General features: G+C 44.8%; 1 protein-coding gene across 2 annotated transcripts; it reads right to left on the reverse strand.

Annotated features, from left to right (window-relative positions):
* Nucleotides 1-1217: 1217 nt before the first annotated feature.
* Nucleotides 1218-40557, reverse strand: MXD4 (MAX dimerization protein 4). 2 transcript variants are annotated; one of them, XM_031048415.2, is made up of 6 exons: nt 40400-40557; nt 39668-39764; nt 30376-30405; nt 8216-8330; nt 4940-5099; nt 1218-4029 (listed from the first exon to the last, which is right to left on the reverse strand). In XM_031048415.2, exons 1-6 carry the CDS (start codon nt 40461-40463, stop codon nt 3881-3883), a joined length of 615 nt encoding a protein of 204 aa, XP_030904275.1. In that variant the 5' UTR covers nt 40464-40557; the 3' UTR covers nt 1218-3880. The 2 variants fall into 2 exon arrangements, with proteins under 2 accessions (XP_030904275.1, XP_005148588.1); XM_005148531.4 differs by having other exon boundaries at nt 39668-39767; nt 40400-40556.
* Between the last annotated feature and the right edge of the window lie 31532 nt (nt 40558-72089).

A 72089-nucleotide genomic window follows, 5' to 3' on the forward strand; every position in this document is an offset into this window, starting at 1 on the left:
TGCATGTGGTATAGCTGAACCCATACTCACCTGTGCCAACAAAAATAACCATGCTTAAGGGTTAAGTTAGATGCAAGTTGTATTAGATCTTAATTCTTTTTTCCTATCCCAAATCCTACACTAAGAAATTAGGATAGAGACTTGTCTATAAATACCAGATGAAAAACTGTCCTTCCCATGGATATGTGGGGGCCTTTCTATTTCTGCTTTTATCTGGTGAAACTCACTCTGAACCAAGTTTGGGGTTTGTGTAAGGCAATGCAGGACCAGTCTGGTTAGCACTGTGTTATAGAGGATCTGCTGCTCTTTTCTGGATATGAACAAATGAGCTGCAGTGGGCTGGGGCTGGGGGGTACAGGTTGGGCAGGGAGGAGGATTCACCCTTCAAACTGCAGTGGGGAATGTACATGAAACAGTTTTAGGGTGGTTTGGTTTTGTTCTGCCTCTCTGTGATGACAGAGTACACTCACAGAGCTGGAGGAAGAGCTAACCCCGGAGCAATGAAGAGGCGTGTATCCTCCTGACACCAGTGTACCACAGGGGAAAGCCCTTCCTTTCCTCTTCCCCCAGGAAAGAAGCCAAACCTCCGTGTCTCCAGAAAAAGAACTGGATGACTTCATCTCTCCAGAGCCCTTTCCACAGAGGAAAAGACCTGGCAGCCCTGTAATCTTGTCCCTGCTCCTTCATTTCCTATGTGGTAATTGCAGAGAAAATAGATCAGCTGAGCAGCAGCATCTCCCTACCTGCAAAGAGCATGATCATGACGCAGAAGGACAGAGCTGCCGAGGCGGTGGCAGTATTTAATTTGGCAGCATGCAGGATGTTTTTTGCTCTCATGTTCCTATTACACACAGTTGCGCACTTACACACAGACACATGCAGGCATGGAGCACACACAGGAATTCCCAGCTTCAGCAGGGCTAGCAGCACTAGGATACTGTTTGCATCCCCAGGTAGTGCTGCACTGGCTACTCTGTAGCAACAGAATCACATCCCTGGAGGGATGTCAGAGCCCTGGTTGCTGCTGAGTTTATTGGGGCAAGGGCCCCTAATCCAGCCCCCAAGCCCCATGCTTGAACAGCCATGGCACTACCTGCAACCAGACTGCTTCTGACGGAGCCAAGGGCTGTGCCTGAAACACCTCCTGGAACTGGCTGTGCTTGAGGCAGCAACAGCCCCCAGCTGCAATAACTGAACGAGTAAAAACAAATGAACCCTTTTTATTTCCACTCAAGATTATTCGAGTAATTTTTATTGAAAATATAAGATCTACAAAGCCATGGATACCCAGCGTGGAAGAACTCATTAAGTTAGCACATTCATCTTTCAAAGGAAAATTTCAGGTCGACCTAAGGTACAATAATGTTCAATTTAAAATCTTGCTTTTTTCCTTCTGTAAGGTTCAGATCTCTTTTCATTAGGAGGTTCTGTGCAAGAGCTGCTTGTCATGAAAGGAAACACTTTACAATCCATGAATGTGTTCATTATATAATAAATGAACAGCAACAATATACTAGCCTTTTTTTTCCTGTTAACAGTCGTGTGTTAAAGTAAACTCTTACTTTATTTTTTTTTCCATGATTTGGAAATTAGTTACATATGCACCAGAGGAGCTAGTAATTTCTGCTGCTTGTCAGCTACACACAATGAGTATATTGCTGTGTGCTTTCCCCAACAATGAGGATTTTAGTAATATGCAAGGTGTACAGAACGTAATACCAAAACCTGCATCACAGAAAAGGTTAATTGTTTTCTTATTCAGCTGCCAGAGTTTATAACCTTAGGCTCCTCCCCAGAGCCAAAGTAGGGGTGGCCATCCATTAGGTTATGTAAATTAAATGTATACGTTTTCCTTGTTGGCAAGTTCCAAGCAGTAAGCGAGAGTGCAAACAAGGATCGGTAAGCTGCCACAAAATGGATTCGTATTTCTACTCCGTGTTGTAAGAGCCAAAGGGAGGACACGTATGTCAGATGTTGAAAGAACAACTGAACCTTTGTTTTTGATCGTTATGGTCAGTCTGTCATGAGGTCTTGTATCCGAATGCTAAAAATGGCACCACTCCTGGACATCCCATAGCCTTACACAGTACATTTGTGTTTCCCCAGCCACCAAGCACTGGTCTCACAGAGACCCTGACTCCATAAGCTAACAAAATACAGATTCGGGTGCTGGCGAATCCAAGGGAGGGCTGATACAAAGACAATTAACCCTCGCACCAAAACCTAAAGGTATGATTTTACTTAAAGCCACACTGAATTAGTTGTGAGAGGGTGGACATATGAACGCACCTCTGTGCTTCAGCCGTAAGAAGGTGGACAACTGACCATTCCAACAGAGGGTCTCGAAACAAAGCTTAGTTGTCCTTTAAACAATGAGAAGGAGAGGCATACATAAATGGTCACCAAGGCACAATATGACAAAGGTGAAGAGTCCCTGAGACTCTGGTCTGGGTCTGTACCATTCCCCTCCCTATACAAGTAAATGAGAACATTTAGGAAAATATAATACAAAATCTCTTACAGGAAATATAGACTACACTTGCTAAAATCACTTCCCTAAAAGTGTTTATAGCTTTTTTCTTTGTTTTTTTTTCTTTTTTTTTTTAGTTTTTTTCTTTTTTTTCTTCTTTTTTTTTTTTTTAAAAGACCTTCTTTAAACAGATAATGCAAAGACTGGTCCATTTTTTTAATTACCCGGCAAGCCAAGCTCTAATGACTTCACTAAGCAGAAGTTGTATTAAAATACAGCTTCATAGTATTGCTACAAGTTGGGTAAATATGTTCTGAACAGCTTGATGAGTACTAAATAAACTTTGCTGTTTTACAGCATACATTTTCATTTTTTTTGCACTTTTTTAAGAATAGAAAATGCAATTATAGTGTGCAAAAGAAAAAAAATTAATTATCTTCTAGCTGAATACTGTAATTTTAAGCCATGTCTTCCATAAAGATGTACTGACATGAGTAAATAGAAGAAAAGAAAATACAAGCCAACAGAGATTTCATTTCCTTGCAAGGAAAGATTAACTATTGCAAACTGGATCGCTTGAGTTCTGTATTCTTCAGACAAAGAAATGGAAAAACAACCCAAAAGACCACTGAAATGCTTCAGTTTCATCCCTTCCACGGTAACAGGCTGAAACTGCAGCGCTGCTCTCTGCTGCTCCCGTTAACGTGGACAGAATGATTTGCTGCTGGTTGGATACTGAATACAAAAAAAGCAGAAGAAAGTTGAGATCATCCCACATGAAGTCATTATTAGAGCTGGCTTTTCCCCATTTTGAAGTACAGTAGTGACTTGTAAATATGACCTTTTCTAAAGATCATCTGAGATTTGAAGATTAATCTGCCTTCTTCACCCAAACAGCAGCTGCTGAATTTACTCTACAGAGCCCACTACAGCCTTCAGAATGTTGTGGGTTTGGGTTTTTTTTAGCATGAAAAAATACCACAAAAAGTAGTTTTAGGGGTTCGTTTCTCTGAATCATTGACACATTGTAGATTCCATTTATTCTTCCATGTTTGAAAATGGTTTCTGCAAAACTCAAAATAAGTGTCAAACTCCCTCACGCCATGCTTCCAACAGGTTGAATTTAATACTTCTTGAATGGAATGACATAATTTATTTTCTTTAATTTGCAGTATGGCTACATCAAGCTAGCTTTAAGTCACAACTGTACCTAACCACAGTTCTCTGCAGCAAACCCATGATTTACAATATCTAATATTGTGGTTACAGTGCAGGGAACCGTGGGTTAAGAAACCTCCATGTCAGAGTACTGTGGTTGGGGTTTCCCGGAAGAGTGGCAGTTGACAACTCTGGAATATTCATATAAGTGCTTCAGTCAGATGGTCCTGAGTTGAGCGGGGAACTCAGGCACTATGAGAGCCTGGCATTCAGTCTGCGGGAATGTGTGTAGCCTCCGTCACTCGAACCGCTTTGCAAACTGTAGTGGTCTTCAGCATCACTGGCACTTCCAATACTGTCCATTTCACCTGGAGTAAACTCCATTCCTTCAATGTCTACTTCTAAAGAGAACATAAGAAGGCACATTTTCAGAAAGGCAGCAGCTGTAGCAAGTAATCACGGGCCAGTGTCAATCAGTGTTCAGGTGAAACCTGAATCGTACTCATTTTCTGTAATTAACAGAAAACTGGAACAGTAATTCCCGGGGAAAGGATGATCTTGTCCACCAGAGAATTAAAATCCCTTCTGTCCTCATCCACATAAATATACTGCATGGCATCAGTACCAGATGCTGTCCCAGAACTGTTTCAACCTTTGCAGTGACACTGATTATACAACAACCCAACCCTCCAAGGCTGTGGCACTGCAGCTCATGGTAACTCCAACCAATGCAGGTGTCGCTGGCAGTGAGGCACAGTCAGCCTGCACCGGTGCTCAGGCACAGAAACACTTCACATCATGGAATAAGGGCTGGTGACAGGCAGCTTGAAGAGCTCTGTCCTCAGTGAGAACCAAATGCAGAAACACTTGGTGACTGGTACACAGAACATACTTTAAAGTTTCACAATAAATGATGTGGAATTCATTTATTCACACATATGAATTAAGACCAGTAACATCTTTTTTTTTTCCCCAAAAAGAAGATACTATTCCAGCCTTAGTAATAATTACCCTAAAAATTCAGAACATTAAATGGTAATTGCTCAAAAAACTGGCAAACCCACATACAGTGTAGCCAGCTTTAAAATCCAAGCAGTACTAATGCTTCACAACTGCTTAGAAAAAGAGAACATTTCCCAAAGCATGTAAAAGAGATGCAGTAGGTTTTTATCCTGCAAATCACACAATGGAACTATTTTGTCAGGGTTTTGCTGAAACCTTGGATTTAATTCTAAATGCTTTTCTTGCTTCCCTGCTTCCCTTTTCCTGTCAGCTCCTGCAAGTCCCTTTGGGAAGCCCTCGTTCAATTACCTTGTTCAGAGTCAGTGGATATTGTTGATCCCATACTGTCAGTGCGGATGCGCTCCATGCCCTGCACGGATAGCTGCTCCAACCGGCGCTTGAGGTAGCGGTGCTCCCGCTGTAATTGTTCTTTAATATTTAGAGCTTTTCGGTCCTGTTCTTCCAATTTCTGAAAGGGAGAAGAAAGAGAGTGAGCTCACAGGTTTGATCATGTTAAAACCCAGGTAACTGAGAATCTGCTCATGAACAGTAGCACAGAATCATAGAATGGTTTGCGTTGGAAAGGACCACCTAGTTCTAGCCCCCTGCCATGAGCAGGGATGCCTCACTCCAGACCATATCACCTAAGACTCAGTGCAACCTGGCAGTAATTTTAAAGTAGTTTAAATATTTTCTTTAAATCAAGATTTACATTAAATCTAAATTGTTTTTTTTTTAATTATAATGTTATAGAGGTCAGTACAATTTAAGCAAGCTGCGCCAGAGCTGAATTTCACAATAAGATACATGAACATATGTGGAAAAAGAACCCCAAAATCCCTCAGCAATTCTCTTGCCACCAGCACCCGCTCCTCAGCTAAGACCAAATCATTGTTGCACTGGTTGTGGGGAATCTTTAAATCACTTTGTCAGGCAAAGCTGGCACCATCTCTGATAACTGGAGTGTAGCTCAGGTTTCAGTCAGAACATAACGCCTCTGTAGGTGACATAAGAGGCTTATCACCATGCAGGAATCACTGCAGCCTCCCAAATGCTCTCCCTCCTACCGCAGGCCATGGAAATTTTTAACATTTAAAAAGCTTCATTAACAATATGCAGTATTAATTATATACAGTAGGAGGAATTTACTAACAATTCTCTTCATTCTTGCCTGTTTTTTTCCCTCCTCGAACTGCAGCACAGCAAATACGATAATTCGGTGATAATGTCCTACAAAATCAGTGGTATTAATCCAAAACAAGGTTCCTTCCACACATGTACCTAAAATCTCCCCTCTGCTTGAGTAAAACACAGTATTAGTTATGGAAATAGAATATTTCACACCAGGTAATTGTGCTGCACTGTTGGTCCAAATGCAGTAACAGAAATTGTGTGTTTAAAGATTTCAACTGAACCCTCTTCCAAATCACTGATAGCCATTTAAAAGAAATTACTATAGTGAAGAAAGCATAATGAGTATGATGGGATCAAGAGCAGGAAGGACACAGAAATCAAAATGCCTCATATCATTTAACAGAATTACCTAACCAATGAAGTGAATTACAGGTTGTAGCAGCAAAAGCACTTGTGAGAAAGATCCTGTTTCTGCTTGAGCTGTGTTTACAGGACACTGAGATTTAGGAGATGTGCAGGGAGAGAGCACAGCTGCTGCCAGTCCCTCCCTGCTGTTTGAGTGAACCTCTGCTGGGTTTCCTGAGCAGAGCAGGGGGACACAGTGCACAGCAAACCACAACCAAACCCATTTCAGGGATCTGGCTGTTCCAGTGCCAGCCCCAGAGAAAAGTATTTACCTTTGGAAAAAAATCCCAATTGACACTATTGAATTGAGCAGTTTCCTGGCTGAATGAAATCTAACTCCTGCAGCCCTGTGCTAAGCCCCCTCCCAGGCAATACACTCTGCAGATACACATCATACGTGGATACACAATAAGAAAAAGGGTTGGTACATCCACGTACGCAACAAACCAACTGTGCCCAATTGATCAGATTTCCTTTTCCCTGTATTTTCCTGGCTGCAATCCCAAGCTTTAACAACTATTTTAGGAATGAACTCAGTGATTCAGATCCAGGAGACTCAAAACCATCTGATTCTTCAGGGCAAGCTGCAATATATGGGGAGGGTGAATGTGTGAAAAGTTCAAAGCTAGTGACTGTATTCGAACTGGCAGAGAGGCATTGGCATGCTCTGGTGGTGCAGCGGGGAGGCAGCTCGACTGATGAAGGGGAGCAATTAAGTGGCACTGCAGTTAGGGTAGGCTCAGTTAAAATCTCAAAGAGAAGGTTAAACTTCAGCCTTGGTTTTCAGAAGAACAAGTACTTTGTACCGAGCACGACGGGCTTGGATGGAATCTGCTCCTAGCTGTTTTTATCAGCAGCTGACAGGGTGACTACATGGCTAATCTCTCACACTTGCCACTTGTAAAAACAGTTCTCCAATTTGTATGCATAAGCCCGTGACAGGGGGGCAGCCCGAGACAAAACCCACATGCAGTGCCTTTCATGCGTGTTAGCCTCGATTATAAACAGGAGGCTGAAATCTCTAATGGTAAAACCAGGGCTTGCCCAGCTGGAGTCAGTCTGCTTCTGAGGGCTCGGTGAAGTTGTTCACAAGAAAGGTTTTGCTTAAATTAATCTTTAAGTCTTCATCTGAATCACACCCGTTTCAATCACACCTGTTTCTGCTGCTGCCACGTATCTCAGTGCTGTGCAGCCTCAGGCTGATCTCCAAAATACTCCATTGTCACTGGTAGTGTTTCACCTCTCCTGACACTTCTCTTGACCTGTTTCCCTGTAATACTGAAAAAACACCGGCCTTGCACACGGCAGCAAAAACCTGTTCTTTAACTTTTACATTTGAATACTTGTTTGTCTTACTTCTGCATAGAACCCTGGTCTCCTGAAGACGATGACAGTGAAATTGGGAGTGAAGGTGTCTTTAAGAGAGGAGGCCTGAGGAATAATTCCCTTTGAACTTAGCTGTGCCAGTTTATAACCTGTGCTGCTGCTGGATCACAGGTGAGATTTTGGGTTTTGTTCTACTCTTGTTCCACCCATGCAAGGGAGAGGCAACAAACAGGAGAGTGGATTTCATTTTGGTTTCTTTTAAATGATTACCAAATGCTCCAGGATCTGGTCATTAAGATGTGGGATGGGGATAAGGCTTCCTAGCAGCTATAATCCCTTTGACTCCATTAGATTTTTTGATCATGAGTAGATCTGGCTTTTTACATTGAAATCAGTGCAGTACAATGTTATTTTACTTAGTTCTTAAAAATAGATATATTAATCAAAGAACAGCTCTGATACACATATATATATTAAATTGAATGTAAACTAATAGTAACTAAGCAGAAATCACATTAAATCACTGTTTTATACATCTTGAGACTGCAGGTAAATTGCAAACTCTTGATGCTGTGCCTGAAATCCTTGCAACTAATAAAGGCCAATATACCCAGAAGATCAGACATATGGATATGGATTTGTGTGAAAATTAGTTTCCTCTCTACAGATTCTAGAAGCTTCTGCTTTAAAAGAAATCAAAGTATGAATGACTGTTTTTACCTTGATATGCATCTTGGCTCTTTTCAACAGACTTAGAGTGGTGTGCCTGGTGCTGTCCGGCCCGAGCGGCACGAGCTGTTTTAGCTGTTCCAAATATAGCCGGAGTTTAGCCCGCCTGAAATGATTAAAAATGAAGAGCATTGTAGTGAAGTTGCACCCGAACAGCATATCCTATATGCAAACACCATCTGTTTGCAGGAGCTCTGTGCACAACTCGATTCAATGGTGGCTTCCTTTCCCCTCCCTTTGGCAAAGCTTCAGACCTAAAGGTCACTTGAAACGCAGTTAACGCTGCTTAGCACATGCAGACAGCAGGTTCACATCTATACTGCAAAGCTGTTTGCTCAGCCTGGGTAGTCCCATCTTAATGAAGGGGGAGATGTGAGCAATCCAGGCAAGGCTGCACACTGAGCCTATGGCTGGGTAAGGAAGGAGAACTGGGACTTCACCCCAACAGTGATTTTTTGCCAGTAGAGACAGAACTGTGAGAGTGAGCAGGGGGGCTGCAGACGCCAGTTTCCCTCTCCCTCATTAGCCCTTCCCAATGACACAGGACACACTCCTGGTACACAAGACAAGGGCATGCATGCAGCTCTGCACAACTCACTGCTGCTTCCAGACATGGTTCTAATGCCCCTTCTCCTCCCATCTGAACCCACATTCCCCCCTGACAAGGAGATGCTTCTTCTCTCACTGTACAGCTACGAAACCCTTTATTATCAACACACAAGAGAAAACACATCCAGCCATTTTGGGTCCTGCTTTCTCTGTTACTCCTTATCACATATCACTACTGCTGCACTCAACAATCTCTCCTTTACTAATGACATTAAATCTATCAATAAAAAGAGCATCAGCAAAGTGGTTATTTCTACTGATGCTTGGTTCCCAAACTTTGACTGTCTTTGAGAAGGATGCTGCCAATACAACAGTCTGTGAAACAGTGGCTTCAACTACTCAAAGCAAGGCAATGGCAAACCAAACAACACGGTGTTAGCATTTCTACACCTAAATCCAGAAGAAACTCTCTCCTGGTTGTAATACACTGATCAATACCATTTTGCAATGGGATAGAAATAGATGCAGAAGTGCTTATATGAGCAATATGTCTAATATCTTATTTTCTTCCAGCCTGTTACAGACTGAATAAAGCAATGACCTGGAGCATACCAATATCCCCCACAAAGCTAATAAAAAGAGAAGCAGATCAGAAGTGTGAGATGAACAATCATCTTGTTCAAATCTGCTTGATGCTGCATAAAGGAAACATGCTTTGCAGGAGATTTAATGCTTCTATTCAAAAAAGAACCTTCTGTCGAACAACCGGTTCAGAACCAGAATCCAGCAGCACTGCTTGAAATGCAGAGGATTTAATATGCACTGAATGACAAGTTACATGTGTGTAATTGCACTGATTAGTTTAATGTGACAACCACTTGAGAATTAATGGGGAAAAAACCCCAAAGCAAAATAAAATCTAATTAAAATACAGTAATGACTACACACTCACACGTTTAGTTCTGGCTGCCTATAAATCAGGGGTGTATTAGGTAGGAAACCAAAGAGCAGTTCCATAAAATCACTAATTCTTCAAGCCACTCAGGCAAAAAAGGAAATATTGGTGAAAATGTGATTCTCAAAACTGATGACAGACTTTTGGTTCAGGCCTGTGGTTTGTTTTTAACTGCAAGACTCTAAATTTCACCACCTAAATGCTATGACTGAAACAACAGCAACCAGACTGGGATAAATATGCACAAAAACAGCCCCATCAGTTCATAGGTGCCTTGTGGCTGCTACTGAGACACTGAGCTTTAAAACAGCAAAATGCCAGAAGTAGGGAATATAGGTACTTATACAGAAAATCCTAATCAGGTGAATGTTTGTTCCTGGGGCTGCAGCACCCAACAACCACCTGGTTGATTTAGGTTTAAGTACAAAAACTTGCTCCAGGACTAAACTGAAATAATCTTTTAGTTTTTAAATGGCTTCTAAAGACACATGCAATCATCTGCGTCACTCAGCACAACTTGGATGCAACTGTATTTAGACAGCTGACAAGAGAGTGGGGACTGAAGATAAAGGAGGATGTGGCAGAGGACAAGAATAGTATACAAGCAGTAAACAGAGAGTTAAATACATGGAAATGGAATGAACAATATACTCGGAGTAATTAAAAGTCTAGTAAGGAATAAACAGAACTGCTGATCTGAGATCTACTTAATATTAATCCTGGAGAACATTAATGAAACCTGTCTACATACTCAACTTCTCTGCCTCTATTGCTGTTTGAAGTAAGTCTGCTTGCTCCAGGGAGAACGTAAGGAGTTAGTGCACCTCCTTACCATCAACTGAGAAGTTAACAGCATCATCACCAGGGTGCAGAGGGCACAGCCTGTGAGTAGTTTTATAGCACTAATTCTTTTATGTTATCTGCCAACCGGGTAAACCAGGACTTGACAGGAGAAGAACATCACAGGACTGATGCTAAGGAAAGCATTTTAACTGACCAATGAGAGGAACTGAAAAGCACAGTATAAAACATTGTTTTCAGAGCGCTTGTAGTAAGCGTGGGTAAAACCCTTCCCAAATCTTTGTTCACAAAGTCAAGCCATGATGATGATGATGATGACGGCATTCTAAGCACTAGCAATTGATAGCACTAAATGTAATAAACACACTTGCTAAAAGACCTGCTCTAACTTCATGTTTGTTTTTAATGGAAGCTTACATTTAATTACTCAGCATCTATAAATCCATTAAAGATTATAAATCATCAGCTTTATGCAGCTCTTTATGTAAGTGCAGGCATGTTTATGTGGCTAATTCGTATGTTGAAACACAACAAGCAGCATGATCGATGGCATAGATTGTGAATGTAAAAAGCATAAAACCAGCCCACACAATTCCTGTGGCGCTGGAGTAAATATCCCCACGTCTTTCATTTAGCACATCGCAAAAGAAGTGTAAGAATGTAAGAAAATATTCCAGGCATGTTGTGTTAACAGATCACACCAGCAGGAACACAGGACTCCAGCTCCACAGCAGATAAGTTGTCACATACAGACTCTGCCAGCTTTAATTTCTCTCTTTTTCTGCAGGGACCTGACAGCTTTTGCTTTTCCTCAGCTGCCCACTGGAGGAGGGAAAGGCACTCACAGAGGTGATCGTGGCTGGAGCCGCTTTGTGTTCTGCAGCTCATGCCTTAAATTCCATCCAGAAAACAAGCAAGAAAAAAAACCAACCCAACAGCCTGGTCTCAGAGCAACGGGGCAACAATCTCAGTGCATGAAGTGTGGCTGAAATTGGGTAATTAGCTTTAAAACCTGCCTGTCACACCTTCACCCACACTAGGATGGTGTCAGGTCAGGACACCGGTGCCTGGAGAAGCAGGCACTTACCTCATGTGGATGCACAGAAATATCCCCATCATCACTGGTGCTGCATTTACCAGGGAGGGTCAGGATCTAAGGAAAACAGCCATCCAAAATGTGAATCCTCAAGTCTGCAGCTGTTTCAGGGACAGCCCCACACATAGAAAGAGGTACATGCATGACCTGTCTCTGTTCTACCATGTCTTCCTTTGTGCCAGATGATGAAGGGGTTTCGGATGCTCAAGAGTTCACTGTTTCTCCATTAGCAAGCTCACATGGTCCTATAAATCTGCATTACAGCTCTTACAATGCTTAATAAAAATTAATAACTAAGCCCATAGATTGGGTCAGTGTTCCACAGCAGTGGCCACATCTAGGAGCAGTCAGGTGGTTCACCCCATTCATATAAAGCAGAAAGCATCTTTCCTGACTAATGCAACAGCTACCAGCTGGAAATGCCCTGATCTGGTTTTGAATCCATGTAAATCCTAATGGGCAATACTGGCACGTGTTTGAGAACCAACAGCAAAATGAATCCTGGAGTCCCACAATGTGGTGGGCAAAGCAGCAACTTAACAGTGGTGTCAGGAACTTCCCTGTAGTACGAGGGCATCCACTATAAGTTCATTTAAGTCCTCAGAAACTCCAGTTTGCTCCAGTTTGCTTGGCTATGTAAAGGCAGGAGCAACGCAAGCCAGTGAGCTATGGTTCACCACTTCCCCCAGAAAAGGCTGCCATGCAAAAGTGAATTAAGCTCTTTGACCCTAACCAATTTTGAAACTGTGTTAAATGAGTTTATTAAATAATAGTCAATAAGCTTCTCCATATGTATGAAATCCCAAATGCAAATCCATTTCAGCGCACCAAGAAATGCAATACTAAGATGCAGAGGGGAAAAAGAAGAAACAAACCCCCCTATTGTTCACACTGGATAATCTTCATTCCAAGGAAACTGCAACAATTCCAAGAAATTCCTACAACTACTTGATGGGTGTTGCAATGGGGACAAAATTCTTCTTAGTGGGGCCAAATAACAGAAATAATAGAACAAGAAGCAATGGCTGTGCATTGGGAGGTCCAGGATGGACATTTGGAAGGAATTTTTTTACTAGGCCAGTGGTGCACAACCAGAATAGGTTGCCATAAGGGCTGTGGAAGTGCAGTCCTTGGAGGTTTTTCAACACTTACCCGGACAAAGCCATAGATGTTCACTCCAGCCAACATTTCTATGAACACAGAAACCAAAATTGCTCCCATGCCTGTAACAGCAAAGCACCCCCAGTTGTGTGACTTAAAACTGTGCCAGTCTGATTGATCCACTGCTGGTAGGTTGTGGAGTGACCTGATCCACATGTAGTCCTTCCACAGGGCCTCTATAAGGGTTTTTTAGGTCCAGCACAGCAGATGGAAGTGGCCTGCAGCTAGTCAGACAGCAGACAGTTGTTCAGGCAGTAGCTGAACAGCTTTTTGACAGTAACTAAGGTTCCTAAACCATTCAAGTATAAATCCAGAGACTTTATTTGGAGGCCACTGATCTGTACAAAGCCAGCTGGAAAGGCAAAGTGCACATCCAAAACAAGCTGCTTAGTCTGAGCATGGCATATTTCAAGTAGGCCCTGGCAAAATTAAATGGCCATGGACACTCGAATGTGAAGCTGTCACCACATATCACGAGTGAAACATGTGCATGTCAATCCCGCAACCCTGGCTGGACAAACCATGCAGGCAAAGCTGGGACAGCCTTCTACGTGTTTATGGGAGGTAGCACAGGGCAGGCATTTCCTTGAAGCTGCACCCAAAGGCATAAACAAGAGCTCCACTTCTGACATTGTGCTGCTGACTGCCAGACATCATTTGTGGAAGCATCAAGAGGGCCATGCTCATCTGTTTCTCAACATCCTGTGGACAAGGATGTAAAACTCACTAGGGAGAAGTCGAATTCATGACAAGTGCTCACCTTGCACATCCTCAAGGTGAAGTTCACATCCCCAACAAATCAGAAGAATGACTCTCTCATACACACTCACAGAATGGTTAGGGTTGGAAAGGACCTTAAGGTGTACCCATTCTGTTGGCCCACAGCTAGCTGTAGAAGGGAAGGAGCAACTCTATCAGCAAAGTCTGTCATCCCATGGGAAGCCCCAGAACAGCTCTGGTCCGCACCCATTCCCTCCTACTAGCAGACTGCCTGGTCAAGACACAGAGCAATCCTGGCCATAACAGGAGACATCTCAGAGCTGCAGCGTGTCCAGGTGCTGGGTGGCAGGGAAATGGACAGAAAGCCAGTAAATATCCATATTCCCATACTGCATGCTCTGAATTTCCCTTCATGCTGGCTCCAGCCGAAATTGGCTGGGTTAGGCTGGGTGCTGCTGCTTCAACACCCACAGCCCATATACCCCACACACCCACAAACCTCTCACTCCATAGGACACCACCAATGCATATATGGGCATGAAACAATGCCTGCCTCCTAAGATGGCCCTAACTGTGCTTTCTGCAAGATGCTTTAATGGTGGAATTGCTTACATGGCTGAACATGTCTCTATTTCATATGTCCCAAATTTGCTCTACGGAACCAGTTCTGTGTACTGGTTGACATACTCTTGAATCAACTGCCAAATATACTTGCTTGGTGATAATCAGAAAAGGACACTGTATATCAAATACTTTAATGACATTGAAAATGCCATTATCACAAGCCACACTAGTGACAACAGATCTATGTGAAATAGATTCAAAACCTAAAAATTACTCATTTCTGTACATAAACCATTTCAATCCAAAAACCAGACACCCTCACCTTATTGCAAGGTAAATTCAGTATGAGTTTAATACAAACCAATCCCCACTTCAAAGAATATAAACCCATTGTAATGCATCTAGGAGAAAACAGACTGGACAAAATTACCAAAGCAGTTCAGATTCCTTCTCTCATGTTTCACATTTTTCACCCATATTCAAACCTATCCTGGTCACGGTGCTGTGCAATGAAGTTAATACACAAAGGTTTAAATCTAGAGCAGTTCTTCATTGTTGCACAATGCCTATGTAATCTGGCTTAGTAACTAAAGTCAGAGAAGAATCCTTGCACCAAAAATTCACTTCTGGAGTCAAATGTTGTCCAGCTACGTTGTGAACCAAAGCAGCTTGTGCCAAGCCCAGAACTCCAGGTTAGAGGCCCCTGCAGTTAATTAATGGCTGTGTTCTCTCCTTAAAGAAAGGTGATTTTATCTCCCTAACAGACATAAAATTCAGCATAAAATACAGAAGTGAGCTAACTGCAGTAGCAAAACGCTCATGTTTTTACAGGAAGATTCTTCACAGTTTCATTTATGAAATGCAAATACCTGTGTACAGGGAGCACTCAAGTTTTAGAGAGAATCAGCAAACACAGCAGCTCAGGATCCTCTTGTGACATGAACACAGACAGCATCATTATTCATAAACTTCTCATTATGTCTAAGTCTTTAAGAACTGCAGACTAGCAGCAACAGCTTCTCCACTGTGACTGCAGGATTCACCTGCACCAAGGTAAAATCAGAGAGGAACTCTGCTTTCTGACTCCAACACCAACCCTTCCTTACTACAGCTTGGCACTGCGAGGCAGCATCTCTTAAGGGCTTCAGTTCTTTTTATTTTGTGCAGTCACACTCTTGAACAATGACAGAATTTGGCTGCACGTGGCTTTAATAGTTTTGAAAATGAGATGAGTTTATATTGTTTTGTATGTTCCTAGGTATCATGGCCATGTATATAACGTAGGTAAATACGTACTTATATCCCCCATTGCTTAGTGGAAGTTGGTACTCACACTTGCCTCACTCCTCCTTAAGCTAATGCTTTTCAAAGTAAGTGTTATGACATTTACAGCTCTACAATACTTTTCATAAGCTACCAGAGATGATTCTGTACTAATTAAGAGACGTTTGTTTACAAGGGCATTTAAAGAGATTATATAAAAGCTTCCATCTTAAGAAATCACAGAAATTCAGTCATATAAAAATGGTTCTAAAGAAACCTATTAATGGCCCAGACATAATTTAGCATTGTCTTCAGCAAAATATTACACACGATGGAAGATAACAACACCCCACTGAAGTATAAAATCCTGTCTCTTCTACATTTAGTTCAATCAGAAACACTTTCAATACTTTCTAATCTACAAAAGATAGCTAAAATGCATTTTTTTCCCCAAAAGAGGCTCTAGCTTATACTTGAGTTGCACGGTCTATTTCAGCTACACAACAAATCTGCTTTAGTGAAAAGGAAAGAAAACCTCTTGGTATTAAAGCACTGTACCATAGCAAGGCACCCAGTGTGCCTACTGCTCTGAGATGTGTGAAGTGCTGGCTCACAGCTGAGTGCCTTGGAGTCAAACCTGAACATCCAGTAGTGCCCTTACAGCAAAGCTTTTGGCTTTTTATTATCCCAGAAAAGATAAGCTGAACAGCAGAGTTCTGTCATAGATGCCATTGTTTCTCCATAGTAAGAACAAGATTCTGCAGGTTGTGCTGCAGGTCAGGATTCATCCAAGGTTTGTTCCACATGGCCTCTGCAACTAAGCTGAGCAGCAAAGCCAGCAACGCATGGTGGTGACTAACAGGGAGAAAAAGCTGTGAGTGCCTAATTGCAGTGATTGTTTGGGAATTAAATGCAACAGCCCTACAACCAGTGCAACCACCTGCTGTATTTACTTCATTATTAACTTGGAGTTTCATTCTCTACATGCATTTTCAGTGTGCTGAGTATTTTTGATGCATCACTTTTGCTGAACTGAAACCAGCCCTACAGCTTTAGCAGCCAGGTAGCTGATGTTCGTGTGGTATCTGAAGCATCCAAACACAAGACATCAGCTGCCTATAAAGGCAATAGCTGCAAGTTTATCTTAGCATTGCCAGCTTTCAGAGAGTCAGTGCAGCTGTGAACTTGGTCATCTGCAAGTGTTCATGTGAACAATGCTCAGAAACGCCTGCTGCTGCTCCTAATGCTAATCAAGACAGAAGAAAACCCCTGCTGCCTGTTTCACAGCTCACTATTTCAGTGTTTTGGGCATTTTATCACCCACAAAAATATTTAAGTTCTCTATTTCACCATATATAAATGCACGCTGCAGCATTCACTGTGCATTTACTTTCACTTAGTGCCACTTCAACCCACTGGCTGAGCCAAGTCTCCACACTTTATCTTTGCCTTTTTACCATCCAAAATTTGTGGTTTGTTCGTGTTTCAGAACACATGCATGAAACCAGAACTTATGCCTACATCTTTCAACAAACAGAAGTTAAGGGGAGTACCTGCAGTGCCACAGATCTATGTGGTTTTGGCCAGGTAAGACTCTTGGCAGCAGTGCAGAGGAAGCTGGCTGGGATGGAAGCTGGGGACAGGTGAATACTGGCTGGTCTATGAGAGGGAAGCTGCTGATTCCCAAGAGAGGGGATGCCTGGCAGATCTTGCTCCTCTTATTGCCCTCTTTCCCTTGGCCTCTTTTCCCCATCCCTCCAGTAGCTCCTGCAGTGACAGCTCTCTGTCCTGGATTACGAGCACTGGACAACATCAACATTTCTTCACTCTCAAAATGCCTCCAAGCCAACTTTGATGTTCACTGAGCTACAGTTCCCACCAGAGGGTGAGCTGTGGTGGCTCATGTACTGCCATAAGCTTAGCAGCAGCAGCTAAGACAGGCAAATGACAGCAACTCCTGAGGCTTGCTTTGGGCTGGAATAACCCCGTAAAGCATCCTGGACAAGGCCAGTGCCAGACAGCTGACCAGAGCCTTAACAGCTGGTGGCTGACCAGGCTGCCTGTGTGCTGTCCCCTCAGGAGGGTATCTCACAGCAGAAGCAGGCAGACAGACTGAAGATGGTCCCAGAGTCACATTTTACTGCAGAAGAAACAAAAGCCCTGGGGTACATTAGTGCCTGTTCTCATATTGTTCTCCTGCTGCAGGGTGAGCACGAGCTGTCAGAGGCATGTGAGTTGTGACACCATGATCCCAGTGCTACCCCATCACACGCTCATCCAGGTGCCTGAACTGCTTGCAGATCAGCCCAGCAAGACAACACCAAAATACAGTGGTCAGTTTCCAAGCAGTCCTTTTCCTTCATGGGCTCAAGGTGGGCACTCAGAGGAGTGCTAGTGCAGGGCAATGAACAAGGACACCAGCAGTTCTACCTGGTATCTAACTGCTGGGGAACCAAAGCATCAGGCTCTGCAGTACTGAATGCTGCAGGACCAACATCTGACCACCCTCATCATCTCTCTTTCTTTCCAGGGTCTTTCCTGCAACCAGGCTCATCCTCACAGCTTTCCCCAGGCTTCAGCCACCCCACTGTCTTAAGCTGCTCTTATTTCAGAGCAGCCATGAAAGGTTTAACAGCCCTTCTCAGGTCTTGGCCATAAGCAACAGCACCAAGTTTGAGATGTGCTTCACAAGAAATGCCAATAGGAATTGACAAACTATACAGGAATTCCCAAAACATCACAAGCAAACACAATGGCAGCTGGATACCATTTTCTTTCCTGGATGGTGACCATCTCAAACTTACACGTGTAGGGTTATCCATCCTTTGACCAGAGACAATAAGATCTCTGACACTGCAAGAATCTGAGGCAAAAGAAACCAAACATTATGGAAACACCTGAAGTCCCCCACAGCACATTTTTGCCCTTGTATGGATTTATTTTCCTCTGCAAATAAAAAGGGGATTCCAACCTGTATTTTAGCATTTCAGCCTTCAGGTTCTCCTCATCTATAAAGAACAGTTTTCTTTATTTTAAACCTTCAAAATCAGTGTCAGACAAATATGAACAATTCTTATATCTATTAAAAAAGACATTTCTGTTTCAGGTGTCTTCTATTTTTAGCCCTGTTATCTACTGATTGTCATTTAACATTTACCTCCCAAATGCTGTTAAGCAACAGCAAGAGAGATACCGCCTCGTACTACAAGCTCAGCATCACACACTGCCTACCTGATACAGGCAGATGAACCACAGAGCCTTGTGGGTAAACACACAAAGTGATGAAAATACCATTGTAGACACTTGAAAACAGAGTCCATCAAAAAATAATCAGCCATGCTTTTAATAAACTTATTTAACACCTCATTCATCCCAATTTCCACCCATTTATTTCTCAAAATATACACACTGCAATTTAGTAGTCCTAAATTAGGCCTCTCAAGCCCATCTGTCTTATTGGCACTTGAGTTTCTTAGATTACACTGCAGGGAGACTTAAGACTTTGTTACCTCAGACCCAGTTAGATAAGTCAAGTGCCACTGCAAGATGAGCTATTACAGTATCAAGCAGTTTTAACTCCCACTTGAAGTTACATGAAGTACACATGTACTTACACACACTGCCCACTGAAACCCCAAGGGTGGATTAGGACTTGCCACCACTGACATGAGTGCGGTAACACTTTGGTGCTCGCCGGCGGTGGAACACCACAAAGCAATTTGCACACAGCAAATCCAAACCCGAGACATCAGTCTGCAGTGCTGCAATAGGTGTGCTTTCATTCACCACCATTCACAGTACTCTTGTAAGTAATTTGTTGAGGACTTAAGAGTGAAGGTCAAAACGAATTGCACTTATTTAAACAAGGGAAAGCTGTGTAACAACTACAGGCTTGCACTGGGTTTACTCCCAGAGGGGAACAGGAGGAGAACTATCATTTTCCACAATTTAACCATTCACCAAAAGGTGGTTGAAGAGGATGCAGTCAGTCTCCCCCACAAGTGGCTCCCGGGAGCATGTATGTCCCTCTCACATGGTGCTTAAGGCACAAGGTGCAGCATGGCTCTGTGCATATGAGCTACACGTTTATCGACTGACAACACCCCAGAGCAAGTCACTGCTTACAAATCAGCTTGTGGCTTCAAACCGGCTTTAATTATCAGACTGCTTCCCCACATCAAAATGCTAAGCAAGAACATAGTGTCTCAGGACAGCTGCCAACAGGAAGGATCTTAAAAAAGAAAAGGGGGGGGGGACACAACTACAATGCTTAGAGAAGCCTAGGGACGTTGAGCTGTGGCACAGCACTAAGTGGAAAGAGCGTGGTACAAGGCCTAGTGTGCTTTTCCTGCCTAATTTTAAACCTCCCTATAGACATAGTTATTTTATACGTAAGTCAAATGAGGGGAGAAATGTGTTTAAGATTTATTTTTTTACACACCACTGTATGATGCCAAATTAAAGGAGAGGCAAGTCAAACCGAATTATTATAGCTAAATTAAAACCATACATTGCCGTCACACACTGAGCACAAGGCCTTGGGATGGCAGACAGCCGGAATTAAGCAGCCTTTTCGTGCATCGAGTAAAATGAAGTGTGAGGCACTAGTATCTGTAAAAGTGTGTGCCTGTGGTTGTAGTTTTGATGTCTATTGTACCTCTATAGCCAAATATCAAGTAAATACCAAGCATCCAATCATAAGTAGCCTCACAAATGAAGGGAATCCATACTCCCACATGCACGAGGCACCAAAAGGAACAGCAGCAATTCACACCATAGTTTTAAAACCTAATCAGAGTTAACACAACCGTATCTCTAGTTCAGCACCTAACCAGCCACCTTCTTGTTCTCAGAGGTGGGAAGTTTCAAGCTCTGACTGGGAAATCAATCATCAGAAAGGGATGTGCAGTGATGTGTCTTACTTCCGTTTTTGCTTTTACTAATACTTCCTCAACATCTGCACCTACCAATGGCCATCTTAAGAGTAACTAATGGTGACAGGTTGAGTATGCACTAATGAAGTTAGCTGGCTTTTGGGGGGAAGGAGGTGGTGCATGTTGTTATCTTCTATCATTGTAGATACTTGAGATGTCCTCCAAGGAGATAGCTGGGGACCTCTAGGACAACAGCAAGGTGCCTGTTCCAGCCAAAGGCTCCTTCAGACCCCAACTGAGAACACCAAGGGGAAAGAAGAAATCACCATGAACTAATTAAGAATACATATCCCCAAATGCCTTGCTGTACGTCTCCAACTCAGTCATTGAAACCTTGTAATTAGAGGTGGATAGAAAAGACAGTGAGGTGCGTAAGTAAACAAATTTAGGGGCAGGATTAAATGCACTGACTGTAATTAAAGATAGTCTCTTCCGAGGCTACAATGAGTACTCTTACTTTCATATGAATTAAAACCCGAGCAACATGCATGTAATATTTCCCCCCCTAAACAGTGGCAAGATCTGGCATCATGGGGCAGAGGAGAGTTGCAGATATCCAACAGTCCTGCCCCAAAGTTTAGCTTTAGCTTGTCACAGCACAGATAGTGCCTTGTTTATAATTTAATTTCCGTCCTATTTCCCTTTCCATTGAGCAGTACAAAGCTGGCTGTCCCTGCGCCAGACAGGGTGCAGCCCAGCAGAATCTGAAAACGATCCGTTTGGGGATGATAAGGCATGGAACAGCTTTTCCAGACTCTTGCCCTTACCCTCCTTCTTCTTTCATCCCCACAAAACTCAGCCCAGGTTTCTGAAGTGCCGTGTCCTGAGGTTATCTGGCAATGGAAGGAAGAGCCAGAAGTTTGGACCTGCTTGCCATGTGAGTATGTAAAGTCAGGCAGTGGGAACCAAGACACCTGACAGCCTATGTCAAATACCTGCTAGCACGTAGACCCAATAACTGCTTCTAGCCAAACAAACACAACAAGCTCCCAAATTTCCCTGGCAGAAATTACTTGCTCCACCCTTGCTGTTCATTTCAGCAGTCAACACAGCAGCATTTACCAATCGGGATTAAGTCAGCTTTCTTGGGGGAATTACAGGGTTTGCTACCTTTATGTTTTGTAAATACCAGCTAATGTGGTATGAAAGACACAGAGTGTCTGTGCAGCGGTGTTTGCAAACACCCATGGTGCTCTCAACTTCAATAGGAGCTGCTGAGTTCTGGCAGCAATTACACTCCAGGTAGGCCCCTGAGTTTTAGCAACTATCTTCACTTGCTTACCTAAATTGAAATGTGAATGAAAGAAAAGCAGATAAAGTTGGGAGGCATTAATCCCAAGGTGGCAGCTGGGAGGAGAGGACTCACAACTATTCAGAGACACTTTACCAAGTTCAGATGTAGTCTTTGGCTGTTCCCTGGATTTGCTGTAAGGTATAATTTAGTATATGCTTTCTTAATGTATGGCACGTAGCCTGTAACTAAAGTTGCTAGTTTTCAAGTTATAAGCATTGCAACATACCACCTCACATACGTATATCCAAGCCCGCACCTTTTATGTGTCAGCTACGCCAATCTCCGTGCACTACACAGTCAGTTACACTAAGTTGTATAGAAAAAGAATTACATAACATCAACTAGAATTAAGCAATAATAGGAGCCACTTGACATCTTTGACAACTCCTGTCACTGTGCTCTGTTCAGCAGGAAGTGTACTTAACTCAGGATACACGTTTCAGTTTCCATCCCAAAACACAGCATTCTATGAAGTCCCAAACCAACTCTCTCCTTCCAAAAATAGGGAGGGGTGGGGGAAGAATCTTACCCATTCTTGTGAATTGCATAGTTCTTTAGGATAAGGAAAGTCAGTTTTAACTGCATCACATGCATGGAGTTTTTAATTGGGGTTTAGGGGTTTGTTTGTTGTTACTCCCCCACAAACAGAAGTCCCAAATTAAACTGCTATGAAGGAACAGCATGATGGGTTTTCACATTTATGATCTGTTGGCTACATGTTCATGCTCAGTACAGTTCCTAGAACTGTAACTGCATCCCCTGCAGCTGCCCGGATGTGATGTGGGGTTCAGCTTGCAGGCAGGCATGCCCAGCTCCTACTGAAATCCCCTGAGCAGGGTGCAGAACTGGACCCACAGCCTCCCACATGCTAAACCACTGTGTGTACTGAGGGGAAAAACACACATCAAGAAGTACTTGACCTGCAAAGGAATTCTGTGTAGTAAATCTAAGCACAAATGTCTGCTGACAGAGACCACAAGGGGAAAGCAGCATGAGCTGTAACAGGAAAGTACACGTTGTTCCATCCAGAAAAGAGACATTTTGAATTTGGGACCAGGCCACAGAATATCCAATACTCAAAAGGGGTAAGCAGCCCACAGAAAGAAGTACTGAACACAGAACAGGAGATGCCAATACAGCATGGAGGCAGGGAGAGGAGGAAACAGGACAAGCTACCCACAGAATAGATAGAGCCACCTCCTCCAGCCTAGCTTGATCCCTTAAAATCTACTCCAGCCAGGGACACTGGGTCATCGAAATCTTGTGCCCATGACATACTTGGGAGAAAATAATCCAGTCCCCTGCAGATGTAGTGTGAGTCCTGACTGCAGCGCCAGCCTTGCCTTGAACAGCTGGAGCCGTACTGCTTGGTTCCAGCTGCATTTGCCACCTCTTCAAACCACGGCAGGTACCACTTCTGTATACCCAGGGTCTGCCTGTGGGCTTCCACAGGCTTGACTGGCTGGGATTCAGCCAACAATTCCCACTGCGCTATCTAAGACTTGTTTCAGAGGCCAGTTTCTTAAAGCCATCAGCTGCCCAAATACCTTAAAAAACAATCACCCTCCCCAGAATCAAGTTCCAGTTCACTTGCCCAGATACAGCTAAGCAAGCTTAAAAAGAAAACATATCTTTTATACCTAATTCCACAAATCTCTTCCTCCTCAAAAGAGCAGTCACCATCAGGCATCTCTTCCCCTATATCAGCACCTAGCTGTTGTCTGTGTGGTCCAGAAAGTACCTGGAAATCTGGCTTCTCTATCTCCATTTTGCACCAGACCAATCCACTCTTTCTAGCACCCTGGATAGAGTTGGCCAGGTCAATTAGCAGATGCTGAGAACATAAACCACCTTTCACATAGCCCATTAGAGGCTGATGGACAATGGACTGATGTTTGGAGAGAAGGATGAACAAATTCAAGCGGAAAAACCCCATGCACTTGGTTTCTCGCCCATCTGTTTTCTGCTGCTTGTTTGGCTGCCCAGGGAGCATGAAGCTTTCTGGAGCCCAGACCCAAGACTGCACTTAGGCTCTGCAGTTCAAAGCCAACTTCAGCAGGGTAAAGGACATGACAATTTAGTCAAGACTGTATTTCAGTCCATTTAAAAGCTCTGTCCAAAGCGTGAGGATGTGTACATCCCTGACACCTGAATATAACTTGCTGAGCAGATAAACTCCCAAGCTTCATCAGCTTAAGATACTCCTCCTTTCCAAACCACCAGCCTAAGTGGAAAGACACTTCTGTTGTGAGTGCATGATCCAGTGAGCTGTTGTGTGCACTGAAAACACACTACTTCAGTATATGGGCATTTATAGTAGCTACTGCAGCATGCAGAACAGGACAAACCATGAGACCAGACACTTGCTGTCTGCTTAGAGGTAGGGAAAGAATAGCATTTCAGTGCAAAGCTTTAAGCTTCTATTTCTTTAATTCCATGGATTCATCAGACTCAGAAATATGGGACATTTCAATAAATGCATAGGATTCAGTTCTAATCTCTACGAGTCCAGTTCTTTATAGACTTTGCTAAATAAGCTTCACAAAACCCCTTACAATACCAATTTAAGACACAAACACCACCACATACTTTGCTCCTCTCTTGGAAACCTGAGGGTCAATTGGAAGTAAAAAGGGGTTTGAGCTAAGACTCAGCTTTACACTGTCAGAGGCAACATCCCTAATGGGGAATCCCTGACCACTACAGTTGGCATCCTCACAGAGGCGCTCGTAGCTGGTGGGGAGCAGATGCCTAAACCATGGTGGCTATCAGCTCACAAGCTCTTAAGACATTGCTTAAGCAGTGCAAAGGTACGTTCATTGCAGCTCCCTGGAACTGCAATAAACCACTTCATACCAAGCAGATGGTGTGTAAAAAGTTCATTACTTGATGAGAATAAAATAGAAGAAACAGATGTAATACGGAGGTTTGGTTCTGCTAGTCAGATAAGGTGGTTCCCACCACTTGTAGCAGCCACATTATCTGAGTGGTTTATGTACAACATGGGCATGTCCTAGAAAATGGCAGCAGTTTTTATAGACCCGTTGCAGCTGTGAGATCAGTACCAGGTCAGTAAGACCCATCCGGCACTCTCCACACAACAGCGGCCAAAACTGGATGCTTAGGAGAAATACTAAACTGACAAAGTGACCTGCAGTGCTCTGTACTAAATAAATACTGTCACTCAAAGAAGTGATCCCATCCTCTCCCCATGCTGGCATTAGGGTGTGCCCGTGACAGTGAGCTGGGTCAGGAAAATGAATTTGCTGAAGAAACAAACTTCTCCCTTCCCTCCTGTGCTGGCAGGAAGCAGGACCCAGCAGCAGTGTGCAACTGGGCTGGGTTAAACTCCCAATGGAATCATAAAATCACAGACTGGTTTGGGTTGGAAGGGACCTTAAAGCTCATCCAGTTTCACCTCCCTGCCATGGGCAGGGACACCTTGCACTAGAGGAGCTTGCTCCAAACGCCTGTGTCCAACCTGGCCTTGAGCACTGCCAGGGATGGGGCAGCCACAGCTTCTCTGGGCACCCTGTGCCAGCACCTCAGCACCCTCACAGGGAAGAGCTTCTGCTTAAGAGCTCATCTAAATCTGTTTTACCCTTCCCAAGAGGTACTTTACCTCCAGCACCAGTCAGGGGGTTTCCTCAGCTAGTGGCAGCACCATAGCTTCTTAACGTGATAGATCAGTGCAGTTCTGTCTTTATGCTGCACGACAGTATTAACTGCAACGGTAATTTGCAATTTTGAAAAGGCAGCCCATAATAAAAATAAACACTGAGCATTGTGTTGGTATGGCTGTTATTTCCATGACCTTTCTGTTCTGTTTCAAAACTTCCAAGTTTATCAGCAGCAGGCAATTACATGCTTTTCATTAACCCTGCAATTCAGTAACATGAAGAACCACAGAGGGAATTCCAAGACATCCATCTATGCACTTTCTCAGCTTGTATGAACTTTAAACTCCAAGTAAACCTGGTGGGTGAAATTAATGCACCAATGAATGCAGCTGTGATCCTGGCACATGCACCTCATCCACGAGAAAGCTATCTATTAACACTTAACTTCAGAGGCACTTACTCCCTTCACTTCATCAGCGCCATAATGCGCCCATGAAAATATAAATTTCTTACTAAAACCTATGTTTATGTACAGACACCTACATCATACACATGATGATGCAATAGAACAACCTTTTTCTGACAAGATTTTAGGTTTAAGGACTACACAAACCTCAGGACAGCATTACCATGTGCACACGCAGGAACACTTTCAGTGCTGTAAACAATGCATACATTAGGATCATATGGAAAGAAGGAAAGGTTTGTTTTCTTCTTCCAAAAGGTCTTGCAAGTCACCATGTCTCAGGTATGCCGCATCCTGATCTTGCACTTCTAAAAAGTCAGGGCTGTTCCACTCAGCTGATCCAGGCCATGTCCACAGCAACCTCAGCTCCCTGCAATACAAACTAGTGAGCCTGAACAAAAGAGAACTGCTCTCCCAAGAGCCAGTGATCAAGCTAAACACCTGCACACTTCTTGGAGCAACTTCCATAGGAAAGCAGGGAAATGCCTCTAGAGTACATCTCTCCCAACAGCACTGCCTGGTTTTCACCTCCATGTGGCTCAGCTTGCCTGGGGACCTGCAATGGGATCTGTTGATTTCTCCAAGCAGGAGAGCACTCACAAGTCAGATGCTGCAGTCAGTCCATCCTGACCACAGACATTAATCAACTCCCTTTTGTCATTACACTGTCACTGCTTCTAGGAGTTCACTGTGTGGGGGAATGCAGGCAGGACAACCCCTACTGCTGCTGACCTGCCCCTTCCCCCTTCTTGATAAGGAAAAACCAAACAGGAAAACCCCACAGAGAATAATACAAACGGTCTGACAGAGGCAGGAGACAGCTGCCCATCTAGATCATGCCATAGTTACCCAGCCAAGGCACTTGCTCAGCTCACACAGTGCCAGAGAGGGGACAGCAGCACATGCCTTGCTGATTTCAAGGCACATTCATCAATTTCCTCACTAATTCTTAAAAGCTGTTTTTTACAATCATTAAGTTTCATAAGCTGTTGTCAGTGCTGAACTCCTCCTGCAGCAGAGCTCCTCACAATCAGGGAGGAGTGAAATTACTTTGTCACCAAAGGAGCTTTGACAGGTCAGTCCCAATATCCCTCATCAGAGCTCTGACAATAGACAGGGCCACAGCAGGGAGGTGTCAGTTCCTCCCACAGAGCAGTAAGACGAACTCAGTACAATCTTCTGGGGATTTATCTTGGGTTTTACATTGCAATGTAGAACCAGTATAAACTGATGCAAATAAATGAGATCATCCTCTCTCATTTTAAGAATCACAGACTTGTAGAATGGTTCAGGTTGGAAAGGACCTTAAAGCTCATCCAGTTCCCCCGACTCCCCTCACAGGCAGGGACACCTTCCACTGCAGCAGCTGCTCCAAGCCCCTGTGTCCAACCTGGCCTTGAGCACTGCCAGGGATGGGGCAGCCACAGCTTCTCTGGGCACCCTGTGCCAGCACCTCAGCACCCTCACAGCGAAGAACTTCTTTCTCATGTCTCATCTCAGTCTTCCCTCTTTCATTTTAGAGCAATTCCCCCTTGTCCTGTCACTACAAGCCCTTGTGAAAAGTCCCCTTCTAAGAAGCTCGAGTCCCTCATGGATTCTTGGGGTTTTTCTACACCGTGAAAGTTGCACTCCTCTGTAGAGCTGCCAGGTTAGATTGATTTAAAAACAGCCTTGCAAGAAGTCATGATTACCGATATATTTGCTATTTATGTTGCTCTGTGAAAGCCTACTGGTGTAATGGTCCATCTGAGAACAGTAACAAAAAATACATACATTAGTATATACGTATGCATTTGTCCTCCGGAACTAGTCACATCTAGGTGCCATTCCGACTGACCTGTCCATAATTATTAGACTATCTTCTAGAACCTCATCTGTCCTTAAGAAGATTTTTCTGCCTTCATGCTTCTTATTTAGAGGATTTCCTGTTTCATGGCTCTGAGATGCAAACCTTTAATCACACAGGACCAAAGCAGGACCTCCAACAGGGGATGAATCCTTACAGTTTCACTATATTTGTGAATATAACACTGAAGTTATGAACATGGTATTCTAGGCAGACTTAGAGCAGAGGAAAAGGAATTTTCCCTATGAATTGCTGACAAACACTTCACCGTAGTTGTAGCCTGAATTTTATCATATAATGAGAGTTTTTGTTGGAATTATGTCTCTGTTTCCATTTGTCTTTCCCTGAGCATCCCTCAAAAGTACAGAGAAAAGAGCCCTAATAGTATAAAATGCAAATTAAAGCAGTGCTGCCAAGCAGCCGAGCCTGCACACACAGAGATCAACCACTGCCATCCCTCCTGACATTAAAACCATGCAGAACCTGAGAGAGCACCATGTACCATTACATGTGGCTTTCTGGTTAGTGGCAGCTCTGGCCACTCTCATGCAGGACCTGTACATGAGGAAGCCATTTCCCTGCTCTCCAGCACTCAGTCCAGCCCAGAGACACCACGTGGGGCACTGGGCAAGGAAGAGGATATGAGCAGCCATCTCCTCTCTTCCTCCATGATGGGCTCCTGTGAGATAACCAAGTGTGTCTCAGCCAGAAGCATCATGGCAATGATGCTTCAAAGGCACTGGTTCTGGAAAGGGCTACACCTCCAAAAGGAACATCCAGTGTTTCACAGCTGGCAGGAGGAAGGCTCTGCTGCAGGAACGCACTGGCTGGGAACCTTCCTTTAAACTTTGCCAGATGCTCAATGGATTTTAATGCATTTTTAGTAAAACAGAGTGAAAACCAGTACGATTGGGATTATCAGCTCATACACACACAGGGCTAGAGGAAGGGGTTGTTAAAAAACAGTAAAACTACAAGAGCCCTTCACAGCAATACATCAGGTAACTAGAACTGTACACCTCATCTGCTTTTGTGAGCACCCATTTGCACATACAAGGATCTTGCTCTAATTTGCAGGTTCTCACCAGGATTAATAAAACTCTGGCTTCAGGTAAAGTCTGACTGTAGGAGGTAAAGCTAGCTGCAGCAGTTACAAATGTTAGTTGTATAATCATAAGACATACCTTGCAGTTTACCTATTTTGACCTTGAGACAGCAGAGAAAGAAAAGGTAGCAAGACAAATACGCTATGGTCCAGCTACCACAAAGATGCAATACAGAACTGAAAGTGAGAACAGAGGTTGAACAATTAATGTCCTCCTTCTACCCCTGCATCTGCTGCAAATGCTGCTGTGCCTCATTTACTGTGCTGCTTAAACAGCAGAGGGAAGCGGCAACTCCATGTTCACGGTATAGAAATGATTGGAAGTAAAAAAGACAAAAGAACTGTTCAGATGACAAGTCAGTAATGATGGTGTAGGGGGAAAGGAAGAAATAAAGCAGAATATCTAGAAAGAAGATGGAATAAAAATAAGAGTGGGAAAGAAGCACAATTGGGGCCAAAGATAATTCTTTTGCTGTTAAAGAAGTGTGACCAAAGGACAGAATTTTGCATGAAGCTATTTTCCTGGAGACTCTCCTGGCAGAACTCCTGCCAGCTGATTTCACTGCCTCAGCCAATGTACTGCATCCTGCAGTCCAGGCCTGCGTCCGTGAGCCTGAGCCTTCCCTAGTTCCTCTCATTTCTAGGATGACCACGTGGCTGTTAGGTAAAGCTATAGTTTACTCATATTATAATTAAACTACGGGAAAGCATGGAAGCATGCAGGGGAAGTGATGGTCTAGCTGCTACAGAACTGTGGCCACAGAACAACACACAAAACTCCCCCGTGAGTTTGGTCTTGTGCCATCAACCACGTTACACTTATTCAGAAGCATGCAAATAGGTTTCGTCATATTCACACACACACAACCCTCTTGCTTTCTTTGAATGCATGAAACCCAAAAGACCACAAGCTACAGACAAAAACCCAAAACCTACCCTGAAGAGTTTACCCTGCTGCCTGAATGGTAAGTGAAAGGCAATGATCCCATAGCGAGGGGGGACCGTTTGCACTCGGCAGCTCTCTGTGTGCACCGACAGAGCAGCACAGCCCAGGAGACATCCTACAGCTAAAAACCCCATCTGCAAACAAACTCTGACAAGGTACAGCAGATGGCAAACACTGCTTCCAAAACTCTGCAAACATGAGCTCTTTAAAAATCACGTCTTCAGGGTCTAATGAATGTCCTCACTAAAGACAGTGCAGCTTTTCGCAGCGCTGGGTGCACAGAACCAGGGCTGCAGCTCAGGAATTGCTGACTTCTCGCTCACACACAGCTCCTTGGACAGGACACATACCAGCAAGGAAGCAGATGGAGAGGAAGAACATAGCTGTAGGTACTTACATGCAAGATGGAAATTAACTGCACTTTAGGCATACTTTAAAAAAACACAGAATAATGCTGTGTGACATACTGTTCCCAAAAATCACCCACCTTAATCACAAACTGCTTTGGTTGTACTCATAGCACTTAACACCTCTAGCAAACAGTTGCTGCAATTAGAGTCTTTATTTGTAACTCTGCGGTTAACCGGTTACAGCATTAATCAGTCCAAAGCTAATTATCAGGGATGATTCAAAAACAGCATACCAAACAACAAGAAAAAAAGCCAGGTAATATTAACCTATTACATTTTAGTTGATTAAAAAAAAAAACCCAACTCTATATAAACTATTCAGTGCAGAATCAAAACAACTTCAACGCAGCATTCTTCGATAAGCATGGGAATTCTAACGTCAGCCATACATCTTTTAATGTGCTTTTTTCTCAGGACTTACCTATGTTTTTCTAGTTCGTTGTGTGATGACCTATTAAAAAGAAAAAAGAAATATTAGACAAAAGGCTAAATAAACCAAGAGTTAGAATATTTAAAAGCCAACATCTGCATAAATTGCAAAAGAGCTCTCTAAAGCATGTATTTATATGGATTATGAAACAGCTTCACTGTTAAATCAGTTCACTGTTACATCCCTTAGATACTTCAAGTTATTAACTTAATTTCCACGAGTAAACCATGGGTTTTGGAGGGGGAATGATAATAAATTTGCATTTATTAGCGTTCAATAGATTCAGCGACAGAATTGGACATAAAAATCTGAGCAGGTTAGTAATAACAACAGCCCACAAGATTTTTATCTGTGAAAGAAAATTATGAGGGGGCAGAAAGCATTAGAAGATCTAAATGGTAACAGGCAAGAGTAAAAAGCACCCAAAAAGCCAGCTTTCAAGCCCACGGAGAAGCAGAAAGAAAAATCAGCAGCTAACCACTGCTGTTGCTGTTGCTATCAAATGGCAAAAAAGAGGAATCTTCTTAATTCTTCTGAGTCTACAAACAGGAAAAAAAGTCTCCTGAACTGCCCACATCAATATGTTATTCTTTTCCTGTCTACTAGGATTTTAGACCTCCCCCATGGTGATACCTCAGGTTTTTTTTTGCCATTAGAAGGCAGTGCTAACTTCTTGGAGGATCATTTTCTTTTTGATTCAGCTGGAAACACTGATTTTATTTATTTATACAGCTCAGATTAAAAACATTCCTAAAATGAAGTTATTGTCACCACTTCAAAACCAGCAACTTCCTGGAGTTTTAGTTCTGTCCCACTGAAAACATGTCCAGTACGTAAGGATCAAAAGATACAAACGCAGCAGCAGCTTTTATAGCAGGCAGATTACGTCAAAGCAGCTCTCCTACATCATGCTGTAACCCCTGCCTTCATCTGGCCATGGTGTGCTGACCAAGACAGCTTCGTGGAAGGGTCAGTGCACAGACTGTTGGGGGAGCAGAGACATCACAGGGTGAGAAAGCCCTCCTGCACAACCTGCCTGGTCACGAGACACTCTGCCTCTCCCCACACACACGCATGCATCTGGATGCTGCGGTGTACCTGGGTGTTCCTGGTGACAAAAGCAGCTCTCAAGGGGAAAAAGAAACTAAAGCTCATGCAGAGAAACAGCCAATGAAGAAACCTGCTACTGATTTTAGGCTGTGCAGCTCGTGATGCTGCAACGGAATTAAGCAAACTGCCCTGCTGCAGGGAGAGGAAAACTCAAATGCTTCAAGGCTCAGCACTGATGCTTAATCCACTTTTTAGTGGAAAGCATCCCAGCAATGTTACCAAGACATCAACTATGCCAACCATTACAGACACCTTTTTGTGAGTCACAATCAGGTAATGTCGGTATTCCTACAGTGCCATGTAAGGGCTCCCAACCAATGCGGCAACACTAAGTGTTTTTACACGTATTCTGTGCTACATTAAGAGGTCAAGGTGGGCTGTGCTTGCTGCAATTTGCTGCCTTTGTCATTTGACCATAATAAGAGGATATTTTTTTTAGTTTCTACTCCTACACACACAAAAAGATCAGACTTTTTCTCCACAGATTTTTCTCCACACCAGAGTTCATGAAAAGTGACAATGTCAAAGTGACTATGCCAAATCCACCAACGTTTAAAAACATGCACAAAAAACAAGTTCAGTACAGAAAGATTCTCCCAAAACATCTCCAAGGGACATATGTCAAAGGCACAAAGTCACTGTTTGCAGGGAATGCTGGAAGAGAGAAGAAATACAGGCTAGTCTAGATTCATCCCTATGGCATGACCTCCCTGATATTCTTGGCAATTATACACAGAGATGAACACAATCACTGTAACCAGCCAATTCCAAGCTGCCTGCTGTAGCAGAGCTCACACTTGCCTCTGGTAGGATGCAGAAGAACCCTGGCCATGAAATTCAGCCTGCACAGAGTATTTTGCTGGGTTAACATGCAACGAGTAGCTGGAAGTCCTGTGTGCCACACATGTACAAGGTATCTCTGGCTCATGCAAGGTGACCCCTGTATTCAGCTGGGATGTCCTGCCAGACCCGCTCTGGAGGGGCACAGCTCTCCATCCTGGTAATGCCAGCAGCAAATGGAGCAGTGGGGCACGTGTGCCTCTTTGTAGAGTATTCAGGACACAAAAGCCTAATCGAGAGCTGCAGTGTGCAAATAAGCCACACGTTTCAGGTGGTGTGGGGATGCTGACTAATGCCTTAACTATCAGGCCCTATTCAGGAACCAAAACTAAGAGTTTTGACATTTACCTGACAGTTGCTCCACCTATAGAGCAAGTTAACTATCCTATTACAAGCATGATGGGCTTTTTTTGTTTTCTTTTCAGAAGAGATGTTTATTCCCTCATTCACTGTCTACAGCACAGTGTATTGCAAGAATATCCATCTCCTTCTGCTCTCATGGAACCTGAAGTGAGGGGAAAAAATAAGAACCAGTCTGCACACAAACCAGTTGTCCAAGCTCTACTTAATTCAAAATGGAGTCATTACTCCAATAAGAGGTAAGACACAGGCTAAGAAAATACATGTGTATATATATTTATATAAAAAGGCAGATGTACAACTGTGGTTTTCACACAAATGTCTGTGGAGCCCTTCAGAAGTGGCTGCAAGAGAAGGAACGCTTTTGGTGTTCAGCTTAAGTTCACTGTATTGGGTTCTGTATCTCCAGGCAAAACCTGGGGGAGTTGGGAGTGGCAGTGATGAAGGAAAGGTGTCGATAAAAAGGCTCAGATAAAAATAAAAGGGAAAAGCCAACAATAAAAGAATAATCAGCAAAATCACAGATTAAAGAGGAGGAGATTGGGAACGCTGCTGCTCAGACTACATTGTTGACCTGAGACAGCCCTGATATCCCTTTAGCAAATGCAGCTCATCAGTTATGAAGCAGCAGTTACATTTTCTTTGTGAACAAATAGTCAAAAGAAGATTTGAAAGAAGAGGGAGGAGCCAAGTAAATGCACATGTTGGTGTGCAAGATGCTGTGCCACTTCAGCAGGTCCCCAGAGCTGTCCCATTCCACCACCTTCGCTCCCCTAAACAAGAATTCTAGGTATGTGATTTGAGTATTTGGTCGATGCAACATCCAGCAGACACACCTAAGCAATGAGGATGGGTGCTAACCAAGGTAACACTAACACAGAAAAGACAAGTCTTCCCCAAAGCCCACTTTCTACCAGCTTATGGGTGAACCAGCAGGAGCTGCCCACATGCCTCAACATGGGCTGATGCTTTGCTGTACGCGTGGTGCACTGCCTGTTTCATTATTAAGACACCTTCTCTCATTCCTCCATCTGTCTGCCCCAGCAGACAGTGCATCCTGTCAGGAGGAAACCAGCAAAGCTCCTGACAAAAGCAAAGACATAGTGGCAACGCTGCTGACATTTTCTCTCTGGTTCTAATGGGAGCCAGGTCTAGACCGTGAGTCACCAGTACGCTACCAGTTGCCAACGCATTTTGAAGCGCTACAGGGAGCAAAGCAGGCCAGTTAACCAAGTGCTTAAAACATCCTGCCCGTGCCAGGGCTTTCTGGTGCAGGCAGGGTTGGCAGGGTGCTGTACAACTCATGTGCAGAGGGCACCACTCCACCTAAGGTCACACAGCACTTGGAGGGCCACATGGACTACAGTGCCTGCACTTCACCTTGTGTCCAGGCTGAAAGAGTAAGAACAAACAGAGCAGGAAGTGTGACAAGGTGCTACACATTTAGCATCTGCATCCAGTTCCCGCTCCCAAGTGTGCTGGTGTGTAAGAGCACGCAGCTCATATGCTTGCAGTCTTGTCTGGATGCAATTGCTATGCAGCTTTTGGCTGGAAGGATCCTGATTTGCTTACACATGTGTAACCTGCCATGGGATGCACTTGAAAGTACTACAGCCCACCACCTGAATCACAAGAGATGGGGAGCAGGGCAACACTGAACCTGAGCATAAGCACATGCCTTGCCATTGTGCGCCGCTCCTGGGCTTGCTGGGCTTTTTCCATGTGTTTTAAACTCGACACATTGCTTACAGCCCGTCAAAGGAACAGCCTGTATGGAATTAATCCACTAGAAATTACTTTTGCATTCTCCTCATAGCAAAATTTAACCAGCCCTACAGATGCAGCCAGGATCTGGGAGCCAGGCATACTGGCACAGCCTCGCTGCAGAGCTCTGGCTCCAGTACCTCATTCAAGTTTGGGCTGCCACATGTTTGCGGTGGCGAGGTCAGAACACACTTCTAATATGGTGGCAATTTGTTTTCCTCAATCTGCACGAGCACTGCAGCTCCCAGGCGCTGCAGACCTACTGTGGTTCCTCAGGGGTGACAGACCGGCTGGTGAGATCTATTGTATTGGGACTAAAACGCATCAGTTCCAAAAACAAGTGCAGTGATATCAATTGCTGTCCCTCTGCTGCCAGCTTGAGGAAAGCAAACCCAGGGGATCTATCGAATTCCAAAAGCGAGGCAGAAGAAAAAGCAGCAGAGCCGTGCCTGCACAGTCTGGTTTGCAGCGTTTTATTCCTGGCCTCCCACAAAAAAACAAGGAAAAAGTGAAAATAAAATAAAGATCAGGCTGTGATCCCTAAGCTCCCTTGTGTGGGCACTGAAAAATATCTGCAGAGAGCAAGGGGCTCACTGCGCAGGCCACAGGTTGACCCTCGCCATGAGCCAACACTAACAGAGGAATTCGGACGTTAAGCTCTGTTTTGATTTGAAACACCAAATGCAGCTTTCATCTTTTTCTAGATATAACCCTTCACCAGAACACAGCACAAAGTACAAGTCTATTTATGTAACACAAGAGCAAAAATATTAATTAATAGATACAGAAGATATATTTATAAATTGGCATTTATTTTACTCACCCTCCTTCAAAAAAAACAGCTCCTAAACTAACAGGCCAAACACACTGCACCACCGAAACCAGTTCCTTCCCCTGCAAGTAAATTTAACTGTGACCTCAGGAGACTGGCATCTAACACTATGATGTGAGTTTTCATTTTACCTTATTTCTGACCCTTTTGGGGCAAAGCAGCTGCCTGAGCTCCCCTGCTCACAGACAGACACGTGCCTCACCCCCACATACCTGCTGCCATTACAGCAAGGGCAGAAGAAAGCCCAGATACCTGCAGGCTCCATGGTTTTCTGTCAAAGTGCCTTGCCTCGTGACCAGACGTCACCACATTTCAGATTTGAGTCATATTCCTCCTCGGCATATCGCACACGTGTTACCTATCCATTTCCTTGGAGCTAAAAGGGAGCTCGGGGGGACTTTTGAATATTTGCTCTTTATAATTCCAGAGCACATCTGCACTAAACCCAGCTGTTTGTTTTATGCTTTTCCTTTCATTCCAACTACACATTAACAAGAATTATCAGACTGCATGGCACTGGTTTAGGAACTTCAGGCATTTATTACACTGTGGTCAAACACCTGATAACTATTTGTGTAACAAGAAGATGGGACCTGGCTTTATCTCCCCCCAAAAGACAACCTTGTGCCTTTCTCCAGTCTCCTGCCCTCTTTACAAAACAAGAATCCAGTTTCATTTGCCAGAGGATTTTGGCCAAAACTACTGGAGGGGAACGAGTCTGAATCTCAGCTGAGGACACAGTACAAACAGCAAACCAGAAACGAGAGAAAACAAAGCAGTTTGGTTTGTGTGACGTGGAAAAGGCACATCACAGGAAACTGAGAAGAAAACACATAAAGTCAAGTAATTTTAATGCAGAGGTGAGAAAGAAATGGCTAAAAATTGTGTCTGATTGCTACCAATAACCCCAAGAATATTGTTTAGCAACAAGCTGCTAATGGCCACTTCCAATTTTGATCCAAAGCTACCAGTGGACAAAGCAAAAACGTTAAATTCCTGCACTGGAGAGAAAGCTTATAGATTGTAGTTAATTAAATGTAATTCTGCTGTTATTTTTCCCTGCATGAAACCAAACCTGTCAGAATTACTTCTCACTTAATTGCAGTTGAGAGGCTATCAAGCTTTTAACTCAGACTTCAGCATCCTGTCCAAAGGGGGGGGCAGCTTTGCTTCCCCTTCTCCTGTGGATCTGGGCCTTGCCAGCCATCAGCGAGAGGATGGAGGTCTCAAGGTATGACTTCTTACATGAACATCACCACCACCTCTGCAGATGAAAGAGGTGTCTATCAGTGCCCTTGCTGAACGTCAGGGTAGCTGCAATCCACCCCTGCATGATCCCCCAGCAGCTGGTCAGCACATCTTAACTGCATGGGGTACTTTACTGCATGGGGTATGCTCTGTCCCCTCCACAGGCAGGCAACATGGGGGAGAAAACACAGAACAAAGAAGGGTACAGCACACCAGGCTTCTTCACATCTGACAGTTTTTCTCCTCCTCCCCTCTTCTGATTTTCCAAGAACGAGGAGGAAGATGTTTTTCATGCCTTTATATATGTATAGCTCATAAAGGATGAAAAAAATATATACATGTATAGCTGTATCACTTTTTAGTCTGATCAGATGCTGCAAGCAGCAGGATACAAAAATAGACAATGAAAACAACAAAGCCCCTGCAGTTCTGAAATGTGCAGTTATCTGCTCCTTTCCTATTCCTCCAGTCCGAAGTACATATTTTTTGTATGTAAGAAAAACAATGCAATAATAAGGCATATATTTCAGACATGTACACAATCATGCCTGCCTGCATCTGATGCTCCAAACCCAGCACGTCTGGAAAAAGGTTAAAGTGGAACAAGACGGTCAAACACTTTGTCTGGTGGCTCACATCAGAGGCCACTTCAGATCCTCTGAACTTTAGGCACTTGTCTCCCCTTGTAATCTTTGAGTTGCTTAGGATGATTTAACTGTATTATCAAAAATACCAACTTTAGTCTGGGGCTTGGAGCCTACAGCCTATAAGCTCCAACTAATAAACCAGCAATGCTGGTGTACCTCATGTGTTTTAGACTGGATATTCAAATGTTATGGATAATTTCTGCACCTCAAACCTAAGATCACAGGCAAACATGAGCAGCGACTGCTAGATGTGGGCACAGCGCCTGTACGTACAATGCAGTGGTGCCCACATGGGCTGCTGCACCTTCATCCCTGAAATAACAGGGTGCTGCATCAAAGCAATGAGCCTCCACTCCTCATGCCAGCAAGTGAGCCCAGTGACATTGCTGAACCAGGCAAACACCATCCTGGTGGTGGTCACAATTGAAACCGTTTCTCGACAAGCATTATCCTGTTCTGTAACACCAACAACCCACCCCTAATGTAATCACTGCGGCTAGAAGAAAGCACAAGTAAATGTATAGATGGCATCCCGCAGGGTGGCATTTCTGAAGGTTGCCACTGCTACAGAGTAAGAATAGAAGCGAAAGACTAGACACGTAAATACATACCTACGGGCAGAAAAAAAAGCAGGAAGGTAACTGCACATAGACGTCAGCTTTAACAATGCTAGCAAATTTGTAACCAGAAATCTTTTAATTCTGCTGTATTTGCTAGATTACAAATCCTCTCGTAAAAACTCCTGAAAGCAGCTTACACTTCAGACAAATAACTATTTTGCAGCAGATGACAAGAGACCTAAGCACGGAAACGATGAAATAATAGCTGTAAGTAATGCAGATTTCTTGAAAGCAAGCAACAGAAATCTGTGCAACTTAAGGCGCGCTTTACAGATGGAAAACCTCTGAGACCCGTTTTGGTTAACTGTGATTGGGTTTTTTTAAAGGCAGAGAGTGTATTTTATAAGAAAACAGTAAAAATCTTGAGGAGCAAAGTGCCTCAGGAAACAAGACGCACCTCCCACTGCTGATGACTTTCTTTCCTAAAATGAACTGACGTCTTCTCTATGCTCCGAGACAAAGAATTCAACTAAACCCCAAAAATGCAGTAGTACTGAAATGCACACCCCCCATCCCCCCACCCCAAATGGTTGCCTTACTCAGAGTAGGGGCATAGGGGAACAACTTGCTCCCCTTCTGTTATCTCCCAAGACACGCTGCTCAGCCGCAGGGTGCTCACCCGCTCATGTTTATTTCAAGGAAGGTGCTCGTCAGCTTTTGATTTCGGTTTGCACCTCCGGTGGGTGCCCCATGAGCAGCTGCTGGCTGCATGCCCCGCACCTCCTAGCGCCAGCACACCCAGCTGCCCGCGGCAGTGCGCGATGCCCACTGGAGGAGCGAGAGCAGAGCGGGCCTGCAAGACTCGCTAGTCCTTTGGAATACAAGTCACGTACGAGCCGAGTTCATTTTAGGCTATTCTACAGGAGCCACCAAACAGCACGACCCTGCAGAGCAGAGCCTGCGCTGGGCAGAGCATCGCTGCTCTGGGGTGAAGCAAGCCCGCCTGGACACGGTCATTGGTCCTCTCCGGAGCAGCGCTGGAAGAGCAAAGCAGAGCAGGCACAGCACAGGACTGGAGGAGCTTCTAGGCAGGGGCCGGCACTGTCCCTGTAAGACAGCCTCCTGCACGTACACAGCCACTGCCCGAGCAGCAAACAAAGCTGCAGAGAGCCTGCGCACAGCAGCCCTCCGCTCATGCCATCGCAGCACAGGTAGCGGCTGCGGGGAAAACAACAAAACCACCACCACCACCACGACAAAAAGGCGATCATCGCGATAAACAACAACCGAGTCATGCACTTGGATGGAGCTGCATGCGACAGGCGGGTGGGCGACCCGGCGGTGCAGCAGAAGCCCCGAAAAGGTCAAGTTCACTCCGGCACCTTCTCACTTAATACCTACAGGAGAAGTTCAAGTGCACGGGCAGCTCTCCCCCCCCACCCTGCACTCACACACCCACTGCGAGAGCCCAGCGCCGCGCTGCAACCGGAGGCTGCATCTGCTCTGGCTGCGATGGGGGAGGCGGCCGGTTCGCTGCCTGTGGTTTATAAATAAATGCGGGGGGGGGGGGGAGGGGGGGTAAAGGGGGAAATTAGTGCCATGCAAAGAGAAGTCTGGGTGGTGATTATGGTGTTAAGATCTGCAGTAAAAGCTGCCGTCGGTGAGCGCGGAGCAGAAGGAGCGATGAGGGCGGATGGTTTAGAAGTGCAGTGAGTACTAAGGAGATGGTGTACGCGTGGCAGTGTTTATATGAGAGATCAAAACAGAGCCAAGCCCATCCAGGGAAAAAATGGCGACTACCGGGATGGGGGAAACTAAGACACTGGATTAGTTCTTATTTTTAATAAATGTATGCACTGCACATAAGCTAGACACATTGGAAAAGCTGCCGATTCATTCTGAAAAAGCGGTGCGTCTATTACCTGTTATTCTGGGATTTTCTGGCCATGGTGCCTGCCTTTGTTTTCTTTCTGGAATAGTCACTATCGAAGGGTAACACTGATGCATAGCCATGTTCTGCTTCTAGGGACAAAGTCAGCATTAGTGGCAATATATTTTTTTCCATGCATTTTTTTTCCTCCTTTGCAGGAACGCTAGGGTAAAGAACAGAATTTTTTCCGGTTGATTTGTTTGGATTTTATTCTGGCATCTCTTAAAAAGAAGCGAGACAAAAAGAATATAACAACTCGGTCAACTAAAATAAGACAAAAATTGCCGAAATTAGGAGGATTATTGGAGTGCACATTAAAAACGAGGCGGATCATGCAAACCCTTGTCACGCTGCGCTGGGGGATGGGGGGGGGGGGGGGGGAAGGGAGCTCTGCCATACAATTAACGACTGCCACACACAGCGAAGTGTGAGGTACCCTGAGCGCTGCAACACACACACCATCCCCGTCCGGAGCGTCACCAAAAATAACCCGTTCCGGGGTGTTTTTGTTTGGTTAAAGCAAAGAGGAGAGCGCTGTGCCTCCCCCAGCGCGGTGCCTGTGCTGAACCCCGCGGTGCCCGGGCAGGTGAGGCCGCAGGGCTGGTCCCCCGGCCCGGCCAGGGCCGCCCGCCGCCGCCGCCACCACCGCCGCCACACAACAAAGGCCGAGAGCGGCTGGGAGCGCCTGCGGGTGACTGAGGGACTGCCCGCCTGCGCCCAGTACCTCGGTCTCGTCTCTCCAAGTACTCGGCCGCTTCCAGGAGGATTAACAGAGAGTTCAGCTCCATGGCTGCCTGCGCCTGGCCCACAGCCCCCCGTCGCCCCGCGCCGAGTTCACGCGCGGGGGACTTCCAAGCCCCCGGTTATAAGGCACCTCGCTCAACCTACATTTGACACACAGCCGACGGGCGGCCCCTGCAGCCAATCGCGACTCGGGATTCGGCGAGGGGGCGGGACGCAGGGGTTCAGTCTGGCCAATCAGCAGCCGGAACACCCCCTCCCTTTTCCTCCGGCTGGGGCAGGGAATGTTGACAGATCCCCGTTGCGCCCTCCGATTGGCTGGCCACTATAGTAACAATTTAGAAGCCGAAGCTTAGCAACAGCACGTGGTGGCCCGGCCCCCGCTCTCGCTGATTGGCCGGCTTCTTGCATGTTAAGCAGGCAGCGGCTGCCGATTGGTGAGCGGGAAGACATGCAAATGAAGGGGCGGGGAAGGAGCCAATCGGGTAGGAGGCGCGTGCCGTGCGGCGGGAGGCGGGGGAGGCAGGGAACGGAGAGCCAATGGGAGGGCCGGGGGCGCGGCGTTGCCGTGAGGAAGAGGCAGGCGGAGGGGCGGGGAGCTTGGAGGGCCCTCTCCCAGTGCCCGCCCTCAGGAGCTGCCGTGAGGGGCACGCTCGCCGCTCCGGGGCCGGAGCCGTTACCGGTGTCACCGGTAGCCCTGCCGCCGGCTGCCTCCACCGGGGAAGCAGGGAAGGGCGGTGCGGGTGCAAGCCCAGCGCGCTCGCCGCCGCAGCTTAGCTTTGCCACCGCCCCCAGGCCGCATGGGCACAGGCGAGGCCCCGCCCTTCCAGGGCTTGTGGTGCATGCGCGAGCTCGCTTCACCGGAAGGGGAACCCGGAGGGCGACGGGAGGGGTGACGGGAGGGACCCCAGGGCTGGCGCCTCTCTGCCCGTCCCGGAGCGCAGCGGTGGTTCCGAGGAAGCGGCCCTGAGCCGGGCTTGGCGTTCCCTCAGCGACGGGCGGTTTTGCCATAGGAATTACTAGTTTTCCCTGTAAATGGGAGCGCGCTGCTCGCTGCAGGCCATGGGGAGGACAGCGGGGCTCGGGGCTGTGGTAGTCACACAGACCATTGCAAGGCATGCGAGGGAAGCAGGGTAGTGAGGAGTCACCCTGCTTGTGTTCCCACTCAGTCCTTGTCAGGCCACACCTGTAATACTGTGTTCAGTTTTGGTCCCTGCTAAGTAAAAATATAGGTGGATAGGCTGGAGACTGTCCAGCTAAGGGCCATGAAGATGATCATAGGGTTATTGAGCTGCATGGGAAAAGGCTGAGAGACATGGGTCTGTTCAGCCTTGAGAAAAGAAGGCTCAGGAGGGACCTTATCACCATGTTCCAGTATTTAAAGGGTGGCTAGAAAGAATACGGAGACTCCATTTTCACAAGGAGTCACATGGAAAAGATGGGGGGTGTTGGGCACAAGTTACTCCTGGGGAGATTCCGACTTGGCATTAGAAGATGTTTTCTTACTGTGGAAATCAGCCATTGGAATAATACTCCCAGAGAAGTGGTGGATACCCCAACACTGGATGCTTTTAAGTTGGGCTGATCAGGGTGCTGGGACATCTAGTCTAGGTCTTGCTTTGCCTAGAAAGGTTGGACCAGATGATCCTTGAGGCCTTTTCCAACCCGGGATTTTACGTATCTCTTGACAGTGTCCAGGGAGCTTGGCAGGCACTGCTGGCAAAAATGCAGCCTCCACCCCAGGGGTCATAAGGTGGAAGCCACTGGGCATTGTCAGGCCTTGTGCATCTTACAGTAAGAAAGTGGCCCTTAGTTTGCCCACTGCAGGCTTTCTTGCCACCACCGGTGCGTGAGGACATCCTAAAGCGAGCTGACATTTCAAACACGCTCCTGTTTGTTTCTTACCATCAGGGCCCTAAGTCGGAAAAATGCTGGCATATGAGTACAACTGAAGGAAAGGCCTCCTGCTCGCATAGTGCCAAGTATGGCAAGAGATGAATGGGAATGAAAAAGATGATAGAAATGGGATGCCAGAGATATAAAAATGTGTCTGGCACATACATCCCTAACCCCTTACAGTGCGCAAGCAAGAGAAGGAGACAGCAGTACTGTAAAAGCATGCATGGAGATATAAAAGAGTTACTGAAGTCAACACAATAGTGTAACCTGCTGAAAACAAAGCACCAGTGGAAGGCTCTGAGAAGTGCAGCCAAAGTTACTGCCAGCTTTCCAACCCTTGCCAGCATATTCGCTGCCTTTCGTCATCTGGATACACAGAAGCCATCTACCAGAATAGCCTGGCTTCTGGCATACAGGCTGAACAGGAAGGAGCTCAGCACCTTTCCTGTCCAAGCCATCCTATTTGCGCTGCTGACTTTGCATCCTTATCTCAGATAGCTTCTGCACAGCTGTTGCCTAAAACTGGTTGGTTTTAACATGAGCAAGTAGTTTCAAAATAGACACGTTTTAAGCTGTGCTGTGATCACACGTTGGTACATCTTCAGGGCAAAAGTGCTTCAGCCTGTAATCGGTCCTCCTGCAGAATAGCACTTGCACACACAAGTGGTCCCATTGATTTTAGTTAAACTATTTGAGTAAGAGCTATTCAGTGTATAGGAAGGTTGTAGAATACTGTCCTCTTTGTTTATTCCTTGGCAAAAGATGTCAGCTAAGGTTTCCCTTTCAGAGGATAATAGTGGTTCACCTTACAATAAGGATTGTGCCTTACCTTTTTTACAGGATTGTGGTAAACCCACATACGTATTACACCTGGTAAGTTATTAGCCTGTTTCTTGTTGCCATAGATACACAAGTATAATGTGGTCCTTAAACATTTCTGAAACGCAGATCACATTTTATTGCCGTTTGGTCCAGGTATCAGAGATAAGACAAAATACAAGGCTGTGAAGAAAGCAGGGTTGTGGCTGTATTATAAGAAAAAGTCTGACTCCATGAGTTAAAAGGCAGAAGAGAATTTGGTGCATAGATTGCAATGGTAAAAAAAATGCTGTAACATTTTCCACTTGCTGCTTGAACTGTTGAAATGTGGGTGAGACAGCACAGTTTTCACTGTAAACGCATTGAAATGGATGGCAGTTTTGCTGTTGACCTAACTGGAAGTAGGTTTAGACACAGTTTGACGTTGCTTTCTGTTATGAAATAGCATGAAACCATATATGCATAGGTTGGTGTTGTCCACACAGGAAAGAAAGTTCCCTTTGGCTGACCACATGTGTAGGGCACATAGTAAAGAAAATGTGAAGGTGTAGAGGTAAGGCACTGTTCTTCTCCACTGTAGCCACAGCAATCTAGCAGTACCTCAGATTTTCAGAGCACCTGCATATCTTTGTATAGGTGCCTACATGTAGCTTAAACTGTTTTCTGCACACGCTGTGGAATCAGTCAGACGTCCAGAAGGGATGATGAATGTGCTAGGTATGTAAATGTGCCTGGGTGAAAGTGGAATATGCTTGTACAAAAGGGTTCAGGTAGGAATTTACTGAGGCTCTGAATGCTTGAAGCTTCTCCCACTTCTCCCCACCACGCTGTTAGCCTCTAGAAACACAGGAGACCAAACAAGTGGAGCACTGTCCAGGGGGTGTGTTGCACACCCCACTGGGCACTGCCCTCACCAGCTCTTCCTCAGTGCTCAGTCTCCTCCGACTGCTGGGCCGAGGCTTCCCTCACCCTCCCCTGTGCTCCCTTGGACCCAAACACAGCATCTCTAACTGGTCCTGGGGTAGAAACCATGAGACTTCATGTAACTGCTCTTTGTACTTTTAAATGTCAACAGAAGTATTCTGAAGACAGCTGTTTCCAGGTGATCAAGCACAATTCCACATTGATACATTGATATTGGCACTTTATAGCATGGAAGGGATGCTTTGTTAAGAGAGGGGCCACTGAAGCCAGCTGGACCATGTATGTGTCATGCAGTTCTATTAAGGACTGTAGAATAGGGACCAGTGCAGTCATAAAAGCAAGCTGATTTCTCTTCATGGAGGCTCTGGGCTTCATTAGTCATAAACTGTATTAATCTGCTTGAAATTTAAGTGTGTGTGTAACCACATGCACCCCTCCACACACACACGCGCATAGCCCCTACTCATGAAATCTGGAGTAAACCCGCCTGCATTTACGAAGGACAGTGTATGGGTTGGCTCATACCAAATGAACACTGACACACTCTGACCTGTAGTTGCATCAAAGGAGTTTTTTGTACAGTGTGCAACAATGTGTTAGAGAGTACCAAGTCAAGCAGTTTTACCAAGATCATTTCTCCTAGAGTGAATTCAACTAAGTCCTCAGCAGGCACCATAAAAATGTCTAAACCACCTAGAATAAGTCGTTCTGGATCTTATCTGTGGCAGGGAACCACGACTAGCTTTGGTGATGTCAGTGTGGGTGCAGAGGTGTAAAATGGATGTGAAAGAAGATCAACCAAACTACTTCAAGATCTGAAGGACAGGCTCTAAGACACACATGCTCAAAGGCTTTGCAGATTTGCATCTCCAAATAGCTTTTTTCCATTTCTAGGAGCAAGCAGCAGAACAGCTGAGTGCTAAAGAAACAGCTGGCCTTTAGTGATAAGGGTGAGTTGTCACTTCATGGTGAAGTTTGAAAAACTTTATATTTAGAAGCAGAAGGGAGAGCCATCAGTAGCCACACCCCAAAACCTGACCTGTTTGCGGGTTCTTCACTGCCTGCACTTGGTGATTGGAATGGTAGTATTTACATTTTTAAGTGTTATGATGCCTTTCTGCTCTAAAATCTATCCTGTGGTGTGACTTACCATGTGAGATCAGTGACATCAGAACTGCTGACTGCCCTGAGCTGTGGTGAGGGCAGAGCTCTCAAGTTGAGGATGCATAATTCAAGCAACTTTATTCACTATTCCCCATGTATGGCATTCAATTTAGAAATAATGAGGCCTTCCATGCTTTTCAGTTTGGGCTCGTTGCAGCCTCTGCATGTTTCTATCTTCCATCTTTTTAAATGCCTTACCATGTGTTACCCTATGTCCTTCACTGTGTCTCGGAGTTCACCTCCTGTTTCCTTGGGTGTTGCAAGGCTTAGATAATTAGCAAAGAGTTAGCTGTCTTCCCGCACAGGAAGGGCTCTGCACACAGCTGGCACTGATGAGTTTCAGCTCCCTGTCTTACCTTCTCAAATCCCATTTAATTTCTTATCTCACCTGGGATCCAGATCATTAACTCTTGTTTCCAAGGTACAGAAAAACCCACCTGAAAGTTGAACAGAAAGAAGTTTCAGAAGTAAGTTTTGTCAGTGCCCAAGCCCAGTTTGAGACCCTGACTGCATCTACGCTGTCAAATAAAGCAGGGCCAAAGACCATTCTCCATCCCTGACCTCAAATGGCAGATGTCACTGCAGCCACTTGGCCCTGTGTCTCTGGGCTGCTGCTGGTGCGCATGTGGCTTTCAGTCATCCCTTTGTGTTTTGTGTGGTTTGCTTTTAGTTTTGGGTGGTTTTTTTGAGCTCAAACTGCCTGAAGATGTGTGGCAGCCCATCAGAGAGCTGCTTTCAGAGCTTAAAGCTGAGATAATGGGACATGAAGGTGTGTGGAGTATTGGGGTCAATGAGTTGCTACTACAATGTTGAGGGACTGTGTTTAGTGGAGGAGTTACACCTGTGCTGTATCACCCAAAGTGCCTTCTGGATTGGTTGTTGACCTGTCATACCCCTAGAACTGTACCCAGTTGTAGGCTTGGGGAGAAGCTCGGTCCAAGGGTCATGACAATGGTGTAGATACTGCAGCATCCTGTGGACCTGAATGACTCCCCTGCACCTGAGTTGGTGGGCTCTCTGTGTGATGCTCACTAGCCCAGCTTGCTGCCTGCTCTTCACCAGTTGCTTGCTGCACTGTTTGAATCAGTGGCTTTCCCAAAACAATTGCGTTTCTCTTGGTTTTGCTTGGGATTTAGCGAGGGTTTATAAAATGCTATGGAACAGAGCCCTTGAAGTCAAATCTGAAAAAAAAAAGTACTTCAAACTGAATGCCAGTCCCTTGTAACATTCATTTCTTGGTAATGGCTGTATTATAAAAGACAACATTTGTGTCCTTGAGATTTTGGCTGCAAGGACCTCGAATGCCCGTCTTCGCCAGCACTCCTCAACCAGTGAGACATGCAGTACCCTGCCGCCAGGCCCTGCAGCCATTTCTGTGATGAGGCATGAAATTATTCTTAACTGATTGAAGCGAGGCGTACATTGAAAAGCTTGAGAGACACTGATGTGCTCCATCATCCTGCTCCGCCTCAACTCTGTTTCACCTAAACCATGCCTGGCAGTTTTGGATAGCATCGTCCTACAAATCTGTCATGCTCAGAGCACGTTTCAGAAAGCAGTAGTATCACTGCTTTCATTTTGAAAGGCAAAAAAGAAACAAGACAAAGGTGAAACAACTGGCCACTGTCACTCAGCAAAGGCAGGGCAAGAGCTGGGAGGGTGCCTGGGTGTCCCAGTCCCCAGTCCGGCATGTTCAGCATTATGATACACGGCAGAGGAAGGATTTGTTATATGATTTCAGATCTGAATCTCAGATATGTCATGGTCTTACTATGTTCCTTTGGCATGGAAAAGGGGCCTTGTGTACATTTGTATTGCATTAAGCTTCCAAAAAATATGTGGACCAGTGCAGTGCAAAGAGGCTTTGAAGAAATCACGAGTCAGACCCACTTTGTGTTAAAGTGTGGGGCGGGGGGGGGGGGGGAGGGGAGGGCAGGCATGGGCATCTGCCTGAGGTCACTGTTTGAACAAGCTGATAAATGAAACATTTCTCCTTTATCCAATAAAATTTGCAGTTGGGCATTCTTGTTAGGTACCTTTGATATAAGCACATCATATAGCAGTAAAAGAATATTCTATCTCGCTGTATGTGTAGCACCACTGTTGCAGTCTAGGACAGAGAGAAACAGAGCAGGGTTGTGCATACATGCTAGCAAATGGGGACAAAACCGGTCTGCTCCTGGCAAACAGAATGTCCATCTTAAGAAGACAGGCAGCTCTGGACTGTGAATAAAACAGTCAGTGGTGACAAGTCTCAATGGCATCTGTCTTCTGAACATAAAAAAACCCCAACATTTTCTTATCCAAGGTACCTGCTTCTGTGAACCTGTGAATCATGTCTACTGAGTTTATAGGAAGAAGCTCCAACAAATTTGTGTTGCTCTCTGGTCTGAAAATCCATGTAGATGTGGAAGAATGAGTTCATGTGTCCTATAGAGACCAACAAAGTAGTTAGCGGCCATTAGTTTATAGAACATTTATTACAGATGAAGAGCCAAGAAAGAAAATGTTCTCACCTGTGTGCTTGGACATCCAGAGTCAACTGAGACATGAGCTGGGTAAATCACATTTTGTGATGGGAAGGAAATTAGAATTTCCTTCTAATTTCTAGAAGGAAATTAGACCTTAGACATCTAAGGAAATTAGATGTCTCTTCATCCAGCCATTCTCCAGGAGCCAAGCTATGTGCATACGTATGTGGGAGAACAGATGTTTGTCAAAGAACGAGTATCTGTAACGTATTTATAGGTCTGCAGTAAGTATGTAAGCAAATTGCTGAGTTCTGTTCCCAGTATGGAAAAATTAATGTGGCTGATGTAAATCTACTACCAGCCATAAGATTCTGTCACTTGTTTAAGCCATGATGGATCCAAGTGAATCTGTGATGGGAAGATCATAGGTGCATCCTGTATTGTATAGTAACAATACCACTCTGTTTCTGTAGCATGTCCTACTTACACTTTTTAGACAGTTTAGTCAAGATTTTCCAGTTCAGGCCATTAATAGATAGTAGGTAAATAAAATGCTGTTCAGCTGAATGAGGGAGGAATCAGTATTGATGCTGAACCTCATACTGTTAGGATAGTTGGGTTGGTATTGTCTTGGTAGAGATAAGAGAGCTTATACATCAATACACATGTTCAAGAGAAGATCAAAGCAGCCCAGGTGGTAAATAACCTGGACAATTGCCTGTAAGACCTAAAATTAGAGATCAGCACAAAGACTTGGCAGGTGAATAGTCAGCAGATGCTGTCTTATCTCTCTATTTGCTTTGAAAGATTGGGTCTGACCCAAAACATGTTGCAATCAGTTTGTGTCTTCTCCTTTATTTTGGTAGGCTATGCACCAGACTCTAAACTGTTGTGGGCCTAATTAAAAGATTTTCCTCATTGCGAGCTAATTACTCCTATGGAGAAATGAAACTGAATGTTAAATGAGCACTTGATAGGAGCTGTATTTATAACGTATGGTTTAGAATAAAAAATCATGGGCTTGATTTCACACCGTCTTCTATAGTTTCTTATTCCACATAAAACAAGTATAATTTCCCACTCTGTTTCATTGGTACAAGTGTGAAGAGTTGGGCAGAATAGCTGTAACAAGAGCCCTTCTTTACGTAAAGTAAAAGCTAGTGCAAGCAGGAAATCATCAGCTTTTAGCATCCACGAGAGGAAGAAGCAGTGCATTTAAAAGGCAGCAAGGAGGTGGGATATCAGCAAAATGTTCTGACAGTGAGGACAGTGAGGCACTGGGCTGGGTTACCTGGGGAGCCTTTGGCATCTCCAGCATGAGAAACCTGTGAGAGGTGTGGCTGCAGCCTCAGGGAGGGGATGAAGCACCCAGAGACAAATACAAGGTACAGGACAAAGACAAATTCAGTGCCGTCACCTTGTGGTGACAGCCATTTGCAGTTGTTGAACAAATGGCAAAGCAAGTAACATGAAAATGTGAAATCTGCAGTAAATAATTAGATAATGGGAAATCAATCATGCTAATGAGTATATAAGTGTTGGCAGACTCTAACTATCACTGTGCGGATGGAATTGATTCAGTGAGTACTTTTTTCAGGGATTGCAGTAGGAGGTTACATCAGTCGGGCCAGCAATGACTGTATGTGAGGCTTCCCTGTAACACCTCCCAGCTTAACCTTCAAGGGTTTTGGTGCTCTGCTTGAGGCACTAAATTCCAGCAAAGGGAAGATCTTTGCTCAACAACCCCAAAACACTTCTGTGAGGGCATGGAGGAGAGAAAGAATGGCCTCCAAAAGGCACAACCTGCTGAAAGCAACCTCGTATGCAAAAACCAGTATTGCTTAGGCTGCTTTGCCTGGTGGGGACCAGAATGTACAATGGTGTAGCACACGGTGATTAGGACCCAGCCTTTTGAGACCCACACAGCACTGTGTTTGCTGAATGTGGTGTTGGCGAAAGGCAAAAATTACAAAGGGCAATCTTCAGGCAGAGGTTTACCATGCAAGTGTCATTTGGGGTGCCACATCCTTTGTGTTGATGCACCAGTTTTAGCACTGGGAGAAAATTTCAGTAACAAGGTGCAAGTAACTGGAGGGCAGGATGGAGAATTTAACTTACTTGGTTTATTTGTTTTCCTTCCAGCTTTCCCCAGGTCTGTTTGTTTGCTTTGTACTTGGCTCTGTGTCTCTGATCCCGTCTGTCCTGTTTTTGTTCGCCTTCCTTTGTTGCTGATGGTTTCACGCTGTTTCCATTCCTCTCCTTTCGTATGACACAGATTCTCTGCCTGAGCCACGTCCAAGGTGTTGGACTCCCTGCAGTTACAGCCCAGAGACTCAATGCTGAGGACATGACTTCCTGCTTCGCTGACAGTGTCTGCATTGTGTAAGTGAGTGTATGTTTTACCAGCCTACAGAAAAGAAATTTCGGGCATTACTTAATGGATTCACCTTTTTCTAGCTTGTCAGGACACTGGGAGCTCTTAATTTCTTTTTCACTGTTGCTGGTCTCTTGGTATCTACAGGAGACGAAGATTGCACTAGTCTAGATGATCTACACACAGTGAGAAAGAGCTTTTTTTATGATCAACACAGAGAAAGGAGACAAAGGTATGAGAAAGTTGCTATGAATAAATCTTCCCTACGCAGAGGGAAGTGGAAACACACAGAAATCCCTGGATCTCATTACTAGAGATAATGATATACCTGTAGTAAGTTGGATAACTCGAGTCTAGTTCAGAGCTTTCACCACAAAGTGGTCCTCATTCTCTTCACTGAGACCAGTGTAGCACAGGGATGGATTTTCACTTTTGCCTCCCATTCAGATGTGTTAAGGATCGTGGAACCTATATCAGACAACTACCACAAGAGCAGTAAGAGAGGGCATTAGACCACTCACTCACGTGGGAAAGCCTAAGTCAGGCCAAGTTACTCTGTCACCTCTCTGCTTTGAATGAAATTATGAGGGTTGTTTAAAAGTGTTATGTATATTGGCAGTTATCCCAGAGGGTGAGGAGATCAGTAGAAGTATATTCCCATATATAAAAAGATAACTGTAATATTCAGAGTTGCACTAATGAGAACTTAAAGCTTTAACTTCTAATAAACATCTATGAGGAGTTTGAAGGCACCCCAGATCTACAGTCCTAAGGATTGTAATAAGCATCCAAATTCCCATGAACTCAGAAAGTCCCTGGAGGCAGGTAAACTGCAATTGCTGAACAGTAGTACTGCTCACTGCTGAAATGCTATCATAAACTAACCTATAAATATGAATGAACCCATGCAAAAGGTGGCTTTTGTCAAGACTCTGGTAGTTGGGACTGGTGTCACTGGAGGCTGGGGCAGGACTTTGTCATGCCTTCAAAGCAGCACAGAACTTGCACCCAAAGGGAAAGAGTTGGTGCCGGGGTACTTGGTCCCTCTTGCCCTATTGTGTGGGTCAACAGTGGGGAATAGACTATGCCCCAGGTGATGTCAGGTTCTTGGTCCACCTCAATTTATTCCACTGTGACTGGCTGAGGATTACAGTACAAGTCTGTCTTGACATCAGATAGAAAACCCCTTTCTTATGACTCATCCCTGTTTACAGGCTTGCCTTTGCTTCCCAAATTAAGATGTATGCTTTACACTGACAGGCAGTATGATGGCTTAATTAATCAGATGTCAGAAATAATATGTCAGCATGACCTCTGCTTTCATTGTCTGTACCTTTGACATTAACTCAAACACGTTAGACTACCCAAAACACACACATCTTGGCTGTTTGTAGAGTGCGTCTGGTTTATCTTTTTAAAGTTTTGCTTACCTGTGGAGTCTATTTATTGTATGGTGCTTTTTGCCATTTAGGCACTATGCTTAATCAGATTTGTAAATTAATTCTCTCCTGGGGTTTTTCTTTGTGTGTTCAGAAAGCATAAAAAGTGTTCATGACACGCTTCAAAACACTCACTGGTTACATTAGTCATCCTCTCAGCATAATAGTTTTATGGAGAATACTTTAGGTTAAAAAACCCAACAAATTTCCTTTAATCCAGTTTCTTTCCCCCACTTTGTTCCCTAGAGTTACATTGCATGTTAGTAAACAGCTACATGACATGCAAAGGCTGTAATTGTCTTGGGGTTTTTTGCTGGAAGAAAAGAGCTACTGTTTAGTTCTTGAAGTATCTATTACGACTTTTTATGATACATTCAACTGAAAAGATTTTCATACAGGAACTTTGCCTTCTTCTGGCAGCTGGAAAGCTGATTGCAAAAATGAGTGCTGCTAAATCACGGCCTGCTTTTGCCTGCTTGCCATTTCCCCAGCTTGATAGTCTCAGCCCTGTGGCAGGGCTGAGTCTGAATGGGATAGGGCAGCTTTGATGGGGAGCACCAGACTCTCCGTCAGTGCTACCTGCATCCTCATTGATGGACCATCCCTCACACTCCTCATATCCCTTTCCTGTCGTGGCTGTTGAAAACACCTCCTAGTCAACTATACACTTTTGTGGCAAACATTCCAATATAGGAAAGGATTTGAACAGTAGGAAATATCTGATGTTGGTGAAGGGAAGGTGCTCAGCAAACAATGCAGTGCCCATTGGCAAGAGGAGGACTGCCATGGCTGTTGAAACACAGCCTGAGAGCTACAGTGACAACAGGCTGCAACATCCCCTTGGGTGTGAGGGGTACTTCCCAGAAGTCACAGACAAATGTGGCTGTAGTCTTCATGCCAGTAGAACCTGGGGAAAATTTCTCGTCATAATACGGCACAGTCACCCCGATCTCTCTAGGCAGCCTTATCTACCCCCCTCCACCTTGCACACTCCCCACACACACACATACACCCCCCAGTCTCTCAGGCCCTTTGTGTTTCACAGGAAACAAGTAGATAAACCACAGCTTTCAATTTCCTAATTATGCAAAAAAGTCGAAACTTCTGAACCTTCGGAAGCTCGAAAACACTGAAGTGGTTGGAAAAAAAGGCAAAGAGAAGACCTGAAACCAAATAGGGATTTCACACCACAGATGTTGAGATCTCATAGACATTAGAAAGATGTGTGGTGCTCTCACAGCACATTTACTCTTGCATGTGTTTGATAGAGGAACACAGCAGTGTATGGTAGAGAGAGCCCTATCTTTGAGGAAGGACACAGTAGCAGGAAAATCTTTTGTGTGGTGGAGCAATGTGTGATCTTGAAATGAGAAAACATTGTGTTGAGTTGCTGTAGAGCGGAACTTGCTCAGTGCAGGAGGGAGGAACCTGCCTCTATCATTGCTCTCCAGCCTGGGGATTTCTAAGATGTGTTTTTGCCTAGACCACTACTTTTCTTTAAGCCTCCCTTTTTCCCTGGATTTGTGCCTGCCTCAGAGCTGTAGGATAACGGACACCCTGGGACTTAACTAGTCCTGCACCCATGCAGGAACATGCAACTCTAGTAAATGCATGTGATGGAACCCCAGCAAGAAGCTGTTACTGCCCCACTTCTGAGTGCTGCAATCAGTGCCTGTCCTGCTGCCTTCACCGTGGCTGGCAGGATATGTGTTTATGTTCCTGGGACACCCGGAGAGGCTGAGCTCATCCCATCAGAGCAGCTGCTCGTTTCCCTTCTCCCTGGTTTCACATATTCGCTCCCAAATCTTCTTCTTGCCAGTTGGTTCGCACACACGATTTAACCCCTTCCAAATTTTGGGAAATGGGAAAGGCATCCAAAGAAATGCACCTGCACGGAGGACTGGGCTGGTGGCAAGTGGAACCAATTGGAGAATCCCTCTCCCCACTGCCACTAGTAGGCAATGCTGCTGCATCTCATGGTACTGGTCCTTATGGAGCCCATTTTTACCCCAGTTCCTATATCGCAAGGGCATTTACATGTCTCTAGCTTCTCTCTTCCTCTTTCCTTGTTCAGACATCTGTATTTTTCCCCTTTCCTTGGGGAAAAGTGGAGTGACGTGGAGGAAGGAGGATTCCCTGATTCTGGCAAGTTCTGAGAGCAAGTGCTGAAGTTTTCAGCCAGATGCCAGAAAACCTGTCTCTCTCACAGGCACAACTCACACTGCAGCAGCTCCTTTGTTCACTGACACAGGTCAAGGTCACAGGGAGAGGTTCATCAGACACTGTTGGCCAGGCTTGCTGGCAGTTTTGAATTTTAGGACCAAATCATGAACCATGGAGGGCTACCATGCAGCAGAGTGCAGACAGGACTTTCTGCAGCCCATGCTGCTGCCTTCACATCAAACTGCTCAGGTCCTGGTTTCTGATATGGTTTTGATATGGTTTTAATATGGTTTCCATTTCATACATCAGAAAAAAAGTGCTAAAATACCGGTTTGAAAGGCAAAGCCATCGTGAGGATCTGACTACAACCCACCTGGGAAGCATCCTTGGCCTGGTAGAGCCATGCCGTCTGTGGGGTGTCCTTGTTGAGGGCCTGTCCTGCCCTGTCCCAGCTCTGCCCCAGCTTCCCTCTCTGTTCCCACACAGAGCGTGCATGTGGTGTCTCTGTGCCTTTCCAGTCCCTGCTTTATCCAGGAGGATGTTTGTTTCCTGCAAAGGAAAGCACAGTCGGATGTCATTGTAGAGGAGAATAAAACAGATCTTCACAGGGCCAATCTTTTACAAATCTGCATGGACAGATTTCATCAGAGTTTAACTTGGCTCATCAAACCAAACCCCAGTTTTGTCTATCACTAGTGGACAAGCTCAGGGGACTAATGTGGGCACAAGAAGATGCTCAAATTGTTCATGATGCAGTGTGTTACATAAGGCAGTCCTAGTCAGAGTGAGCGCTGGTTTCCCTGTACTGAAAATGGAGTGCTAGGAGTGACTACACAGAGCTCTGAGAATGGGAAAATATGACATTAATGCTAGGGATACTACACACTCCTGGTGATCTGCTGTTGAACAGTGCCACATGGCTTCACTGCATGATGCTTGTCCGGTACATTTGTCACTCCAATGAAACTTGCTCCTTCAGAACACCACATAGACTGAAGTGACACAGGTTGTCCTATATGGTGTGAAGTATTATCTAATGGTAGTCTTAGGTGGATTAGGAAGGTGAGCTTTTTAGGTGGGAAGGGACCTTACCATCCCCTCCTAATGGTGGTCTAGGGGGTGATTTAGAGAATCACACAGAAAAGTATCTCAACTCCTATTGTCACTTGCAGTTGCTTTGTCAGTATCCATTGTGGAATGGATAATAGTATCTCTTTCAGCATGGGATTATCCTGGTTTCTTTTGGTTTTCCCTTACAATGTTACACATAATAAACATTTTTGGCCATGTACATTTAATTTTTTTTAAATTAAGGTATTTCTCATAAGAAAAAAACTTTCTAAATCTGGTTACTTTTCCCTTATTGGGAATATTCATTCAGCACTCACCTTTGCCAAAGATGATGTAGTGCAAGCAGGTGTTACAGCCTTACTTTCAGCCGTATGGAAAATACATTTCATTTCTGACCGTGATCCCGCTGGTTCTGTGGAAGGCTACCCCATGCAGAGATAGGCTGGTTAGATCAAACTGTACTAATTGCAGAGTGATTTGGAAATCTGTTCCACTTGCAAACAGAATGAATCCAACACTTTGTAACATTGAATTAACAAAGGTCACATTTCATAAATATTACAGAGCAATTTTCATAGATAATGCAGCAAGCTAGTTAATGATTAGAGCAGTAAAGTCCTGACGTAAAGCCATGATGAATTAGGGACATATTTTTACAGCTTCTGTTATTATTGCCTCAGGAGTCTTAACCAAAGGCAGCAGAAATAATTAGAGTCCAACATATCTTTAAAATCTAGCCTAGCAAACTGTATCTGGTCTTCTCAATGGCTTTTGTATTAGAAACTAGAAAATTGAAGAGACTTTAGAGTATCAGTGAGATTCTTGACAGGAAAATAAGCATGTTGGTTTCAATCCAGTTCTACTAGATTCTGCAGTGAAAAATCCAGCCTCAGTAACTGGTGGGAATTGGCAGAGCTCAGGTTTAACAGGGATGCAATTCTCCCTCTTGCTGCAGCTACTGGAGCTGCTTTATCAGGGCAGGTTTTAGTAAAGATCTAGTTCTGCTCCTATGACTGACCCTAGAGACTGGCACTCCTGTGACTGTGTTTAGTGCTGTTGCTTTGATAGGAAGGTATTCGAGTCACCTGAGCAGTAATCTTGCTGAAGTCTATGGAATTAGCTCTGTAAGGAGGCAATATTGTACATACTGTATGTTAGAAAAGGTGGTGGAATAAATCCTGGGATTATTCAGAGGCATAAAACCAGAAATCTTGGGCCCATGTACAAACAGTGGACTTAAAACCAGAGAGCGCAATTTTCCAGGATTTAATTTGGCATGTTTTATATCCAATAGCTGCACACACACAGACAAGCCATATTTCTCAGGAGGGTTTTATCTACTGTAAGCCATTTGTGTCTGATTCCGAAGGGCTAGAAAATCTTGGTATAAAACTGTGGGACAACTGTTACCCAACAGTGCTGAAGGGTGGAGGGTTTGGGAATCAGCAAAATTCCAGCAGGCATTTTACATTTCCTTCATCCAGAAGAAGCCCCAGGGGATGGAAAGTGCCTAGTGTCGCTCTGTAATACATTATGGAGAGAAATGAAACGCAAAGCCCATTGTGCAACATGCAGCAGTGTCCAGACGCTTGGATGAAGAGGTGGAACCAGTTATGCCTCTATTTGGGAAAGCTGTTTGACAAGATGAAACGTGAATTGTCTATGGAGTGATGCCGTTTGGACACTTCAGGTTTTAATTATTAAAATTATATAATAATTAAAGAATTCTGAATTGTATAAATCATATAATTAAATAATTACTTAAATTTTTAGATGCTGATGCTTTGAGGCCATTCAGAACCTAAACCTAAAATATAATTCCTTGAAAATATAGTGCAATTCAAGTGAAAAACAAAACAAAGCCCCAACATTCATGCAAGCAGCAGCTCAGCTAAACATAAACCAACCCGAACTGTGAAAACCAGCCCAAAGCAGCATCAACACCAGAGTCAGAAGAAGCCAAGGAGGCTTTTCCCACAGGCGGACACGGGGGACCCCAGCAGGCAGAGGTTTGCAGGGTCACTGCTCCCTGGAGGGCTCACCCTAACTGCAGCAGCACTTTCTCCAGCCCTGCCTCCATCCCAGCTGGAATGGGCTGAGAAGTAACTGGAAGTTTCTTGTCAGAGCAGATGCACAGCACAGCCAGTTCTTCCATTGACAAACGAGCAAAGGAAAACAAAACATCACACTGTCGTTTAAAAATAGCTTCAGTAAAAATACCACAGGGAGTGCTTTCACCCAGTAGAGATTGGTGGCTGATTAGGGAGGGTTATCAGAATACCTGGTGCTGGATAAAACCCGATCCTGCTGCTGGGCATTTGCACTGAATTGGGCAGATTGTGAGTTTGTGATGAATGTCCAAGAAACTGTAGAAGTTTTCTGATAACACAGGAGTTTGAAACAAGGGGTTTCTGCTCCTTGGCTGCAATGTGACTTTAGAAAAGCCCCATGTGGGCTGATGCTGCAAAGTGGCATTCTTGGGGTTAGGTGAGACAGAGCAGTTAGGAGGCAGCAGAGCAGGGTTTAGATGTTATTCCTTTCCCATACCCATTCTGTGTTCATGAAAAACGCAAGTTGGCTTGATCCACTACCAAAGTAGGGTGAGCAACACTGTGCAAGGGTGATCCCATCCTGTAAATTAGAAATAAAAGCATTCATAAAGTTTGGCCTAAGTTTGGAGACTTCCATAAGTGATGTCTGTGCCTTGTAGCCGTGGTCTGAAGTGATAACTGTTGATCACAGGCTTTGCTGTGTGGTTTTGCGAAGCTGATCTGTGGAGTGTTCTTGCAGGGTTGTCAGTTTCAATTTTAAAGCACACCGTATACGTGCAACAGTTTTCCAATGGCAAAGATCAAATTGCATGACCCATTGAGACTTTTAACATTCCTTCTGGTCTTCAGCCTCTTGATTCTGCATATACAATGAATTCAGGTGTTAAAGTTGATGCGTTTTTCTCACTCTGTTTATTATAAAGTACTTAGAGCATCATTTAATTTGTGACTGTTATTTGGATCTATTTGCATTATTCAAATTATTTTATCCAATAGGGGAATTAATATTCACTAGTGGAAGAAAATCAAGCAGTGAACCAAACCCCACTGATCTGTTGAACATATTCCAAGGCAAAAGGAGAAATGAACGTTAAGAGAGCAAGAGCAAGTCCTGAGCCCTTCTGGGATGGTATAATTTGTTAGCTCAATGCAGTCCCCTCAAGATCTGTCTTGACCCATCACTCGTCTAAAGCTTCATAGCTGGAGACACTGCTGAAATCCAGAGGCTTGAAGCACTGTCAGTACTGTATTAAAAACAAACGCATTAGAAGTAAAGCCACTGGACAAGTAGCTTTGCTAGGTCAAGTGTCATTCTCATGACCCTAAGATTAAAGATCTTTCCTGTTTTCATGTACTGTATCCTGACTGTTTTTTACATGTGACTGTGTTAGCAAAGTGTATCACAATGAAAATATGTACCAAACACATAAAAAGAGACGAACCAGCTAACACAGTGACCTGCCCCAGAGCAGGAAAACCCCAAGCTGGGGCTGCCCTTGTAGCCAGCATCTACCCACAACTGAATGTGTCCTCTGATGGTCAGGTCACATCACGTGCAGTGGGCTTGGGAGGGCCTGATCACTGCCTCCATGCTCAGGATCAGGACACGGGATGTGCTGGCTTACCAAAGCTTCACAGTGTGGCCACTTCACTGGAGAGCACCCCAAGAGCAGTGCCTGGGGTCAGCATGGTGCTCCCCTGCCCCTGGGGTTCAGCTGCTTACAGCCATGCTGTGCAGCAAGTAGGGAGACACAGAAGGCCTGTTTGGGTCTCCTTTGCAGGATGCAGTAGTGCACATCTGCACAGGGTCATCTTGCACCCCTCCTTTCTCCTCCCTTTGCTCCATCCCAGGATCTCACCCATGCAGAGTTCCCCCTGCTCCTGCTCTTCTAGGCTTTCTTCAGAATGCTGCCTTGGGTAGTTCTCTAATCTCCCAGGGGAGCTGGAGATTTCCCTTCCTGCACAATGTCCATTCCCTGGTGGGATCCACATGGGTCATCACTGGGTTTCCTGCTGTCCCGTCTTGAGGCCAATTTAGTAGAAGGAGGTCATTTGGGACTGTGTTTTCACTAGAGCAGTGAGTTACTGTTCTTCAAGCTGAGGGGACAGCAAGTGATCCTAGGATCTTTCACTCCCAGATCTGTTGCTGCTGCTCCAGACACTGCCCAGGAAGGAAACCAGCTCTCCCCAGCTCACCCAGTAAACCATGAACAGTAAAGATGGGAAACTTCACACTCCTGTGGCACAACCGGTTACCACATCTACCCAGCCAGGACCAGTGACCATTTAACTACTGAGATTCCCTGCAGGAAGGGCAATACTTTATGCATATTGGTCAAAACACCATTTAGCAGTAGCAGGATACTTGCTGCTCCAAGCGGAGGAGGATCCATATCAAGCCTTAAGCTACTCCAGGCTTCACAGAACAGCAGACAGCCAAGTACATGTGGCTGCACTGGAACACATTATTGTTTTCAAAGCCCTGTGTGATAGCACCACGTGGCATAAATCAGAATTACCTGTCACAAGTTGTATGCCTCCATATCTGTTTCTCCATCATGGCTGAGCAGCAGCTCAGACTCTCTGAGACAGTGGTTGCAGCAGAAGGAAGACAAAGAATTAGCAATTCAGAAGATGGAGAGATGGTAAAAAAGCACTAATGTTTGAAGAAAATGTGGAAATAATCCCACTAGAAAGTTGTGCAGAGGTTGTGTTAGGGCAGGACATGAGCTCAGGGCTTCCTGAGAGCCAGAGCTGGCTCCCAGAGCCGCTTTCTTTAGCATTAGTTTCAGAGTTAACATCTGGCTTTCCTACATGAGGAAGTGGAGTACTCTGCCCTGATGTGCTCCTTTTGCAGTCCCAGTGTCCAGTCTTGCTCTGAAACAGTCTGCAGAGCTTACAGCAGCTTTCAGTTAAAGCTCAGCCTATCCCCAGGGAACCTGTGGAGCAGGGCGGGCAACACATCATCCTGGAAACAGGCAACATCCATGGTGCTAAATACTTCACATTCCTTCGGGACACCAAACCAGACTTGAAGATGCTTGACATGGAGGTTATTCATTGTAAGACATTTGCCTCAGGGAACCTTTCTGACTAGCAACAAGTCAAAACCTCAATCCAGACCTCACCTCCAGATCCAAGCCATATCCCGACCAGCCTTAACAGCCTAAATGTGGAGAGTCATGACCGGGGAGCTCTGCCAAGCTTTGGAGTCTTAGCCTTTGGCTCAATATCCCAAGCATTGAGCTGTTGCCACCTGCGGTATTTGAAGGCCTTTTTACTACGTTATCTCCGCAGCTCAGGCTTCTGTTGTGGTGCCATCCTTCTCTCTACCTTGGTTTAAGTAACTCATTGCAAGGCACATATCATTGGGATACTCTTAAAACATAGGTAGGTGTTGGTTTCTTTTCACCCTCCAGTTCGGATGAAGTCAACGTGCCTGTTCTTCAGTGTATGAGTGGGTTAGCAGTAAAAAGCAGCTTGGCTCAGACTTATCACCCCTGAGCAGCTTCTAGGCACTGTTGTGGTAACTAAACAACCCTGCCCACATCCTATGGGTCAAATAAGTATTTCCCACATATGAGGTCAAGATAGTAAGAGCAGATTTTGTAGAGTTCAGCACCAAAATGTCCTATTAAGAACAAAAGGGGTTGATGAAAAATCAAGACAACAGTAATTTGTCCATGAATATGAGGTTCAGTGCTGGCAAGGATCAGAGTGCCAGAGCTCATAGCTGCCCCCTAACCCACTGCTCTAGCATTTTGGGGGGCAGAGCCTGAGATCAGCATTACTTTTTGGAGGAGGAAGCCCTGTTCTTAGCTGGACTCAAGCATACAGCAATCAGGACAACAGTTTCATAAAGGTACTTTATTCTCCCTTCCTGGCTCCTCACTGACTTGTTCCCAGACTTTCTGGCAGCCTCTAGCATCATTTTCATTCCCTCTGCCTTGGCTGATGTGCTGCTTCTGTGCAGAGATAACCTCCTGCGAGAGAGGCTTAGGCAGAAAAGAAAACAAACATGCTAGGTCTGCATTTTGAGAATTACTGAAATGGAATCACTGGTATCACTTATTTCTTAAGACAAGAAATCATTTGTATCTGTCAAAACCAAAAGAAAACCCTGAAGTGCTGCATTTCCCCTTTCTATCATCATGGTTATTAAAAAGAAGGTGCCATTTGCCATCTGCTTCTGATGACACTACACCCCAGGTGGTCTTTCCACCAGCTCCAGAAGTTGCCCTAGGGTGCTGCTGTGCTTTGCTCACTACTGTTAATGCTGGCATTCTGCAGGGTTATGGGAAGGTGCAGCAACACAAAGTTTTACACATCCAGGTTTCAGAAAGAAATGAGACACTTATCTCCCAAGTCTGCTGGGGAAAGAATGAAAAACAAATTGTTCTGGTGACATCCAGTTGCTGGCTATTAATCCCTTTGAGGATTTTGTATTGCTTCCAAGGCAAATACAAGATTAGCCTTTGGAGTAACGGAATAGTATGGGATACAGATCTAGGGGTTCTTGTTTGTTTAGCCAATGCAAAGCCAATATCTACTTACAACTGTAATTTTGTGTTTGTGTGTTCACCATGAGGTCTAGCTACCCGGTAGGTCCTTACTATAACTTGAGAAGGCCCTTTGTGGGTCAAGCCCCCAACAGGAATGGGTGCCCCACTGGAGTAACCACTTGTCAACATACAGAAGTGAGCAGGGCTAAAACCAACCCAGCTGTGAGAAGGCAAGTGGGAAACAGGTCTCAGTCATGTGGAACCTTCTTGGCAACACCCCCAGCTGCAGGGGCTGCCCATCCCAGCTGTGCCCATCGATGATGGGGTTCGGAAAGGAACACTGCTGCTCTCAGAATGCTGCTGTTTTGTAAGAGCATTTGCAGGACCTTCCAGTGCCAGATATCCAGACGTGCTAATGCAAAATGCATTAGCCCAAGCAGCAGGAGCTCCGGGGCTGCTGGCGCCATTGAGTTCCACTCATTTCATCTTTATTATAAATACTGCATTGTCGTCTCATTCTTTTCTCTCATCCTCTCTTTAGAAAAGAATTACAAGGCTCTAGTTGACTGGTCCCTTTGACTTAGTACAGTTGTTAAACCACAGGCAGTAAATACCTCTTTCAATTGTTTCAGGCGGATGTATTTATTTCATTGGAACAACTGAATAAAAACTGTAAAAGCTAAAGAATCCCCCCCCTTCTTCACGTCATCTCCACTTTTCGACCCCTGATCTGAATGCAAAGGAATCTCCTCCTAAACCCACCATGTGAAATCAGCCCATCTTTAGGCTCGCTCCCACTCCTCAACTTAGTTTTGTGTGGTTCAAGAAATATTCCAGCCTCGAAAGACTCACCGCCTGCTTGTAAATAGTGATCTTTCACCAGGCAGCTCTCAGCTGACAAATGTTAATTGTTACGCAAACCATCCAGAAGATGAGCTTTTCTCCCAGGACTGAAGGGCAGCCACCTCCCAGATGAAACACAGCAGCTGTTTAAATAGCACAGGGTGCCAGAGCAGGGGGAGAGCCCAGTGGTGCGAGCAGAGCTGGAGCTGTGCCATGCCACCATGGTTAACACCCCCCTTTTGTGGGGAAAACCTCTGCAACACAACTAGAGAGCTTTAACCAACACCATCAGGAAAATGATGTGATGTTTGAGTGCAAACCAGATATGAAAACTGTTTCTTTGGGCTCATGGTGTGGGATGCTGCCCTTGCCACTGGGGAAAACAAATCCTGGTTGTTGGGGCAGGGTAGGGGTGGGAGAGTGATGCTCTGCCAGCCTGAAGGATTTGACAGGCACCAGGGTGCTGAAAATTCCTCACAAGCATTGTTCTTACCTTGAGGCAGGTCAGTGCCCAGGATGGGCTGTGGCTCCCACTGGCGTCCCCTGGGAGCTGGAAACCAGCTCCTCTTGCTTGAGAAAGGCATGTTTGTGCTCAAGTGATGCTGCTTATAGCTCCACCGTAGACAACAGCTAAAGAGAAATGAACATGCCATCAGCCACATTATTCCTTCCCATTTAGTTACTGCCACTTCCCTCCTCATCTTCTGGTGGTGCAGGGCTGCTCTGCCCAGTGCAGAGTCTTTGGGAACACCAGGAAGTGTGGGAGTCATCCCAGAAAGACAGAGGGACTCACTACAGCTGCTCATGAAAACCATCCTGATGGGGCCAGTGGCAATAAGACATGCATAGAATCCAACTAGTGGATGTTGCCAAACTTTATCAGCCACATCATTGCTCTTCTGGGGTACAAAACACTTTTCTGGCCATCAGATAACATGGAAAATTATGTCTTTCTGGAGGTTACGTTAGGATATGATTCTGTAATATGAAGGAGTTGCTGTACTTCCTGATGAACACATGGAGAACTATCTACTGTATAAGGGTATGCTGAATTTCTGAGCACTGTGTTTAACCAGGGCTTCATGCCACCCTGTAATCCTTGTAACTGCTTTTGGAGAGTTTTTTGTTTGGTTTTGGGTTTGTTTGGGGGTTTTGGGGGTTTGGTTTTGAGGTTTGGTTTTGTTTTCCATTGTTAAGAGAGCTTTGTGTTACTGCAGCAGAGAACTTCAGTTTGTTTGTTGGTTGGTTTGTTTGTTTAAATAAATGCTTTATCCCACCTCTACCTGCAGAGTCTTCAGCTGTATAGGACTTCATGAGTTTAACCCAGTGCATTTTGAGATGAAAATAGATAGAAAGGGAGAATGGAGGGAGGATGATGACTTTAAGATTCAGGCAACAAGAGAAAGTTTTCATTGATTCCTATTTTCTTGAAATTTAATAACAACATCTTTATTGATTTCAGTGGCAGCAGGGCTGCAATCTATTTAAAAGGGAAAATAATGGTATTTGACCCAACAAATCTGTTCCAACCTTACATCTCCTTCCCTGCTTTTGCATCAGCTCCCGGTATCTGGCTGAGCAAACCAGCCATGTGCTATCTCCAAGCTCCACTTTCCCCTTCAACAGCTCTGTCTGGAAACTTATTTTACACAATATGGTAAAACTCCTTCCCCAAAGGGCCATAAAGGCATGGATCCAGTTGCCAGGGAAGGCCACCAATTCCTCTCAGCAAGGGCACTTGGTTTGGTTCACAGTGTCCAGGGTCGTTTTCATCTGAGACTGAGCTGATAAGGGGATTTTCTTTCAAGTGAAGAAGTATAAACTGTATTTATATGCAGATAATTTCCTATTTGTTGGGCATAGTGTAACAGGCTGGATTTCTGGCCTGTCTCTCCAGTGCTCTCCAACCACACACAACATATTTGCAATTGTTCATGTGGGAGATGTTTTGCCAGGAGCTGGAGAGACGCCACAGTACAGCTGGCTGTGAAGGCAGAGGTGGAAGGACATGACCAGTCTTCTTTACTCTGCTTTCCTGTAAGGAAGTATCAGGGACCAAGTCACCTGCTGAGCATTTGCTCTTGTGTTCATCACAGGTGTTTATGCCACTGACCCATCATCTTGTCTGGGCATATTATATATATATATATAGATCAAAAAATGTAGAACTAAATCATAGCTAATGCCCTCTGAGCCACCTTCAGGCCCTGGTGATTTTGCAGGCAGGTAGGACCATGCTCAGCTAAGGAGCAGGAGAGATTGAACTGCATGTGTAGTAGAGAAAGGATGTACTTAAAAGCTGTCAGAAGAATCTCTGACTATTCATGGCCAGGAGGAGGGGAATATCAAACCAGCAGTACATCTGGAAACCTACCCCATTCCTCTCTGTAGGGGTTTCCAGAAGACAAGACCCCACTTTACAGCAAACTGATAATCATTAGTCTTCTCTGTATCATTTGACAGTTGCAAAGCACCTCGGGATCCCTCCCTGCAGGAAATTTGTCACATTTATTATATTATCTGGGTTTTATATTGCATTCACTTTAGTGGCTGCCATGGGAGTATGCTCTTGAGGTTTAAAGATTGAGCTTTTATTTAAATGTATATTCCTCTAATGTTGCACATCTGGTTTTGTTTAAAAGTAATGTTACTAATTCTAGAAATCCTTTTTTTATGGGGTCCTTTATAACAGGTCCATCTAACTCTCTGGCCCTGGATGTTACCAGCAGCAACACATGAGCCAGTGTGCTTTCTGACATCCAGAACCTTCCAGTTTCACCCTCCTGGGAACTTGTGTGTGGTGGGTCAATGTACATGAATGTTTTGCAGAGGAACTTCCTACAGTCACCTTTGCATTATACTCAAAGTCCAGCAAATACTAAAAAAGTCTCTGAAAAACAGTAAACACCTGAATGCATTTCCTTTTCTGGGAGTACCTGGTGCTTCTCCAGTCCTTTGGGGTTTGGACTGGTGTCTTTCAAGAAAGAACTACCTGTGGCCTACCTATCCCTGCACAGTCTTTTGGTTCTAGACAAGGTCTTCTCATTCCTTGGGGACTCTCTGTCCCTTCTGCAGTAGGATCTAATCTCTTTCTGTCTCTCAATTTTGGGGACCCTTCCCTCTTGTCTGTACCACAGACTAAGGGATAATGTCCATCATCATTTATGACATCTCAGGACGGAGGGATGTAAAGATATCAATGCTCCATCCATTTGGGGCTGCATATGGACTCTGACTGAGCTACAGCATAGACTGAAGTCTTTCACCTTCAGCATGTAAGATTGCCAACTGAAAGTGTATTGTGCCAGGTTAATGTTTTTTGTCCCTCTCTGCTACTGGTGAAAAGTTCCTTTGCTGAGAGGAGCAGTCATGCCTTAATGGTGAGAGCTGCCATGAAGAACTGGGACAGGCCTGGATACAGAGCTCTGCATAGGGAGAGCAGCAGAGGGAGGTGGCATTCCACAGAGCTCTTTGAAATAGGCGATGAAAATCCCAGTAAGAGGACCATGGTGGCCATTTAGGCAATCAGACCAAACATAGGAGCAGAAACAGGTCAAGCCACAGCTGGACCCCTTCATTTTTAAGGACAGCAGCTCAACTCTTCTGCATTGACATCTGCAGTAAATATGTTTCTTTCCAAACCAGCCTACAAGATGCTAGTGCTCATATTCCATGAGAGGTAGATTAGGCAAACTGTCAATTAAAAGCACTTGCTAAAGGTGAGCTGTGGATAAATTAATCCAATAGGAAAGCTCCATAGGTCAACAGCTTCCTGCCAGCGTTGGGGAATGTCGTACTACATTGCTTGTTGGTATTGCACATGATGGTAATAGTGTCTGTAGGCAGTGTCCCTGGATATGTTAGTGACACCTTTGCCTGCAGCCTGCATGGTGCTGTGGTTCATCATGTTTGAGCTGAAGGTTTGTTTCTGTAATGACCAAAGATCTTGTGCTGCTGAAATGCCCACATGATCACATCATACTAGCATCCTGGATGGCTGTATCTATGCTTGGGAACCATCTCCTCCTAATACACTGGAAAAGCAATTGTCACACACCCAAGAGGAGATAAAGAGGGGTCATTTTATAGGCACTACTATATGGAACTAATATTACAAGTGGTCTGACATGGGACATTACCAAGATACAAACTGCTGGAGATCCTCACAGAGGTCAGCAGGACTTGGCAGTAGCTGCTGGCTAAACCTGCAGGGATGAGCAGGTCCTGCACACTCTGCAGTCTGCTCTGGGTCCAGAAGCACGAGCCATGGAGCTGGAGTTGCTGCAAGAGACACCCACACTGAAGAGGTGGACTCTGACTCTTCACAGTGAAGTCCTGCCCTCTGAAGTAGGCCCAAGATGACTGAAGATCAGTTCATCAGCCACATATCCAAATGGTCGGAATAAAGATTCCTGCCATATCTGGTACACTGCAAAGGTAGAAAAATCTCTGGTGAGAGGTGACAGGGTGTAGGCACACTTGCATGCAGAGTGACACTTGAAAGCAGAACTTACTCTGTCAGCCATGACCAAGATAAGAAGTCGACCTACATCAAACATACCTGAATCTGGGGGAACCTTCAGCCTGTGCCCACTGAGTGCCCATAGGATGTACTTTAAAGCTGCAGGAAACACAAAAAGACATGATTCACATATGCGCCCCACAACTTCAGGAAAAGGGATGGAAAAATCCCGATGCTCAGCAACACGCTCCATTGCTTCCCTCAGATAATGTCTGGTTGCGTAATACAGTATTTAAAACATTCTAGCATTGGTTGATGTTCCTCAACCAATCAGTTCACATCTGTTTTTTTTTTGTGAAACTTCTTCATATTTATCCTCCCAGAGACTTCAAAGAGGAAGTTGATGTTTTCAGAGATGCAGCAGGAATTCTGGGTTAGTTTGGGGTTGGGTTTTTTTGGGATGAAGAGGAATTTGGGAGCAAATGTAGTTCATACTTGCTCACCAAGTCCTTTGTTTTGCAATATGGATACCAGATATGAATATGGAAAAATAAAATAGGTTTTCCTAGTGAACAGAAAGGTAGCTTTTATCCATAAAATGTCTCAAAATAACAACAATCCAAGTGATGAAAAGAAAAATCCTGTAATGGGAGACAATTGGTTTGTCACCATTCAGACAAATATTTGTTATGCAAAACCAATTCTCATTGTAGAAAGTCAATGCAGGACATTTGGGAATGTTCTCAAGAGCTTTGTTCCCATCTCTGCAGTAATATAGTGACATGATTCAACTGCCTGCATTGCAGCAATGGGTCAACCCCTCCGAAGTCATGGTGGTTGGGTAGAGAAGCTGCTTCAGCCAGAAATCGCAGACATTTTACATCATGCACATTCTGCTTCTCAGTTTCCCGTTACTGTTTTCTTTCAGTGCAGGGATAATCCTAGATGTATGTTTCTTGCCATTTAAAACCAAGAGAAAAACCACAACAGTATTTTCCATGTAAGCCAAAATCTTTCACATGTGCCAACTGTCAAAGCAGACAAAAGAGCTTTGATCATAGTCAGACACCATAACTAGCTACTTGTTTTAATTACAGAAAGTTTTAGCTATTATTACATGACAGGCTGGCACATTCAGCACATGACATAATTTCATGAAAGCTTTTCATTTCTCCCAGCACAGCTCCAGCCGGAGGCTATTGCACTCACAGCAGAAGCATCAGTTCGAACCAAGTCAGGGAGAGGTCCCAGACAGGGACCTACAACACCTGATCCCACACTGAGCCCTGCTCCCAGCCTGGATGGGAGACCATCATCCCCAGTGCCCCAGCCAGGGCAGAGCTGTGAACTGCCCACAGATCAGGTGTTTTCTTTTGTTCTTTTCGTTTTAAAGATGAAACAGTTCTAAATCCTGTGTTCTGGGACTATTGCATATTGCTTTGACTTGATGCTTCTCTTTTATTTATAGCTCACTAGCTGGTTTGGGGTGACTGATGAGATAATCCCCAAAATACTGTGTTCTTTTCCTGCATGGATCACTGCCAGACCACCAGAAAAAACCTCAGCTGTGGCACAGGTCAGTCCAAACAGTTTCAGAGGTATTCCTGGGTTACTGCATGCTTTCAAGCTCCCTTAGAAATACTTCCATTTTGGCACAGCTTTCTGTGAACAAACTTACAAAAGCACTGATGAACAGCAAATCAAAGGGAGCATGACAGTTGTCAAAAAGGCTCTGTTCTGTTTTAACAAATGCGTATGAGGACTCATTTTCTCATAGCTGTGGAGCTCTAATCCTCATCTATTCAGCACGTTAAAGCACCAAATTATATCCCTTATCGGTACATCTAATTCCAAATTAAATCAAGTAAGCGTATTAAAAAGAATAAACACAAATATTTACTGACAACGATAACATAGGAATTAGGCTGAGAGAATGCCTTTCCCTTAGGAAACAGTGGAAAGCAGTGTCAGAGCTTAATTTCAGAGATTTAAGTTTAACGTCAGAGATTAATTTAACAGCCATTAAAACATCTTATTAACTCAAGTGCTAATTGAGTGCTTGGCAGGAGTAACAGAGCAGTGCCAACCATACACATGCATAAAAATTGCTAGAATTTGGAGAAATTCTGTGGCTTAACATTTTATTTCTTTTATTACTTGCTTTAATAATATGCTTGCCTGGCTTAGGTGGCCTTACCTACCTCCTGTGTGCCTGTTTGGAAGATGCCACGCTCTGATGGCACACGGTTCAGCTCTCCTTAGAAGAAGCAAAGTCCATTTGCAGTCCTTTAGGCTGAGATCTTCCCAGTTTGGCTGGACCATGTGCCTTGCAGTGATGCCTGAGTGCAGGATGAAAGGTGCAAACTGCTGAGTCTCAGTGCCGTGACTGCTGATGTGATGGGCACTGAGGGAACAACTGCTCCAGCTATTCCAGTAAGGAACCCATGACCATGCTGACTACCTCCTTCCCAGGACTGCTGTTTGGTTTCCAGAGTACCAGATATTTTTTCATTCTTGTACATAGAATCATAGAATAGTTAGGTAGACATCTATGGTTTGTAGGGAGAAGTCAGACTGACATTACTCCTTCCTCTACATTTGACCTCTAACTGTGATGGTTTTGGGTTGCCACACATTGCTTCCCAGGTCCTTTCTTCCCTTGCACCCTTAGCCTGAGAAGGCATCCTATCATGGCTTCTAGATTGAGAGAGGACAGCCACAAATTGCTGTACTTCGCCTTGGCAGAAGCACAAAGATTGCCTCCACTCCCTTCCCCACCATTGCTCCCAGTGGGAGGAAAGCAACTAGTTTTTCCTGTCCAAGCAAAGCCAAGACATCATATTGCCTGAATTTTGCTTAGGGCTCAAGGGAAATACATTCTGCTGCTGGAAGTGTTGCTCCAAACCTCTCCCCTCAATGACTACAAATAGAGATGGGTGGTAGGGACCTCACTCCTTTAGGGCAAGCCTGAACTTCAAGTAACACAGTCTGAATTAGTTAGGCACAGGCCGGAGATGTTACAAGTTCAGCACATTCTAACCACATTACAGATACTTTAACACCAAATGAGAGCCAGCAAAATTGATGAGAAGTTATGGGTCATGAAGTTTGTCATGCATAAACCCCCTGTAGGTCTCACCTTGTTTTCTAGCCCTCAGCAGAGACACACCCCAAGTCTTTAGCTACAAAGAAAGCATTGGATAAAGCCAGGATTTACAGCCAGGCTATAGCTGCCCTCTCTGACCCACGCTCCTGATTTGTGTGTGGCTTCAACACGTGCTCCCATACACTGGGAGTCTATGCTGTTATTGCAGCGAGTGTGGCTCCTCCAGCTCAGCAGCTGCAGGGTTAGTTTTACACAGAGCTGCCTGTAGTTAGGAGGCCCTGGAAGATGATTCAGCTTTAGTTTAAGAGCTGCTAAAGTGTGCTTGGTTTGTTTGCAGCTCCAGTGAAGCATGGGCCAGCAAGCACAAATGACCAGGACAGGGCTGGAAGCTGTACCCAGGACAATGCTCCGGCTGCCAGGCTTGCACAGGTACTCCTCAGAGGTTGTAAAGTGCTTCAAGTGGTTGAATGCACTGGGAACCCAGTTCAGAGGAAGGAGGGAAGTTGTGCTGCATAGATCACCTTTCCCAGGCACCTAGAACTGACCAGCCACCAAACAACCAGTGCTTATTAATAAACTCATTTAAGGAAATTGGCTGGAGTCTTACTTTTCATTGTGCGGAATGAATGGAGCTAAATATAATCCCGAGTTCGTTTTGCTGGATAACAATGCGAGAGAAACTTCCTGTTCTAGCAGCAACCCCTGAGTTTAGAATTAGGAGTTTCTCTAGGCTGGGTGAAATTCCTCAAATCTCAAGAAACATTAAGGTCACTCTCTAAATGCCCCTCTCCTCCCAAATAAAGATATTATTTGAATACTCTGTGTGAAGGGTAATGTAGTGTCTTTATTAGAGGCCAGCTGAAAGCACAGGATGTTTTAATCAATGAGCGTGCAGAAACAAAGGTACTTCTTGGCTTAAGACCCAAACTCAATAATTATTTTTTCAGCTGAACTGGAATAAAGACATTATTTAAACATGTATCTGTCATCTCACACTGCCTGCAGCTTGTTGTTGGATATCTGTTTCTCAGGAGCACTGTGGCAGCTCCTAATGTAAAGGGGAAAAAATAGAACCATTTCCTTGCATGGCTTCATTTGGGATTACATCTTCTGTAGAGCACCATGTCAGGAGAGGGTTTCAGGTGCTAACAAAGCCCATGGTGGGTGTGCAAGTGCACAGTTGTCTTTGCAAAGAGGCCTGTTTGTGTTGCAGAGTCACAAAACAAAAGGCCTCTGTGTTTGATTTTTGGTGCTAAATGAAGCACAGCCTGGCTGGGCTGCAGGAGAGATGGGATCACTGGAGAACTTGGAGCTTGGCAGTGGCACCGCTGCCAGGGCTGGGACTTGGGAGATTCAGTGATGTAAAAATGCTTTAAACCTGCCAGGCTCCTTCATTCTGCCATTGGTTATGTTACCAAACATCAACCTTTCTGATGAGATCTTCAGGAACAGCTTCAATCCCCCAGTGCTGCCAGCAGGAGCAACCTTGCAAAGACCTTTGCTCTAGGAAATAAGCAAAGAGCTAATCTGTGAGTCCTTTTTAGCTCTGCAGGTGCAAAACCTTGTCTTTCCTTCTGTGACAGTGCCATGCATAATGGACATGAGCCCAGTATTGCTGACAGGTACTGACCATTCAGCTCAGGAGCACCTGAGGTGTTGGGTTCCATTCAAGGCCCACTGGGCTGCATCAGCTCCCATTAGAAGAGATGTTCAAGGAAGTCAGGCGAACCACAGTTGTTATGGTGGGGTGGACATAATGGGTGGTGGAAGCTTTAGGAGATTGCTGAAGCCAAAGTAAGAAGTTTTGGCAGAGTGGTGAGGTCCCTGGGCTCCATACATCTGGAACTAAAGCACCGGATCAAGGGGTATAAGAAAGGAGGAGGCAGAAGCTGGTGAGATGTAGAAAGAGGTTTATGTTGGAGATGAAGAGGAGAGAGGGCAGGAGGCCATGACCTTGGGGCAGGAGTGAGAGGAGGTGGAAAACGAGACATGCTGTGTACCTGATGAGTATCTGCTGGTGATCTCTTGGGTGTCTGCTTTTCAGAAGTGCTGGGCTTGTACTTCGGTGCCACATCTGTATGACTTGCATAGACAGACATTAGTGGCTGCAAGATTCCACCATGAGTGCAACAAGCTATTTGTTTCTGGAGGGCTGACACACAGATCACCTTACCGTCCACCAGTGAGATCTTACAGGAGAAGATACCTTGGTAGCCTTCAACCCAAGGCAGCAACACTCAGGTGCAAACTGCTGCCTTGATCATAGTTCCACATGACCTGAACCTGCAAAAGAAACTCAACATTACCAGGTGCTCCTATCTAGTGAGCTAGATGGTCAGGAGCAGCTTTGAACTGCATGTGTGCCTCTGCATCACCTGTCTGCCA

Source organism: Melopsittacus undulatus, chromosome 7, assembly GCF_012275295.1.
Source record: "Melopsittacus undulatus isolate bMelUnd1 chromosome 7, bMelUnd1.mat.Z, whole genome shotgun sequence".
Taxonomy (NCBI): domain Eukaryota; kingdom Metazoa; phylum Chordata; class Aves; order Psittaciformes; family Psittaculidae; genus Melopsittacus; species Melopsittacus undulatus.

Coding starts and splice junctions, on each gene's coding strand:
- MXD4 (XM_005148531.4), bottom strand. CDS start 40,463: ATGGAGCTGAACTCTCTGTTAATCCTCCTGGAAGCGGCCGAGTACTTG. Junction 8,331..30,375: donor AACGAACTAGAAAAACATAG/GTAAGTCCTGAG, acceptor TAATCATTTCAG/GCGGGCTAAACTCCGGCTAT. Junction 4,030..4,939: donor ATCCACTGACTCTGAACAAG/GTAATTGAACGA, acceptor TGTTCTCTTTAG/AAGTAGACATTGAAGGAATG.